The 72,089-nt window shown below is 39.6% G+C and overlaps 2 protein-coding genes and 1 pseudogene across 3 annotated transcripts; all 3 read left to right on the forward strand.

Annotated features, from left to right (window-relative positions):
• Nucleotides 1-3,333: 3,333 nt before the first annotated feature.
• On the forward strand, nt 3,334-46,019 carry LOC306646381 (uncharacterized protein; the record flags this gene model as incomplete). The annotated part of the gene is given in 6 exon segments (XM_079115031.1): nt 3,334-3,438; nt 3,442-4,285; nt 29,680-29,853; nt 30,533-30,590; nt 36,812-37,801; nt 45,653-46,019. Coding segments are annotated over 6 exon segments (2,502 nt in total). The 5' UTR covers nt 3,334-3,369.
• A 43-nt stretch (nt 46,020-46,062) lies between these two features.
• On the forward strand, nt 46,063-53,067 carry LOC306646382 (olfactory receptor 7D4-like; annotated as a pseudogene). Its single transcript has 2 exons — nt 46,063-46,156; nt 52,116-53,067. The product of its transcript is annotated as an olfactory receptor 7D4-like (transcript).
• Nucleotides 53,068-68,118: 15,051 nt separating this feature from the next.
• On the forward strand, nt 68,119-69,057 carry LOC306646134 (olfactory receptor 7D4-like; the record flags this gene model as incomplete). Its single annotated transcript, XM_079114593.1, has 1 exon — nt 68,119-69,057. One exon carries the CDS (start codon nt 68,119-68,121, stop codon nt 69,055-69,057), a length of 939 nt encoding a protein of 312 aa, XP_078970719.1.
• Between the last annotated feature and the right edge of the window lie 3,032 nt (nt 69,058-72,089).

Here is a 72,089-nt window from a genome sequence, read left to right on the forward strand (position 1 = left end):
TTCTCTATCATCCTGCCTCTCCTAACCCTTCTCAGTGTCAGCTCTCCATCTGAGAGGACAGCCACACCTTCTCTCCTCTCAGCCTAGATGTCTCTCCCTCCGTCCCTTCCTTCCTTCCTTCCTTCCTTCCTTCCTTCCTTCCTTCCTTCCTTCCTTCCTTCCTTCCTTCCTTCCTCCCTCCTTTCCTTCCTCTCTCCCTCCCTCCCTCCCTCCCTTCCTTCCTTCCTTCCTTTCCTTCCTTCCTTCCTTCCTTCCTTCCTTCCTTCCTTCCTTCCTTCCTTCCTTCCTTCCTTCCATCCAATTAACCATGACCCTCCTTGCTTTCAGTCAAGCATCCCTATTTCAGAGAAGACTCTCCTTTCCCACCTTCACAGACTAAATTAGTCTGAAATGATTTTTTTTCTGTCCTGTATTAATTCACATTTCCAGGCATTCATACTTATTATCTGTCAACATTTATTTTTCTTTAAATTTTCTTTGTTCTAATTAGTTGTACATGACAGTAGAATGCATGTATGCATTTTGATAGATCATATATAAATAGAGTGTAATCTCTCATTTTTCTGGTTATACATATTGCAGGATCACATCGGTCATGCAGTCATACATGTACATGAGGTAATAATGTCTGTTTCACTTAAGTATTTGTTTTACTTTACTATTTATTGTGAAATAGCACTTGCATATCAGAAAAAAACATTCCACCTTCGGTTTTTTGGGTTTGGCTTATTTCACTTAGCATGATGTTCTCTAACTCCATTTAACCACAAATGCCAGAATTTCATTCTTCTTTAAACCTGAGTAATATTCCATTCTATATAAATGCTACATTTTCTTTATCCATTCATATGTTGAAGGGCATCTAGGTTGTTTCCATTAAATCATGAACTTATCTCTTTTTTAAGATTTTTTTAAAAATATATTTATGTGGTGTCTGTATTTATTTATGTGGTGCTGAGGATCAAACCCTCACATGTGCTAGGCAAGCGCTCTACCACTGGGCTACAACCTCAGCCCATGAACTTATCTTTTAAATTTTCCAGAATGATTTGGTTTATATGATGCTTAAATATTTGTAATCCAATCCATCAACTATAGATTTTGTTCATTAAATCGACTGATTTTAATAAAATACATCTCTGCTGTAGAGCACGGACTCATGAGCACACTCTCATACATCTTTGTATGTGTTTCTCAAACTCATGATTGAGTCATGGGCAATTTTGCACTAAGCTACATCTCTAGCCCCTTTAAAAAAGTTTTGATGTCCAGATAAGGTCTTGCTAAGTTTCTCAGGCTAGCCTTGCATTCGCAACGTTCTTGCCTTTGAATCCTGAATAGCTTGATGCCATGTCGGAGCTCAGACACCGGAAAGCAAGGTTCAGGGCTCTGGCAGTTGAGGGAAGATCCCGGGGACAGTTGGGATAGTAGACAGACCACATTCAGAGGTGACAGCAGCCCTCCCACCCCCGGCCACTTCCATAGACCTTTTTTATATTCAGACTAGACCAAGAAGGCACAGGGTCAGGAGGTTACATGGGTGGATGCATGCTCACCAGCAAATGTTTATGACCTTGAGTATGTAAGCTGAATCAGGGTTTATGACCTTGGGTGCATACTAAAATCATAGCCCCAAAAGCCTCAGTGAGGGAGCCTAAGTACAGTCACCCTGGGTGCCAGCCAACACTGGGTTACAAGCGTGCACCCCTACACAGGCTTGGTACTTGAATTTAATGGTGGTGTGCTTTTCTTTCCTCCTCTCTGGTCCGCACAGTGTTTCCTCCTTTAGGAATACTTCACCTGGCGAGTGTTCCCTGAAGGCAGCCTTCGTGAGCGTCATTAGTTTCAAGTGCTCTGTGCAGTTAAAAGAGACAACACAGATGTCGTATTAATGTGGATTAGAATTTCAACCTTCACGGCTGCCCCAGTTAAGAGGGGCATTGACAAACAGTAGCCATGTATTGTGATGTTTAAGAACAAAAGCTCAGCTGGGCACATACCTGTAATGCCAGCGGCTTGGGAGGCTGAGGCAGGAGAATCAGGAATTCAAAGCCAACCTCAGCAACTTAGCAAGACCCTAAGCAACTTAGCTAGAGCTGGTCTCTAAATAAAAAGGATGGGGATGTGGCTCAGTGCTTGAACACCCCCAAGATTAATCCCCAGTATCCCCCACCCCACAGAAAGCGCATACGTAGGAAATATTTAGTGTTAATGAATATTAATAATGTTACAGAAATCACAGTAGAACAATTACATGCATTATCTCTTTTGATTTCACTGTCCAATCATACCATGTAGCAAATATTTATGATTCTTACCACAGAGATAAAGGATATGCATTGAAGAGAGTCTAAATATTTTTCTCAAGAACACACAGATGCATAAAGCCAAGGGTCAAATGTTTTGTCTCAGATGAAAGGAGGAATCTCATGAAAATTGGAGGGAGAACAGAAAAGTAGAGGAAGAGGGTCAAGGATGAGGAAGAAGGATGAGAAAGGGGAGTAAGAGTGGTATGAAATTGACCCAATTATGCCCTATGTCTGTAAGACTATATCACAGTGAGTCCCACATTATGTGTAACTATGACATGGGGGGAGAGAAAAAGGAAGGGAAAGGGGAAGTACTGGGGAAAGAAAGAACACATTATATCATATGCATTTATGAATATGCCAAAATGAGCCCCACCTTAGGTGTAACTATAATGCACTAATAAAAACATTAAAACAAACAGAAAAAACCCCACATTGATGGTGTGTTGATAAACCAAATTCATATTAAGGGAAGTCAAGATGCCAATTTCTAAATAACCATCATAAAAGAGGAGCTTAACAATGAAAATATCATATCAATATGACAATAATAACTTATTGATATTCTACTGTCCACAAGGTACTTTCAAATCTCAAAAACGTAGTAATAGTAATTACACATTTCATAAGAAAAATATTATGTCATGGGAATTAATCCTCACAAACCTATGAAGTGTCAAGTCACAGAATAAATGTTTCTTGGATTTAAAAATCTATGTTTAATCACTGTTTTGGGGCTATGCAAATGAATAAGTATTAGTATTACCAGGAGCAGATCCTAAAATGTCTTCACACAGTTTAGAAAAAAAGTTGATGTCCAGGAGTGAGTGAGTGGTAAAAAGATGGAGATTTCTTCTAACCTGAAGAGATCAAGACAATTTTACACATTAACTGAAAATGGTGTGTGACTTGTCTAAGTGAGTCAGTCATTGGCAGGACCCAACACAGGATGAATGATGTCCAAGGGTGATATTGTAAGGAGAAAACTTTTCCTGAGATGCCTGTTGGCTTTTCTGTGAACACTGCATTTGCCTCTTTCTCCAGAAGATACATCAGCTCCATGGAAGCAGAAAACTGCACACATGTGTCAGAATTCCTCCTCCTGGGCCTCTCAGATGATCCAGCCCTATAGCCCCTCCTCTTTGGACTGTTCCTGTCCATGTACCTGGTCACAGTGCTTGGGAACCTGCTCATCATCCTGGCCATCAGCTCTGACTCCCACCTCCACACACCCATGTACTTCTTCCTCTCCAACCTGTCCTTGGTTGACATCTGCTTCATCTCCACCATGGTCCCAAAGATGCTGGTGAACATCCAGGCAGAGAAGAAAGACATCTCCTACATAGAGTGCCTGACTCAGGCATATTTTTTGAATACATTTGCTGGAATGGATAATTTCCTACTGACCATGATGGCCTATGACCGTTTTGTAGCCATCTGTCACCCCCTGAACTACACAGTCATCATGTATCCCTGGTTCTGTGTCCTCCTGGTTATTCTGTCTTGGTTCCTCATGTTCTGGGTCTCCCTGATTGATATTCTACTGATACAGCGATTGACTTTCTCCCCTGGCACTGAAATCACACATTTCTTCTGTGGACTGGCTCAGCTTCTCAGCGTGGCCACCTCTGATATCCTTATCAATAATATCTTTCTGTATGTGTCAACTGCCCTGCTAGGTATGTTTCCTATGACTGGGATCCTCTTCTCTTACTCTCAGATTGTCTCCTCACTAATGAGGATATCTTCCATTGAGAGCAAGTATAAAGCATTTTCTACCTGTGCGTCTCACCTCTGTGTGGTCTTCTTGTTCTATGGAACAGGACTTGTAGATTACCTCAGTTTTGCTGTGACTCATTCTTCCCAGAGAACCATGATCACCTCAGTGATGTACACTGTGGTCACCCCCATGCTGAACCCCTTCATCTACAGCCTGAGGAACAAGGACATGAAGGATGCCCTGGGGAGGCTTCTTAGCAAGCAGTCTCTTGTCCCTAATGGATCACTAACCTCAGAACCAAATGGAGAGTCTATTCCATAATGCAAGTAATGAACATGAATATCTAGGCTCTCTTTTTTTTGTTGTTCCTAAAAAACATAAACTTAATATCTTCTATGACTTCACTTATGTGCATTTTTGTGTATATTTCTCCACAACAACTAACTCCCTTACTAATCTCTTTTCAATTTTCTTCCATATACATGGTCAAGAAAGTATCACAATTGGTAAAATTTCTTATAGGCAGTTTCCGAAATTTCCTATTTTACATAAAGAAGGGATAAGGGAAAATGGTGGAATGAAATTAATCAAACTATCCTATGTACATTATAAATATACCACAGTGAATTTTACCTTTATGTATATCTATTAGCCACTAATAAAAATTAAAAAAAAAAAACTATAAGATAAATAGAAGGAGACCAGGAAAGTGGAGGACAATGAATAGGAAGAGGGATGATGGAAAGGAAAGAGGAAATATTGGGAACTATATTAGAGCAAATTATATTCCATGCTTATGTAATCATATCAAAACTGATGACAATATTATGTATAACTATAATGTACTAATAAGTGAAATTGAAAAATATTGGAGAACTTCATATCAAGGGCTGTCATGGTTTTCTCAGAACTTATTGCTTGAATGTTACTGTTCTTTACCTGAACTTGAACATATTCTCATTTTCCCTGGAAGAAATGGAATGAAAATCACCAGAGTGCTTTCCAGGTCTGTCCTGTGCTTGTTGATTTATGTTTGATTTTACTTATCCTGCAAAGAGTTCTTTGACACATTTTCTCTCACTCACATGATTTCTGAAGGGAAGATGCCCTTTCAGGAGCACATGAGAAAGTCTGCACTGAGCACAAGCCCCTACCTTTGCTATCTTAGTTTTTGTAACGACAATGGTTGGATTTTGAATGAGAAGACTGGAGTCTGCCTTTGAAAGCAGTGTGCTCCTGTGATTCATGGTGATATCATGCCTTGGATAACCCTGACACCTGCTTCGTTCTTTGTGATCCTTTCAAAATCGTCCTTTCTTCCTCTTTGTTTTCTTTTTTCCTCCCATTTCCTCCTTCACAACTTTTCTCCTTCCTCCTCTGTTTTTTTTTTTTTTTTTGGTGGGGGGAGTTAATGTTAACTATTCATCTTCTTTCTGTAGCTGAACATTTTTTTATGTATGCATCACTCTTTACTTTTGATCTTTTGTTGGACTTTTGTTTAATTTCTACCATTTTGGTATTGTGAACAGCAGTGCCACCTATGGATATTCATGCACATTTATTATTTGAGTACAGTCGTGCGTTGAGATACCAATGCTTTGGTAGGTGACAGATTGTATATTTGATGGTGATTGCATAAGGTGAGGTCATCTAGTACATCCCAGGATGTGTTTATGTAGATGACTCTGTGATGCTTGCCTAAGTATGCATTATTTGTGGTTATATTGCTATCAGTTGCTTGGGTAATATATACATAGGAGTGAATCACTAGGTAATAAGGCAATGATATATTCAACTTTTTGAGGAATCAACAAACTGCTTTTTGTTGTAGGTGACATGTTTCCCATTTTATCGTGTGAAGGTTCTGGTATGTTTACATGGGTTCCAAAACTTGTCACCTTCAATTTCACATAAATAAAGTTTTCTATTGACTGTGAAGCAGTATCTCATTTTGCTTTTGATTTGTGTTTCCCTATGACTAATTGAGTATCTTTTCAGGTGCTTGTTGGCAGTTAATAAATCTTTTATGGGGAAATATCTTATTGAATCTGTGCTCATTTCATAATTGTGTTGATTATGCTATCATTGGGGTGCCCAGATCGGGTCCTTGGTGTCCCGAACAAAGAATTGAGCAAGATACACACAGGTAACAGGCAAAGTACAGATTTATTGAAGGTGAAGGTAGAAGTAGCACTCCGTTAAGTAGAGTGCAGTGGACTGAGCAGGAGAGAGAAGCCCAAGGCCCCAGTGTCTGGAAATTAGCTGTAAGGCGTTCTCTTCCCTATACAGACTTGATTGAAGACCTTACCCCATTTGCTCCCATTCGTTACTTTAAGCTCATAGCCTACAAATGATAAAGATAGGAGATGGGAAGCAAACCTTGGATCAGCAAGCTGTCCTTTATTCTGCAGAGAGGTTTATTCTGCATGGATCAGCATGGTAGGGCCCATTTTCTGCGTATGAAGCTGGCCCCCAGGTTACAGAAGGAGTCTGGTTTTTATAGTTTCATTGGAGCCTGCAGACATGCAGTTTTGGAAAGTCAGGGACTAGTTGTACAGGTTAGAACTTTAACTTAGGAAGGTAGTTGTAAAAAGGTTGAAACTCATTCTCGGGAGATAGGAGTCCAGATCTTGAGGAATGAGTACTCAAATCTTGCCCATTGCTTTTCTTTCCCTGGAATCCATTGTTTCCCACAGTTTCAATATTTGCTGTGCCTCCAGGTAGGGCTAATTTGCAATGGGGGAAGTTCAAAGTCCAGGGCCCAGCATTTCAGTATTTGCCTGCTTCCTTCAAAATGCCCTGGGGTTGGGAAGGGGAAAATGTTTGCTTTTGGTGGAGAGACTGGGGATGAACCTGGGAAGAGATGAAAGTTTGCCTTTTCCCCTCAGGGCCCATTGTTACTGGGAAAGGATCTACTGGGAGAAGTTTAATGTTTGGCTAATTTCCCCTCCTCCTCCTGTGCCACACTGTCCCTCCATTTTTCTTGGGGTGCTATCTTGTAGGAATATTATTTTACAAAATCTTTCAGTCCCTTTATATATCTGATTAGAATATTGTCCAATTTCCCCCCATTGGTCATTTTAAAGTACGTGCAAGTTACTTTGTTTCCCCCTGAATCATCTTTTCCAGTTCTCATTCTGCTTCTTGTTCTCATTTTTTGGAATTCAGAACCTTTTCCAATAAGTCAGAAGCGCCCATTCCTTGAAGGTAGTGCTTTCTGGAGAGTCTTCCTCTCTTCTCCATGCTCCCCCATGAATGACAGGCCCCTATGAGATTCCCTGTTTCAATTAGTTTATTTGTAACTGCTCACTGACGTTCCATTCTGCATGAGGTAATGTCTCCTTTGTGCTCAATGTCTTTGGATGTTTCTTTTGTAATCTACCTAGGCTTGCTGTCAGACCCGACTTAATAACACCATTGAATAGTTTCATATTGTGGCTGTCGGCATGGTCATTATCTGTTCACTTCAGTGGCCACTGGTTATATATATAACCATATAATCATTTGTGTTGTTTGGTTCTCAGGACAATTCAGTTCCCAGGAGAATACTGAATGATCAAAGTTGAGTATGTTCTCTAACTATGTTCATGAGCTGACCACAAATATCAGTAGTATTTTATCATAGCATTTCCTATTTACTGGGGTTTTCCAACAATCACTTTTTATTGAGTTCAGAAGTTATTTCTGGTTTCCTCATGTCTGAGGACACTCTGGCCTGGCTGTTAAGAACAGCATTAGCTGCTCAATCTTCTCAAGGACATTTTTCTGCTGTGATTGTTGTTATGATTTCTCTTCATTGTCCTAGTTCTTTTTTGTGCTAGAGTCAACATGCTGGTCTTAATCTTTGTTACACAACTAAGGTTAGCATTTGTTGAACACCTACTAGGTGCGAGGTACAGTGTCAATTCCTGTAAAGAAATATGAGAGAAAACTGTCACAAACTCAGGTCCACAAATAAATATAAGTTTGCCAGTATGAGGACAACATCAAGAAAAACCAAAGAAAGCCAGGCTGTGGGCCTCACAAGCTCTGTCCCTGCTGACCCTCATACCCTGCTCTCCTTCACCCAGGCCTCTCCTAACCCCTGCCTGTGTAAGCTCTCCACCTGACAGGACAGCCACACCTTCTCTCTTCTCAGCCTAGATGTCTCTCCCTCCCTCCCTCCCTCCCTCCCTCCCTCCCTCCCTTCCTTCCTTCCTTCCTTCCTTCCTTCCTTCCTTCCTTCCTTCCTTCCTTCCTTCCTTCCTTCTTTCCTTCCTTCCTTCCCTTTTTCTTTCCTACCTCTAATTAACCATGACTCCTCCTTCCTGTCAGCCAAGCATCCCTACTTCAGAGAAGACTTTCCTTTCCAACTTCAGACTAAATTGGTTTAAATTTACTTTTTATGTCTTGAATTAATTCACATTGCCAGACTTTAATAATAACGATTGTAAATCTTTATTTTTTTTAATGTTTTTAGTTTTAGATGGACCCAATATCTTTGTTTATTTATTTATTTTTATGTGTTGCCGAGGATGGAACCCAGTGCCTCACATGTGCTAGGTAAGTGCTCTACAACTGAGCTACAACCCCAGTCCTGTAAATCTTTATTTTTAAATCATAAATATATCTTTTAATTTTCTAGGATGATTGATTTATATGATGCTTAAATATTTGTAATTAAATCCATCAATTATATATTTTGACCATTATCTCTGCTGATATTAATACAAAACATCTCCACTCTAGACCATGGATATAGAAGCCCACACTCACACATCCTTGTATTTGATTTATTTTTCCTGGTACTGGGGTTTGACTCAAGGGGTGCTCTACACCAAGCTATATCCTCAGCTGTTTTTATGTGTTATTTTGAGACAGGGTCACTAAGTTGCTCAGGCTGGCCTTGAACTTGCGATGTTCCTGCCTGGTCGTCTGAGTAGCTGGGTTATAGGCCTGGGCCACCTGCAGCTGCAGCTGTGACCAGTGTTTGGTGGTGGATCAGAGAAGTGTCTCCAAGCACCTTGGTTGGGAGGAACTTTTGACTTTTTCTTTTCTTCACTCCATCTTATCTTTTATTTCTCATTTTTCTTCCTTTCATCTTATTTTAATTTCTAATTCTTTAATTGAAGTTTTTCTCTTTTCTTCTTTCTCATTTCCCCTTTTATTACTATTTCTAGCATGGTTTTCCTCTCCATTCTCCTTTTATTTTTTATTTGTTTTTTGTGTATTTTTTTGTCCTTTTTAGTGCATTATGATCCTACACAACAATGGGTTCATTGTGACTGTGACGTGGTCACTTGAACACGACGTAAAGTCCTTTATTCCTTTCCCAGTGTTTCCCTCCTCCTCCCCCACCCCATTCCCTGTCTCTTCCCTAATGGCCTCCCTTCTATTAATCTATTTTTATATGATACATTATACTTATGCATGAAGCTGGAATTCATTGTGCAATATTCCTGCGTGCATGTAGCACAGTTGGTGGATTTCATTCCTGTTTCTACCCCTCCTTCCTTCCCCTTCATCCCTTTCCTGTACTCTACTGATTTTACTACTAATTTCAAGAGATCCCCCTTTATGAAAATTAATTTTGTCTCTCTAGCTTCTTCTGCATATGAGAGAAAACATTTGACCCTTGACTTTCCAAGTTTGGCTTATTTCACTTAGCATGATATTCTCTAGTTCCATCTATTTACCAGTAAATGACATAATTTCATTCATCATTATGGCTGAGTAAAACACCATTGTGTTTATATTCCACATTTTCTTTATCCCTTCATCTGTCAACAGGCACCTAGATTGGTTCCATAATGACTATAGTAAATTGTGTGGCTATAAACATTAATGTACCTATTTCATAGTACTTCAATTATTATAATCTGTCTTCCTTTCTATTTTCCTTTGCTGGAGATCAAGCCCAGGGCCTTGTGCATATCCAACAGGTGTTTAAGGCCCTTCAACACATATGGAAAGACCAATAGCAGAATCACTTTCAAGTAATAGCCAATTTCAATAGTGTCAGTGGAATCCACTCCACCACTATCACTACTAGGGGCTTCCATTCCTACTGTAGGAGTAACCACAGAGGGTGCACCTCAGAAACTCTTCAGTCTACACCACATCAGCCTGAATTACCACAGGCCCCCCTGATACTGCTGTTTACTGGTGACGAGTTCTGCTTCTCAGATGTTGATGTATAATGCCAGAGAAGCACGCCAAGGCAAGCACAGAGTAGAAAGTAAGGTTTATTAAAGAAAAGTAAAAGCAGACTTCTCCCGCAGATGGCTTTCATGGACTTCATATCCTCAATCTGACTGATCCCCTATTTCTACACTAACTGCCTGTCCCCAATTCTGGCTTCATTTACCCCTCTAGTTTTAGGAACTCTTTACTGCTATAGGGAAAGAGAGATGACGACCGCTCTGGCTTCTTCGAGCTGGAAGGGGCAGCGTGGGGCAAGAAGTTTAGAGTTTCCTTTTAAAAATTGGGTCAATCGAGGGGTCCATGGTAGAAGTCTGGCTGGGGAAGAGCAGGTTGTAAAGGCATCTGGGGATGGGTGCTTCTATGAGAGAAGAACAAAAAGACATGACTACTGAAATGAGATTAGTACAAGATAAATGTTGCAGAATCTGGAACATGCCAATGAATATTGTGAAGATAAAAGAAGTCAATAAGTCCTCACCAGGGGGTGGAAGAACTGAGAAGTTGTTCCCATAACAAGGTCTAACAAAGGCTGGAGAGGACAAGGCCTTTATTTGGGAACTTTAACATTGTCCAGGTTATCAGGAATGTAAACACAACATTTAGTAGAGATCTCTATACTTCTGTTACTAACAAACATAGATTAAGCCTACCTGTGTCTGTAGGCTTTAAACTGACTAAAACTAATGGCTCTGGCAGTTTCTCTTGATAGTTATCAGGCACATTTGCCTAAGAATCTCTCTTTTGTAGCTTCCAGTCTTTATTCTAGTGGGCTAACACAAGTGTACATCTTAAGTTACATTTAAGTATTATTTCTTTTAAATGCCCAAGAATGACTATATTTTGGTTTTAACTGTTTTGCTAGGTATCTAAGATCAAGCTGGTCAAATTGACCTGTCCTTGTCTGTTAAAGAGTCAGCTGAATTCCCACAGGGGTCACTCATAGAGAACTTAAGGGCAGCTTCTTAGACAGTGCCATTCATTAGGCAGGGTCTTCTCCATGAGGTGGCTTCCTTTGGAAGCACCAGGGATGTCTCCCTTTTTCCAGACCCTCCTCTGCAGCAGATGCACTGATTGGCTTTTTTATCCTGTAGTGGTCCCATCAACCTCTCTGATCGGGAGGTCATGTGACCCAGAGTTGCAAAGCTCCTTAGAAAAGTCATCTTGTTCCCTGGGTTCAGTCTGACTTTGAGGGTAATATACTGGCTTTTCTTGGCCTCTGCATTTAATTTCAATCTCTAAGTTTGATCTTAACCATCCAGCAAGCCAGTCTCACCATTCATAAAGTAAGAGTGTTGGGCTTTAATTCCAATGTCAATGAGTTTACAGTTATTTATCCCCTTTTATCTAATTGGGGTCTACATTATCTGTCCTATAGGTGATAGCTTACTATTTCAAGTTAATTTATGGTGTTCACTCTTGAAGCAGTACTTCTGCAAGATATTAATCAGGCAACAGAGTTTACAAGGAAAATACAAAATGGAATAATAATTAGCATTTTAACTTTGTAAATTAATCAGATGTCCCTAACAAACACATTTGAGTAATCCCATACATGTTAACTCTAATTCACTCATTTTATTATAAAAAAACCCAAGTTATCAGACAAGTGTACCAAACAGCATTTGCCGTCTCTTTCCTGCTGAAGAAAAGTACTAGAAAAATTGATGTTAGACATTTTATAAACATCAACATTTTATTAGTTTGACCACCTAGAGTTAATTTTAAAGACATTTTACTTCTATTAGTTTATCCAATTTAAATTGAACCTTTTAAAATCATGTGAATTAAAAGGATTTGGATCCATTTTTTAAATTTTAATTTTATGTGTGCTTATATTTAACACAAAAGCAAAGGCCTTGTAATGTTTATCTCCACTGCAATGTAACAGATGTTCAAAAATAACTCTAGAACTGGATAAAAAGAACTTATCAAATATCATTAACCTAGGTATGTAGGATCAAAATTGTGAGCTCAAAAAATATAGCATTTAAGAAAAACAAGAGCCCTAGGAGAAAAATGATAAAGGCCATTAATTATAGCTTGAGAGAGTGAGAAAGAGAAGGGCAGAGAGAAGAGGTGAGAGGGAGAGATAGAGTGTTCTCTGTTGCAGCCCAGGAGAAATTTAAAATGGACACTTTTTTTGCTTGGGTTTCGGACTGGTCTCCCACTGCACCTTCTGGCTTCCTCCATTTACATTTCAATGTAAGCCATGACTGAGATCTGAAAGGAGCTGAGATAACAGGTTCTAGCAGAAACTTGATGCCTAGGGCATTTTAGTAATCAATTCAGGTTTGGATGCAGAAAATTGTGAAACATGATCTCCCACTACTTTGAGGAATGGGGCTGCTCTATCATACTCCTTACTGGGACATGCCACTGACTGTTGGGCTGGTTACTCCCTCCACACTGGCCCTCTCCTGTAGGGGAACTAGAATATGTGTGTGGGACCTCGTGGCAGGAGGATTGGGTGGCAAAGGAGATGGAGAAGCAGGGACCAGAGGGGCCTCTGTCACAGCGGACGGGTATCAGGGTGGTTTGTTAGCTGAGTTGAAGTTGAAGGAGGAGGGATTAAGAGGGTGAGAAGAAGCCAAAGGAGGCATTTGAGTTTGCAGGAAGAGCCAAGAAGCAAGAAAGAAGAGACTTGAAGATAAGGAATCCTTTTCCATCTGCCCGCTCGCTCACAGTAATGTGCCATTACGTGGCCATTTTGGATTGATTATCTAAAGGGTACTGTGGCCAAATATCATTAAGTTTTGATGGCTTTAAGCCAGGGGTCAGGTAAAGGATTCTACAGTTGTCTAATAGACATCCCAGGGGTGAATCTGCTAGAATGGGGGACCCAGATCCCATAGTGGAGAATGAAACAGTTGAGTTAGTGGCCAGGGCATCCCGAGGCCAGAGTAGTCGGCTGGCGATGAGAAGGCAGCAAATCGATGGTGTCGTCACACAAGCATCAGTCTGTGTGCTGGGCAAAAGCTGAGAGAGTTGAGGACCTGACGTCAGGGTTTTCGAGACGAGTGCGAGCATGAAGAGGGGCCTCAACCCTGAGAGAGAATCTCCACCATAAAATCAGGAACCCACCCGGCAGATGAGACCGACTAAGGGGACCAGCCGTAACTATAAAAGTCGTGGCTGGGGGTACCCCCACACCTCAGCTGCCTCGAGGGTCCTGGACACTCAATGGTTGCTTTTCAGGTCAGCAGAGAAGTGATTAAGTCAGCCTAGGGGAACCCACCTGGGGAACTTACCAATCTGAAGTCCAGTGATGAATGCAGAGCAGAGCATCTGGGCAAATGGAAGGTGAGGCCATGTCAGGGGGGCACTGGGGCATCAGATGGGGTTCCACTTGCTTAAGAGACAGTGGAAGAGCCCATTGGAGTCACAGCACCAATGTAAGAACCCAGTAACCACACCAGGACATGGGAATTGACATAAGAGGGTTTATTAAGCAAACAGAGTGTCTCCCTGCAGGGTAAGAGAGAAAATGAGAGGAAAAGAGAGAGAAAGAGCCCACGTGCAAGAGAAAGTGAAATGGAGGAGAGAGCATGAAAGCGAGGAGGAGAGAAAGAGAGATAAGAAATGGGGGGAGCTATCCTTAAGCAGTTGAATTTCGTGGGCTAATGGGACTACTAATGGAGAAGGATACTTGCAGGCTGACTGATGAACCAATAGCTAGCTAGGATGTTCACAGACTGACAAGATGTTGGGAGGCAGGGAAATGATTGCAGTGTAAATGGAGGGGGAGCAGCTTTATATTATATTAAGAAGTATTTGTTGTGTTGATTCATAGCAAGGTGGTTACCCTAGAGTCAGGGTAACAAGGAAATCAAAGGGTGAACTGTTAGCAGAAGAAGACTGGGCAGGACCCAAACCTCAAGAGTTATCTCAGCTAGTTTATTCAGAAACAGTCTCACTCTGGAACAGGGGATGTACAGATGAATGGCACTTTCCTGATGGAAAATGAGTCACTGGACAAAGAAAGAGACTGGGTTTATATAAGTTATTTTTGAGGGGTGGTCTAGGGGGCATATCAGTTGTCTTGGGCATCCAGGAATTTGAACTTTCTTCGGTTGGGGGGGGTTCTGTGGTCAGTGCCCAGAGAGGATTTACTTTGAAGGAGATTAATGCCTCCTAGAGACTGTTACTTGATTAGTAATACACCTCCTCCCTGTCTGCAGCTGGCACCTGAAAACATTTGTCTTGGGACATGAAGGCTGTCAGTGCAGGGCCTTCTTTCTTACTCCCTTTCCTTAGGTCTCATTATCTTGGGGATTTCTCATTCTCCTTATCTCTTATGAACAGCATCTGAGCATTTTGAATCAAGGATTAACATCCTCATAAGCCTCAAAGTAATCTCTCATTGCACCTGGACCAATTTTCAGGAGGTCCAAAGCTGCCTACAATTGTGTTTCATCTTTTAACATGTAAATTTAAAAGAGGGTTTTGGTGACTTTCAGGGGAACACTTGTGCTTAGACCTGCTTGCACCACTTGGATGCTCTCCTGGTTTGTCTAAAACAAAGAATGCCCCCCAGGACCTGCCAGTTATTGTAAGGGTAGATCATGTATTCTTTTTCCTTTAACAGTCACTAACTTAACTTTTAACCCTATATTCCTGCCTACCTGAGAACACCCTGCCAGGGTGACAGTTGAGAAGGCCACATAAGACAGTTGCAGACACAGGGAGTCTGTCACAAATGTGCTTAGAGGATTAAGTAACCATCAGGGAGTCTGAGTATGAGCTGGGAGGGAGCTGGAGGGGTCAGCAGTTGGTGGTCCCACCCTCTGATGAAGAGCAAGATTAGTCACACATGGTTCTTCAGCAGAGGAGGTCCTGGGGAGGGGAATTTTGACTCAGGATAAGTGGGGACCTGGTGTATGCAGTGGAAAGGAATTTCAGCCCCTGCCAGTTGTAGACAGAGACTTACTTAAGAAAGTCGATGCACATTCAAGGGTGAATGTGGGACATCCCGAGAGCAAGAAACAACCAATCAGCCCATTGGGTTGTTAATGTTTACAGAGGGACACTGGATGGGAGCTGGCCTGGAGGTAGAGTCAGGGCAGAGTTACACGATGTCACAGCACTTCTAGCGCTTGGGCATTTCCCTGGATTCATGTGACTTTTTGTAGGCAAGGACATGGGCCAAGGGTGTGGGACCCCTAACGGGTTACTCTCAGGTTGCTTGTTTTGCTTTCCAGTGGATCAGTGTGTTTTCTACATTCCAACAGGGCTGCATCTCTTTTTAGACTCAGGTTATTTTTCCTTCTGTGTGTCACCAAATACCTATCTTTGAGCTTTGCACAAAGGGTCAGGTCTGAGAGTGCGGAGACCAAGGCTACAATTCACTCAGTTCCCAGGGCAACCTCCAGCCCAGAACTCTGGGTTTGATTGCCTCCACCACTCATGGAGTTATTTGGGGGACATGCATGGCTTGGACATTTTCCACTCCCTAGATGCAGTGACTTCAAGGTCTCTGGATTAAGCCTGTGTCTATCTCGCTGGTCCATAAACCTCTAAAGGAGATGCTTAAGGCAGCTCTTTCACCAAGACCCAGGAACACAAAGGGAAAACCTCCAGAGCAAATACATCTTTGCCAAGGTCAAGGTTCCCTGGACATCCCCTGGTCCTTCCTGGCAGGAAATGCAGGCAGGACTCAGTCCACACCACCCCACACTGTGTGGGAGCTGACTGGGGCCATAACAATCCTCCACCTGCCCCACTATCCCTAGCTGATTCCAACAGTAGATAATCGGAGAGAAGCATCTCCAATCTAAGTACCTCAACTGGAAGGAATTTTAATTTTTTCTTTATTTTCTCCCTTACTTTATTTATTCTTTTAATGGATTTTTCTCTCTAATTTTTTCATTTTTAAACATGTATTCTTTCTTTTTTCCCTTTTCATAATTTCCTCATTTTTTAAAAAATTAACTTTACTTTTATTCTTAACTATTAGTTAATCCTAGGTGACTTTTACCTCTTTTGTAACAGTGGTTCACTTTATGCTTTGAATATAGACCTTGCTGCTCTGCCACTGAGATTTATTTTTCCTATTTTTTGAAAGGACATGTTTCTTCCTTTTCCTCTCTCCCAGCTTTTCCTAATCTCAGGGTAAACAGGATTGTAAATGCAAAAGGACAGGAGCAGACCTCAACAGATTCAGAGAACCTTTATTCCTCTGCAGACTCGGTGCCATTGAGGCCCATTTTGCCTATCTTACAGGGGGTGTTTTGGTTTTGTAGGGTACAATGAGGATGATGTAATCATTGGAAGCCATGTATGTGCAGTATGACCATCAGGGGCTAGTTGTACAGGTTAAAACCAGACCCTGGTGAGTACTCAAATCTTGCCTATTATCATTAGGACTAATTGGCCATAGGGGAAGGTCAAGGTTTAGGGCCCAGCATTCCATATGCACCCCTTTCCTTTGGGGTCCATTGTTATAGGGAAAGAATGCACTGGGAGAGGTTTAATGTTTGGTCAATTTTCCCTCCCTCCTTTTAAGCCACACCGGCCCTCCAGTTTTCTTGGGGAGTTGTCTCATAGGAATATTATTTTCCATAACCCCTTAAGGATGACCTTTCTTCCCCATCCTAGGCAGAGTTATCTGTCATTGAGTACACACCCATCACAGGTAGAAAGTAATTCATACTTTGGGAAAGTTACAAGAGGATCTCAGAAATGACTATCTCACAAATTAACATGTGAATTACCACTTCTGACAGAACATGTGGAATGTAGCCTTTGAATCATCTCTTTAAAAGTCCCCTGCTTCCTTTGATGGGCAGAATCACAGCCTCTGGGACAGGAATCCCATGTGCTTCTCCTTTGCTAGCAAAGAAATAAACTTTCTTTTTCCTTTTTCTCAAAACAGTGTCCTCATTATTGGATTGGCATTAGGGACAAGGACAAATCTTTCAGTAACACTTTGATTTCTATTGCTGCTGACATGTGGTTGTTGTTATTTTTAATTGTTAATGCTGTGTTTCTACATCTGGCTTGTGCTTATATTGTGGTTGTTACAGTCATTTTCTTTCTGAGTGGTGCTGAGGATTGAGTCCAGCACCTGGAGCATGTTGGGTGGGTACTTTGCTAATGAGCTGCACCCTTAGCCCACTCAAGAGATATTGTACCTTAGTCCAGCCATGACCTGGCCCCTACGACCTGTATCTACTTGGTGCAGGTCATGTGCTGGGGACTTTTCTTGACCCTATTTTTAAATTGAAGTATCCACTAAGGTTCAAACCTTCCTTCATCCATCAACTTCCTCAGCACTTACCAGGTTAATCTGCCTCTCAGAATGCTGGGGTATGACCAAGAATGGAAGATCCCACACTCCTCTCCTGCCTGGTGCCCAGTAAAACCTCAGTCTGTCCTGGGGACTAAGATGAATACAGTATCAGATAGGAGTTTCCAGATGCAGACTACCATGAGGAGAAGACACAAGTGTGGAGACCACAGGATTTGGAACAACTAAAGGGCTGGAGGTACAGGTTTATTTCTTACTGTTATGTGACCTGGGAGGCTCCCTGCAGAGACCTGACAGCTAGTCATGTTGGTCCATGTTATCATAATCTCTAAGGACTTCTGATATTAGTATAAGGAGAAGAGAACATGAATATACACAAATATTTTGGGACTCTACTTCTCCTCCATAGATAGATCATGTGTACAATTCATATTATTTCTTTCTCTCTTTTTTTTTTAAAGACTCATCTTTTTATTTCCATTTTTATCGTGGCAAAGTATACAGAGTCCAAAACACTACCACAAAACTTCTCAGTTGCTTCGTTCATTGGCATTACTTATATTCACATACTTGTCTAATCATCACCATCATCCTTCTCCACAAATCTCTCATCCTTGTGTAAGGTATAAAGCCACCTTTCTCTCCTGTCACAAGAATTTCCGGCCTCCCCATCACCTGTCAGTCCGCCTTCTACCCACCTCTTACCTTACAGGAATTTCCGGCTTCCGCTGCTGCCATCTTGCTGCCTCCCACGTTAAGTCCTAACATGTTATTGGTCCATCAGTCAGTCAGTCTACAAAAATTCTCCACTGCAATTGGTTCTTCCCAGCCCGCGAAATTCCAATATCTGGGAGAAGCAGTACGCCATTTCTTCTTCTTTTTTCTTTTTCCACCCCGAGCGGACCTTATCTGTCCCCATAAAATAAAGTCTTTTGCGTGAGTTCTTGTGTCTGCGGAGCGTTTTTCTGGGAGCTACTGACGAGCCACAACTGAGCCAGCGACCCCTAACACTTTGGATCCAAAGGTCTGTAAATTTTAAAAGTGAATTTAGAAGGAAGGACTTTTTCCTAACATAACTTGTGAATCTGAAATGATGCCTAAAATCTCCAGAGATTGTGAGATGGAGACACTCATAGGACATGGTTCCGGGGACTTCACATACATACTCAGTCATTCCTTCCTAACTCTTCTCCCATATGCCTAGCCAATAAAGGTCCAAGTTTTAAATTTTTTTAACAAGTAAGATTTCTACTGTAGAGATATGCTTGCGGCTATTTCGGGAGAAGGCCGCGCACACATGCGGGGGAGGACGCACCCACCTGCTGGCACGTGACGCCTCCTCCCCCACCCTTACACAAGCAGGCCGCCCTGGCTGCGCTTGCCCAGTGGCCCCAGCGACCTGGTGCGTGAGGCACTGGACAACGGAGCACGCGGGAATGTCCGTCTCCTGGGTGCACACCTCTAAGCAAGACCGGCACTTGGACTGGGAAGATGCCACCTGTATCTTGTCCCACAAGGCAAAGAGAGGCCTTAACCATCCTGGAAGGCAAAGCTGGTGTTGGCACCAAGGTGTCTACTTGGGGAGAGAAGCAAGCAAGGAAGCAAGCAAGGAAGCACCACTAAAGAAAAATAAAGAAGTTGTTCATTCCCAGTCCACCTCCAATTCTTTCTGCGGTCTCATTGCTGCCGGTGGCAACATTCTACCTTGACTTAAGATAGATCACGCATGAGAAATAGATCTCTAAGATGGAAAAAAACATGCCACAAATATAACTCCAGTAAAATATAGGATTTTATTGTTGGTGACATTATCAGAAAAGCAAATAGGCTAACATTTATGCAGCAGTGCTGTTATTCACAAGGGTGAACAGATGTAAATCAATTGAATGTCCATGAATAGATATATGGATAAACTCCTAACATACAAAAATGCAGTAGAACATTTTCATCCATGTAGAGGAGTAAAGTAAGTTAATGTTTACTAATAAGTCAGTCAAAAGACAGGAGGAAAGAAAGAAGGAAGGAATAAATGAAGGAGAAAAGAAAGGAAAGAATAAATGAAAATAAGGAAAGTTTATAAAATAACACAAAAAATCAGAGTTAATGTAGACATCATATCAGTAAGAATCTTATGAACAAACCCACGTTAAAAAGTTGATTTCAAATTTCAGGTTGAAAATTAAAACATTGCTCTTACCAGCAGTAGTATAGCAGAGTTAGTATGGGCTCCATGTCAGGTCCAGTAGTTTGTCCATCCCTATCTCTCTCTTCCTTTGGAAAATGTGTGAATGACAGAAAATATCTCAAAGTGTTTTCAGGATTAAATAAGGTCATACAGATAAAGTGACCAGCATAGTCAGGATATGATCAGCACTATGCTTTGATGGTTTGTATTATTTTGCTCCAAAGAAATTAAAACAAAATAAAACCCAATAAATTAAAGAACACTATCATTCAACCAACAATTTTTTAGGTAACCATGTCAACATGTGATATATTTAAGTCAAGTTGGAAATCTCAGAAGTACATGTAAGAAACCTTTAAAAACTTAGACCTTTATGTACCATGCATAAGGGGAAAAAGTTAGGAAAGAATTACTGAGTATGTAGGCAAAGTCAGAGATAGTTTGGGGATAGAAGACTTCAAGGATGTTTCTGGGGAGAAAAAGAACCAAGATACCACAATATGTGCTTTGGGGGAACAACACTCAGTTCTCAGCTAAGTGATCCATCAGGAACAAAATGCTGCTCTGTTGAGGAGTCTTCCCAGGGCCCCCTTCATATCTTTATTCCTCAGGCTGTAGATGAAGGGGTTCAGCATGGGGGTGACCACAGAGTACATTACTGAAGTGACTGTGCTTTTCTGAGAAGAATGGGTCACAGCAGAGCTGAGGTAAACCCCAAGTGCTGTTCCATAGAACAAGGAGACCACACAGAGGTGGGACCCACAGGTGGAAAATGCTTTATACTTACCCACAGAGGAGGACATTCCCAATAAGGAGGAAACAATTCGAAAATAAGAGAAGAGGATCCCAGACAAAGGAAACACACCCAGAAGGGTGCTTGCCACATAAAGAAAGACTTTATTGATGAGGGTGTCAGAGGTGGCCACCTTGAGAAGCTGAGCCACTTCACAGAAGAAATGTGGGATTTCAGTGCCTGTGGAGAAGGTCAGTTGATTCAACAGTAGAATGTGAACCAGGGAGAACCAGAACATGATGATCCAAGACAGCAGAACCAGGAGGACACAGAACTGAGGGTTCATGATGACTGTGTAGTTCAGAGGGTGGCAGATGGCCACAAAGCGGTCATAGGACATTATAGTCAGTAGGAAGTTATCCATTCCAATAAAAGTATTAAAAAAATATGCCTGAGTGAGGCACTCTATGTAGGAAATGTTTTTATTCTGTGCCTGGAAGTTCGCTTTTGGGACTGTGGTAGAAATGAAGCAGATGTCAATGAAGGACAGGTTGGAGAGGAAGAAGTACATGGGGGTGTGGAGGTGGGAGTCAGAGTAGATGGTCAGGATGATGAGTAGGTTCCCTAGGATGGTGACCAGGTACATGGACAGGAACAGTCCAAAAAGAAAGGGCTGCAATTCAGGATCCTCTGAGAAGCCCAGGAGGAAAAATTGTGGTAAGCCTGTATGGTTTTCTGCTTCCATTGAGTTGGTGTATCTTCTGGAGAAAGAGAAAGCAAAGTTCAATGAATAATCAAATGAAAACTCAGGTAGCTCTCACTTTATAATATTCTAGGATGTACGTCCTTTATTTTTTATTTATTTCTGCCAATGATGGTGATTTATTCAGTCAAATGGCAGTCCATTTCTCTCCCTTTCAAAGTGTATAATCATTCAGAATTTCTTCTTTCTTTCTTTCTTTCTTTCTTTTTTTTTTTTTTTTTTGGTACTGGGGATGGAACCCAGGGGTACTCTACCACTGATCTACATCCACAGCCCTTTTTATTTTCATTTGTTATTTTGAAATAGGGTGTCCCTAAGTTGCATATGGCCTTACTAAATTGCTGAGGCTTTGATCATTGCTATTTCCTTATTTGTTTGGTTTTATATGCCCTGGTGCTGGGTAGAAGTCTCAGTAAATGAGAGTTGTAATTATTATTACCTATGTTAAGAATGATTTTAAGATATTTTGAAGATATAAATATATTTTGTGATGTGATTTAGAAATGGGATTGATTCTTGAGTCCAGAGTTCCTGGAATAGACATTTGCCCCTCATTGTACCATCTTTGTGACCTTGAAGACGTTACTTAAGCTCACAATACTACTCTCCACAGCAGCAGCAGTAAGCATTCACTGCCTGGTAGGATTGAAATGTGAAATTCAGTGAGATGATGTAATTTTCTACTGTGGTTCCTGTGATACACACTGCGTGTTTATTAAATGTGGTCTTCTGTTCTGGGTAGGAAAGCCAACTCAGAAGTATGAATGTTTGAACTGGGAGAGGAAGAATGGGTCACTATGAATAAGAAGACATAGGAACAAACAGTTGTAGGATGAGAGAAAAGGATCTATGATTGTCCTGCCAGTTGGTAAACTTGGTGTAGGAGGGGTGTGAAGGGCTGTGTGATGGAGATAGAGTGATGGCCAGGAGGGACAGGGTATGAAGGCCCACAGTGGAGCGTCCTGTGCTCTTCCTTCATGACCACCTCACACTGGTGAACTCCTGTGGATTGGTGGGTCTGTGAGAGTTTTGTCTCATGATTTGTCTCTCCAGTGACTTACAGAGTGGCTACCACATCATAGATGTTGAACAATTACAATATTGGAAGTACAATAAATACGGAGAGCAGAATGTTTTCTATAACACAAAAGAGAAATCGTCCAACTAATAATATGCCTAAATATAGGCACAAAATTGGAGAGAATATAGACACAAAATTGGACAGTAATGTGAAGTTCCAGAAATGTGTTCAAATCTATTTTTCTCAGGTTTTAAGAATTAGTTTTTATTTTTTAAAACTTAATATGTGCATGACAGGAAAAAATAAAAACACAAGCAAAGAACAAAGTCATCCAGTCACAAGCAGCTTATTTGGATATGTACTACTAGGTTGTGCATACACATACACAACATCCCATTTTGTGTGATTTTGATCATAGTGTGTATCCTGCTTTTCCACAAATCATGTGTATTCACCAATTCAAAATCCCAAAGCTACTTGAGTATTTTTGATAACCAAGAATACACTAAACCAACTCAATCTGTTATCCTTTCTTGGGGACAAAAATTTCACACAAGATAGAAATGGCAACAGGCCTCTAGATAGACATATTGGTAGAGTTAAAAATCAATTAATGCATTCCCTTAATGCTCAGTTTAAAATGAGACAAAACAGCAGAATACACCAAGCGTGTTTCATTACCAGACTTCTACTACTGAATATTAGCATGTTCCTGGTGAATTAACCTATTCCTATAGTACAGCCAGAAGATGCACACACACCAATGGCTCACATCAAGATGTAAATCCTTGAGCACTAGCTCCCGTCTCTCCCTGCGTGCATCCCTGTGCCCTCAGCTGTCAGTCTAATGAACAAGTCCTGATACACACTGCCCAGGGATAAAGCAATTCCATGTCCAAGATGCATCTTTTCTATCAATTATAACAAAAAGACATTTACAAAGTGGCTAATTCACTAGCTCCATTTTTTATGATTCACTGTCACCTCAGGACATCTAGACACTTAGATGTTGTGAAATAAAGTATGAACTTTGTGCATAATAAACACAAGTACTTTACCAAAACTGCACATATAGGTCTGTGGTTATAATCTAAACCTGTCTTGAGATATGGAAATGCTAGCAATGAGCCCTTCCCCTCACCCTTCCTCTTTCTCATCTCACCATTCCAGTGACTAAGTTCAGGACTACCCCTAGCTCCAAGAGGTGGATTAATAAATGTCATTCCCAGAAGACAGTTCTTCCTAAATATTAACAAAATTGTATTTATATAGGGATTATTTTTCTGCTTCTAACAAACACTGGGCATTGGGACTTATCCTTTAATACCCAGCAATATTAACTAAAATGCACATATGACAATGGTTAGACAATCTGAACTAGTGTAAGGGTCACAGAGTGCTTCTCTATGCAAACTTTCTCCCCCTACCTACCACCCAGTGAACCTTCAACAATCTCTCCAAGACATCAGGTTCAACAGTTCCATTCCCCTAAATGGCAACTATGCCTAGGTAATACCAAAAAATACCTAAAGGACATTGCTTTAGTCCTCTACTTCAACCATATGTTGTGCACTTTTAGATATCTGGAAACACTAGATGTTTCCATCAAGGTCTTAAGTTTCCAGCTAGTCACAGCAGCCCTGAATGGACTGCAACACTTCTTAACAAAAGCTACACTTTGAAGCAAAACCCCCCTTTTAAGGACTAGAATTTGGAAGTGTCTTCCAAATAGAAACATTCTGGCCTAGAACCCTTCCCCTTCTAGTCTCTTATCAACCCCAGAGTCAAATCTATTTTAAAAGTCAAATCTATTTTAAAATACAGAATGAACGAGCAATGCTAATTCTGGCAATGGAAGTCAGTTTAAGAAAAATATGTTTGTTAATAAAATTAGTCGCTAAACTAGGTCTTTGAAGTGAAATCATAAGAAAAACACAATATGTAAAATCCATCTGAGAAAATTTAACAGTCATTACAATGAGTAGCCAGCCAGGGCTGAGACTGATGCTAAGAGAAGAAGCCACAAATAATTCCTTCATCCAGTAAAGAGTGGCTATTGTCACACCACATCCACCAAGAAAGGCTACGTTATAACACTGTAGCTTTTGAAAATTAAAAGAACAGGTCAAGGCATTCTCTTCCAACTTCTACCACCTGTTATTTCCCTGAACATTTAACAAATGTTGATAATCAGAGAAAAGGGAATTTCTCTGACTGGTGAGCATCAGAAAATATTAAATGAATGGTAGATACATGGTGGATCCTAAGGTGAAACCACGGCTACAGCATCGTAGAACTAGTGAGAGCTTTCAGTAAGTCAAAGGTGCCAGTAACAAAGGTTATAAAAGATGACAGGAAAATCAAATCAAATTTAGAGAATAACAGATAATCCCTCAGGCATTATAAATCTTCTTCAGTGGGTACTTAACACAAAAATGATTGGATGCAGGAAGTCTGTCAGCAGCCCTCGATTTATAGACAAGAATGCAGAAGAGCTGGAGAATCTGCAGAAAATAACTTTCAGGAGAAAGGTTCTAGATTCCAAAGATCAGGAGATAAGGAAACAGAGAAACAGACGGAGGAGACAGGTCTCCATGGAAACTGACATGGCTTCAAAGCACAGGGACTTCATAGACTAAAGAAATTTGACATGCTCCATTTCTCATTTCAGAGATAAAACATGATACCCACGTTCTCTCCATTGTTCATCTTACTATTTCAGCTTCACTGGAACACACCAACTCTTTCCCATCATTGTTGCTGAAGTGTCTTCTTCCCAACTCTCTGTCCACAGGAAGCACCCTGTGCTGTTTCTGAGGCTGAGTTCACAGAAGAGCAGATAGGGACCCCAGGAGCTTTATTAAATTTTCTACTGTCTTGGAGTTCAAATTCTCAGGGCTCATCATTAAATAAATTGTTCTATTTTCTTTCCACTCTCCACACAATTCAGCTCCCTTGGGGTAAAAAGAAAATGGCAGAGTGGAAAAGTTTCAGCCAACTTTTTATTGGTGGAGTCAGTGGCAGGGGGAAATGGACATATTTTCTTCAAGAAAAAAAATCCTTTTTTACTTTGGTTTCCTTTAAAGTCATAAGCTATCCCCTATGGAAAGGTTAATTTTTGTAAGGAACCAATCTTAGGAAACATCTCTTGTCATATGACTCCTTTTGACCATCTTTGGGGATTGTGGACATCATTTCACAATGCCATGGAAGAAAAGAAGTCCCTTCTTTTTAGTTTTCTTTACTATTTTTATTATTCAAATTTATTTGTTGTCTGTTTACTTAAGTTGGCATATAAAATTGTACATACATATCATATTCAATATGATATTTGGAAATATTTTATGTCATGCATTGATTGGATCTAAAAAATAACACTTGCATCATCTCATTAGTTAACATTTTTGTGGTGAGAATACTTAACAACCCAACATTTGTCAATAATACAATGCATCATCAGTAACTACAGTCATGATGCTATGTAATAAATCTCTTGAGAGTATTTCTCAAGTCTAAATGTGTTTGTGTAATGTTGACCAACTTTTCCCCAGCACCACATCCCAAAAGCCCCAGCCCATGGTAACTACTACTCTGCTCTCTCTAAATCAACTTCCTAAGATCCAACAAATGATTGGGATCATGTGCTATTTGTCCTTTTATGCCTGGTGTGCTTCAGTTAATATACTGTCCTCCAAGGTTGTCAATGGCAGGATCTCCTCCTTTTTATGTCATGTGGTATTCATCGTGTATATGCTTTGTTTTCTTTATCCCCTGCTCTGTTGATGGACACATGGCTTGATGGCATATCTTTGTCCAGAGCCAGTAGGTCATGCCCCCTGCCTCGCCTCATGTTGAGCTAAGATGGCGCCTGCCAGATGCTGGCGGGGCGTGCCTCTCCCTGCACACATAACTGTCAGACAATACCAGTTGCATCAGACTAGATTGCGTGGTACTTCACGACTGGCCAACTACACTTCCTTATTCGAGTTCTGGCGCTTGGACTAGTCTTGCCTTCGTGTGCTTTCCCCCGATTGGTTTTTGTACTTTATATTAACTGGGTTTATTCCCCTAATAAACGAGACTTGATCAGGCTTTTGTCTTGTCTCCATTTCTCGTGTCCCTTGTCTCTCCCAATTCCCACTCCCCCCTCCAGGTTCCCGTTGCAGTCCTGTGGGTCGGGACATATCGTGATTATTGTGAGTGGTGCTGCAAAACATGGGGCAACATACTCATTTTATTCATTTGGATATATACCCAATATTGTGATGGCTGGATCATATGGTACTGTTTTTAATTTTTGGAGGGAATTTTATAATGCTTTTATGATGGTCAAATTCATTTATATTCCCACCAACACTGTGAAAAATTTCCCTTTTCTCCATATCCTTGTGAAGAATTATCATTTGCCTCTGATAATGGTGTATCCAATAGAAGGAGCTGATATCTCATAGTGGTTTTTGTTTGCAGTTCCCTAATAACAATTGATGTTGAGTCATTTTATATCTGTTGGCCATTTGTATTTCTCTTTTTGAGAAATATTTAGATTTTTTTGACCAGTTTTGGATCAGGCTATTTGTTTTAATACTGTTGAATTGTTTGCATGCTTTATGTATTTTGTATATTAATTTCATATGAGGTGTATACTTTACAAACAATACCTTCCAAGCTTCAGTTTTCTATTCACCCTGTTGACACAATTTTTTTCTTAGAGTTATGTATCTCATGCTTTATTTGCTAATAACAACAAGGCCATGGTTAGTGGACTAATGCATGTAATTTTGGATGAATGGGGTACCACATTTAAGGTATAAAAGGGGAGAAGAAAAGAAAAAATAACATCAAGAGAAATTAAAATATTAAATACAAGATCCACATTGATTGAAGGTAAAGAGTTATCAGTCATAGCTCTCAGGTGGTTCTCAGTTAGCTCTCAGTCTATCACTGAAGTGATCACTGAAACTCTGAGATTCGGCATTCTTTAATAGGACGCCAGTTTTAAGATTTGTTCTGGATTGAAGCTCTCGGGTCAAATGTAGTACTAGAAATAACCTTAAAAATGAAACAAACTTTTTCTTTTTCATGACAAGGTTTACTTATGACACATTTCTTGTTGATGTGCATAAGCTTTTTAGTTCTGTGGATCCTATTTGTCTGTTTTTGCTTTAGAGATCATATCCAATGAATCATTGCCTAGATCAACATCATAGTTTTCACAAAAATTTCTTTTAATGATTTTAAGGAAATGTTTTTTATGAGTGCATTTTAGTTATGCATAATATTGGGATTCATTCTGACATAAATATAAAAGCATGGAACAACTCCTCCTCAGTCACCTCCCTCTCATATTTTTTCCTACTTTTGTCTAATGTTTTTCTTGTTTTCATTCTGTAATATTTTCTCTCTCTTTCCTAGGGTCATTTATTTCCTTTTTTTAAAAAATTAACTTTGTCTTTTTCCCTCCTCCCTTTTATTACTATTGATTTTACTTGTTAATTTCAACTTTTTAGTTTATGTTTTATTCCTTTTGCCACTGTGTGGGGATATAACCCTCACCTCTAGCACATGGGGTGGTTGATTTCCTGCTGAGCTAAATGTCCAGCCCAACTGAAAGAAGCTGAACCTTACTCCAGTTGGCACCTAATCAAATTAAATTATTAAATTTAATAATTTAAATTTAACATCATATAACTTTTATTTATTCATTTTTGTAGTGTTGGAGATTGAACCCATAACCTTACACATATAGGCAAGTGATCTGCTGAGCTACAACTCCAACTCCAATATTACATTTTAAATTTGTCAAAATCTGGCTTAAATATATTTTGTAGCCTGTGATTAGTTCTTCTCTTCCTAATGATAAAGTGGATTTCCTTTCAAGCACATTTACTGCTTCACCCAAGTTAACATACAAGTTTTTCTCAAATTGTTATCAATAACCTCCCATCTTTTCAGACTTTTTCATAGGAATATAAGTTGATGTTTAATTGTTATTATGTGTTTTTTGATGTCTCTTCTAACATTTGGATCACTCTATTTCACTCATCACATAAGTCATGCATACATTCCACCTGTTTCTTTTTCTACCTCAACTTCTGAGAAACACTAGTGTAATTTTTGAAGAATATTTTTCCACCACAATCTTGGTGTTTTCAGCATTAAAATTTTCCATACGTGAAAGTGGATCCTTTATGTTCAGATAGTTCTCACCACCATCAAGGAACCAAGCCCACCACAGAGGTCAAAAAGTAAGCAATTGACCAATTTACTAAGGGTGATTTTCCATACAACAGTAACTGTAACCCAAGTGACTTGGCAGGCTGAGGCAGGAGGATTGCAAGTTCAACCCCAGCATCAGCAAATGGTGAGGTCTTAAGAAATTTAGCAAGACCTTGTCTCAAATATTAAAATTAGCTCAGTGGAAAGCAATGTGGAGATTCCTCAGAAAACTTGGAATGGAACCACCATTTGACCCAGTTATCCCACTTCTTGGTTTATACCCCAAGGACTTAAAATCAGCATACTACAGTGACAGAGTCACATCAATGTTTATAGCAGCTCAACTCACAATAGCTAGATTGTTGAACCAGCCTAGAAGTCCTTCAACAGATGAATGGATAAAGAAATGATATATATATATCTCCATGATGGAATATTACTCAGCTTTAAAAAAGAATGAAATTATGGCCTTTGGTGGTAAATGGATGGAGTTGGAGAATATCATGCTAAGTGAAATAAGCGAAACTCCAAAAACCTCATGCTAAGTGAAATAAGCCAAACCCCAAGAACCAAAGGCCAAATGTTTTCTGATATGCAGATGCTAATTCACAATAAGGTGGGGGCAGTTAATAGGAAAGAATAGTTACTTTATATTAGTTAGAGGGGAGGGAAGGAAGGGGAGGGGATAGAGGGGTAGGAAGGATAGTAGTGTGAAACAGACATTATTACCTCAAGTACATATATGACTACATGACCTATATGATCCTGCAATATGTATAATCAGAAAAATTAGAGATTATACTCTATTTATGAATGATCTATCAAAATGTATAAATGCAGTCTACTGTCATGTACAACTAATGAGAATAAATTTCAAAAATTAAAAAAAATAAAAAAATAAGGAGTACCCCAGTGATAAAGTACCCTGTTCAATTCCCAGGGTAAAAGAAAAAAAAAAATCTATTAAAGAACAAAGGAAGTTAATATGTACTGAGAACCTACTAAATGTTGAACACAACACAGTACTGATCATCTCTATAAACAGACTGTTAAATCACCCAGCACCCCATGGAAGCAGGAATATGGCCCCTAAGTTTTTGGTTAAGTCTGCAAGCATTTTCCCATGGAAAACTTGTTAGATTTGGTTGTTAGGATCTACTACCACACCCTCAAACCTTGGGTACTGCCTGAGGTTGCAAACAGGATTGTAATCCTGCCATGGCCATGCTCACAATTAAATTAAGTAACTGTCAACATCATATCCCTATTCCAGATGCAGCTCTTCTTATTTTTCTTTTTGCAGTGCTGGGGATGGAACCCAGGTATAGCGCCTCTGTGCACAGGTTCTACCCCACCCCTGGGACACACTCTGTCAGCAACAATCTGCTCGTATATATGCCGAACAAGACCCATTTCCACGCTGCAGTGCAGGCAGAACCAGAAGCTGGAGGACACACGCTTCGCGAACCCCGAGCAGGTACAAGACGGGCCACCATCCCTGCCTGGTCTCATTGTCGCTTTTTCCCTCTAGTAGAGCCTTGCATGGGTTCGGACGGGACAGTGATTCCCCACTGACATGACCGAGGGGAAATCACATCATCTCGGATCTCAATTTCCTTGTTAGTAACGACAAGGTTTTAACTTGTGCGTAGAGCCTGTCCCCGGCGTCCACAACAGACCCAGCCTGCTCAATTCTTAGCCTCTCCCCGCTCACTTTCAGGAAAGCGCGCACAACTCCTCCCTGGGCATGCGCACAATATAACGGCCACGCCCTTTCTTAATCACTGAGGTTTGGGGAAGCAGGCAGTAGACTCGCTTTCGCCCTGCTTTGTATCATTATGTGGCTAAAATAGCATAAGGCAGGTCACCCACAGGTTAATAGGGGTAGGAAGCTCTGCGCTCTCCTTGCCAGACCTGCCGCACTGCGAGCACGGGTCTGGCAGTCAGGGCCTCTAGACCCGCCCGACTCTGCGCTGGAAGCTGAGCCTCGCCACCCGCAGCTCACAGGGGAGGACGCGGACCGCCGGGCCGACTTTTCACGCACCTGGAGTCACGGAAGCTGGAAGCTCCCCTCACTTCCGGTTGCTGAGTGGTTGAGGCCGAATACAAGGCCTGTCATTGGCTGGGCCCGGCTGTCAGTCTTCTTGCGTCCCTAGGCCCGCCCTGCGGAGGTGCTTCGAAGCCAGAAGCCCGGAGAGAACAGAGTGACGCGAGGTAAGGCGGGGCGAGGCGGGGCGGGGCGGGGCGAGGCGGGGCGGGGCGGGGCGAGGCGGGGCGGGGCGGGGCGGGGAGCGCGGGAAGGCCGCCGGCGAGTTGATGCCAATTGCGACGGGGAGGGCGGCCGGCTCCGAGAGGACTGCAACCTCTGGGCCTGTTCCCCGGGCGGAGGCACAACCCCGGCCTCGGCGGGCCGGGGCGGCTCCCGGCTTCCACCTTAGGGCGCTGGGCGCGGGTACCTGGGGAAGGAGAGGGAGGCCCGGTCGCGCCGGTGTGGCTTCCCGGACCGACCGACCCCGCCCTGGGCGCTGCAGACCCCGAAGGGCAGCACCAAGCCTCCGAGCACTCCCGCGGCCCTTGAATTATTTAAAAAAAGTAATTCACATTAAAAGAGGAAGGAGATGATGCCCCCAGCTAATCACCAGCCCCGGGTGGACACGGCTGCGAGGCTCGCAGCCCACGCCTCACACCCCCCACGTGGCAGCAGCAGAGAGGAGTGTCACGGTGGAGGACCCAGAGCTCATGGGCACCTGGGCAGAGGTCACGCCCCCGCCTTGGGGCGCAGGTCGCTGACAGCACTGGAGTAGCAGCTGCAGAGTGGAGAGCGAGCAGGACTTCCCCAGGTAAAGGGAGGGAAACTGATGTCCACAGGTGGGAGATCAAACCAGAGCCCTGCTGCTCACGCTGTGAAAAAATCACCGAAGTGGACCGAAGAACTTAATGCAGGAACTGAAACTTTGACATTTTTAGAGGAAAATAAGCAAAACACTTCAAGAGGTAGACGCAGGCAATGACTTCTGAAGAGGACTCCAGGGACTCAGGAAATGAAAGCAAGAGGTGAAAAAAACACATCAGATTACATCAAAGTATAAACCTTTTGCACAGAAAGGAAACATCATGAAGACAGAGCGTTCAGAAAGGACGAAGATCTGTGCCAGCTGTTCATCTGACGGAGAATTAATATCCAGAATGTGTATAGCACTCAAAAAACTGAATACCCAAGGAATAAGTAACCCAATTAGAAATGGGGAAACTATCTGAAAAACACTTTTCCAAAGACCTGCAAGTGGCCAATAAATATATGAAGAAAATAATGCTCTGTGTCTTTATTCATGTGAGAAATGAAAATCAAAATTGCCTTTGAGATTCTGCCTCACCCAAGTCAGAATGGTATTTATCAGTACAAGACTGAAAACAACCACAAGTGCTGGTGAGGATATGGGGAAACAGGAACCCGTGTAGTCTGTTGATGGGAATATAAATTAGTACAACCACTGTGGAAAACAGTATGGAGGTTCCCCAAAAGACTGAAAATAGAACTACCATAGGGTCCAGCTATCCCAATCCTGCATTCTTAGCCAAAGAAAAGGAGGTCAGCACAGAAAAGACACACATGCTGTTAGTCAGTTTTTCATCACTGTGGCAAAATACCTGACACTAAGCAACTTAAAGATGAGTTTATTTCAGATCATGGTTTTAGCCCATGTTTGTTAGGTTCCATTGCTTTGGGCCTGAGGTGAGGCAGAACATCAAGGCTGAAGGATGTGGCTGAGGAAAGCTGCTCAGATCAAGGTAGTCAAAAACTAGAGCAGGGGAGGGGGCCATGGAGAAGATAAATTCTTCCTAGGCATGTACCCGAAGGCGTATTTCCTACGAAGGCGTAGGTCCCACTTCCTATTAGTCCATTCAGCTCTTAATGGATTCATCCACTGATGAAGAAGATACAGGGTTCATGATGCAATCACTTCCTAAGAACCTCACCTCTGAATATTGCTGTGTTGTGGACCAAACCTTCACTACTGGAGACTTCAGTGAACATTCCAGGTCTGAACCAGAATACCTGCATACCCATGTTTATTGTAGCATTCACAATAGCCAAGATAGGACATTAATCTAGGTGCCTGTCAAAAGGTGAATGGATTGGGAAAAAAAAAAAAAAAAAAAAAAAAAAAAAGGCTTATATACACAGTGAAGTAGTATTTAGCCACAGAAAAGGATGAAATCATATCATTTGCAGGAAAATGGATGGAACTGGTGAATGTCATGTTAAGTGAAGTAAAGCACACCCAGAAAGGCAAGAATTTCATGTTTTCTCTCATACCTGGAAACTGAAAAAAAAAAAAAAAAACAGAAAAACAAAAATAAAAACACAAAACCTTGAAAATAGAAGAAATAGTAGAGAAGGGGACAAGATGGGAAGACAACTTAGTTTAGATCTCAACTGCCTGCAGAACTGCCATGTCAGTTCTGGACTCAGTACATCAGAACTTTTCCTACTTTAATGAAAATAAACATCTAACTTTCTGACATAAAACTTTTACTACAATATGATCCCACTATTGCACTACCAGGCATACATCCAAATAAATAAAATAAGCATATTTAAGAGATGTGTACTGTCCTGTATTTTGCAGCTGAGGTATGGAATCAGACTTTGTGTCCGTCAGCGCAGGGTGGATAACAAAAACATGTATGTCCACAACCAAAAACTACTCGGGAATAGACAGAAATCCTGTCATTGACAATAACATGTTTGAATCTGGAGAACATTATATTAATTGAAATAAACCAGGCAGGAAAAGATAAATACCACATGATCACCCTCATTTTGGGAATTTTAAAAAAGTTGATCTTATAGAAAAACAGCAGACCAGTAGTTATCAATGGTGGGAGCAATTGGGAGGTGGTGAGAAGTGTTGGTCAAAGGGTATTCCATTTACATAGGAGCAATATGTGTCAATATGTGTAAGGGGTCTGTTGTATACCACAGTTACTAAAATTGTGATCATATATTGTTGAAAAATTCTGAGCTGATGTTATGTATTCTCGTTAACAATTATAAATAATATGGCAGTGCACATGTTTAAACAATGCATAATGAAAAATACTTTTGTACATTGTATCCAGGATGTACAAATTTTTATATGACAATTTAAATAAATAAACTGACAACCTAGAAAAATGAAAAGCTTAAAGAAAACTAGAAACAAATGTCTTTTATAACATTGTGAATCCAAAATGATATAAATAACATCCAAAGATTGTTCTAAGGAGGCACATGATAGGAGATGGATACTGGGGTATGTTCCTTGTAGAAAATAACCATTCGTTATATCTTATGACTTCGGAATGAAAATAAACAGTTTTTTTCCTTGTAGAAAATAAATCCATTTCTCCCTGCTACTGCTCCACTCTGCTCTCTTCTTTGTACCCCAAGGGAGCCATATTGTTTGGAGAGTGGAAAGGAAATAAAACAATTTATTTAATGAGGAGCTCTGAGAATTCAAGCCTAGACATAGTAGAGAATTTTAGTAATGCTCCTAGTGCCCTTCACCTATAATTCCCTGGTCCCAGCTTCCATGAAAACCCACATGGGCTTCCTGTGAATGGGTTTGGGGAAGAGAAATCTTCCATGACAACCACTGGAGAGAGGCAGTGTATCTCTGTGGTGCTGGTTGAGTAAGAAGAAAGAAACAGGTATGGGGGGTGCTTCACTTCCAGAACAGCGAGAACAGGCACACTCTACTTTTCTTTAGTCTTTGGAGGTCAGATCCTTCCTGTTGTACATTGAAGGCACTACAGTTTCCATTAAGAATATCTTCCAGTTACTCTGTTTCCTTCTCTCAGTGTTTGCTTTCTAGAGCCTCTCACCTGAAACTTATTTCCTCCAGTCTTCAGCTATTCTCTTCCTATAAATTTAGGCTGCTGTCCAGTTTCCTGCACCCAATTATTTAACTACTCACCAAACATCTATTGTTCACCAGACATCTATTATGCACACGTTACTGTCTATTTTGTTTCAAGTTTATTAGATTCTTTTTGTATGCTTCACTATTTTATTGGTATTTCTGACTTATCAGATACACATAGGTGTCAAATATACTTATGTTATTGTAGTTTTCAGTTTAAGGCCCACAAAATATCTACCATCAATACAGTTTTATCTGATAACCTTCAGTCTTCCTTTTCTTTTACACAAATTCCTTTAAGTTTCTGGAAAGTACTGAATGATTGAAATTGTGGGAGACTACCTTGGCACGTTCACGAATTTGACATAAATACTGCGTGTTTAATGTAGCATCTCCTCTTGAAGCAGCCATTCTTTATTGGACTTGGGAACTGTCCTTGATCAGGCATGGCTGCTACCTAAACTAATGGTTGTTAGGTTTCCTCAAATTCTTTCAATATATTGTGTTTTTGGTTATGATCTCACATCACTGACTTAATTGTTTTGTGATGAATTATGTTGGCAAACATTTTTCTTACATTTTCATCCATTCCCAGAATTGGTATAACTTGATGCATTCATATCTATTTTAAAAGATTACAAGGATAATTTGAATCTCCACCATTTAATTCTGTGCCTATCTTTGGGCTTATGATGTTGGATAATTTCTCTTTTGGGTAGCAGGAGATGTTTTATTTTCAGTATTAATAACTTCCAACATTTATATTTGCTCAGCACCTGAAGGTGAAAGGCACATTTAAGTCCCTGGAAGGACAAATGATAAAACAAAACCATCACAAGTCACAAATGAAATGAATCTGAGAGGGTCGTAAGGGAAGATTACAGAAGCTCCACTGTAGGTCTCACACACCTTGTCCCTCTTGACCTTTATTCCCTGCTCTCCAGCACGCTGGCTTCTCCATCCCTCTGGCTTCTCCAGCCCTCCTGTACCAGCTTGCCCACTGATTAGGCAAGTCCACATTCTGTTCTCTTCCTTTACTTCCCCTGATTAACAATGACCCATCTTTCTTCTCTCGGCGAAGCATTCCTGTTTTAGGACAGATGTTCTTATCTGCCTTCTCAGACTAAACTGATCCTCAGTGGATTTCACAGATGCCTCATACTCTAGGTATTTATAACACTTTTTTTTCTGTCACAGAATATAAACACTCATTTTTAAACCTTAAATTTATCCTTTATATCCTGTAAGATAGAAAGATTATATAACTTTTGGATATTTGTGATTAAATCAACTAATTATGTTTCTTGGTATTTAGCTATAATTACTGTAATACGATAAGTTCCCATTCAAGAGCAGGGATGTAGGAGCACCCATTCCCTGGCACATGTCGGATCAGAGGTAGTGTGCTTTTCTCTCCTGTTGTGTGGGTGGTGCACATGCTTTTGCCTCCTCTTGGAAGAATAACCTAGCAGGTACTGTCTGAAAGAGGCACCCATAGGGATTGCTGTTAGTTAGTAATGCTCTATGGCAGTAGAGGTGTGAGGATAGCTGTTGAGTTTACACCAATAAGAGCTCCATCCAAGACACCTGACCAATTCCAAAGAGAGATTGATAAATGATAGCTATGTGAGACAGATCCATTGAGATATGAAGAACAAGTTCACATTTATGAAATACCCACTGTACGTTGCAGGAATCACAGTAAAATTGCATCATCTTATTTAATTATGCTTTTCAATCCTACCATGCAGGGGATAATTACTACTTCTGGTATAGAAGTACTGCTAGTTAGAGCTTAAATAGCTTTCCTCAAGGTCACAAATAAGGTCTGAAAGATGATATGTGTTTGGAACAAACTTCTATTTTGGAAAATTTGAGTCAGGAATCCCATATTTACACCACAGCTCTATATTGTGGATTGCGATAGATATCATAAGTATCATATTTATGATATATATCTATATATACTACCAAAATATAAAGCATGAGTGTTGAATAACATTAATGATAATAATGGCAACTTTATTTACTGGGACTACTACTGAGATGAAAGGTGCTTTAAAATCTCCATGAATAAGGGGACAAAGGAGGATAATAGGCGGGCATATGTGATCAAAGTGTGTGAAACCTTATTCTGTGTGATTAAACCAATAAACTCTCTAAATTGGTAATAGCAATAACCACATTTTTAGAAAGAAAAAAAGACACTGAGAGGAAACTGTCACATCACTGTGGTGATCACTCACAAATTAAGGGTATTTTAATTAAAAAGTCCATGTCTAATGATGATTATGAAGCTGTAACCTAAAGTATGGACATTACAAGAAAAAGAGTTGAGATGTCTTCAATCCTCTAGAGTATATGTAAAGTTATATATATATATATACATATATATGTATATATGTATATATATATATAGATAGATAGATAGACAGATTTAAAAAGAAAACTAATTAGTGAAAAAAGATTTCTGCTAAATCAAAGAAAGTGTGACTGTTCAATGAATGTTGACTTTACCTTCTTAACCAGAAGATACACCATACACATGGGAGCAGAAAACCACACAGGATTATCACATTTCCTCCTCCAGGGCTTGTCAGATGACCCTGAATTACAACCTGTTCTCTTTGGACTGTTCCTGTTCACATACCTGGTCACCATCCGTGGGAACCTGCTCATCATCCTGGCTGTCAGCTCTGACTCCCACCTCCACACCCCCATGTACTTCTTTCTCTCCAACCTCTCCTTCATTGACATCTGTTTCATCTCCACCACAGTCCCAAAGACGCTGGTGAACATCCAGACACAGAACAAAGACATCTCCTACATAGAGTGCCTCACTCAGTTGTATTTTTTTCTTATTTTTCTTGGGATGGATAATTTCCTACTGACTGTGATGGCTTTTGACCGCTATGTGGCCATCTGCCACCCTCTGAACTACACAGTCATCATGAACCCTTGGCTCTGTGTCTTCCTGGTTCTCATGTTTTGGCTCATCATGTTCTGTGTCTCCTTGATTCATATTCTACTGTTGAATCAACTGACCTTCTCCATAGGCACTGAAATCCCACATTTCTTCTGTGAACTGGCTCATCTTCTCAAGGTGGCTAGCTCTGTTACCCTTGTCAATAACATCTTTCTGTATGTAGTGACTGCTCTGCTGGGTGTGTTTCCTGTCACTGGGATTCTCTACTCTTACTCTCAGATTGTCTCCACCTTATTGAGGATGTCCTCCTCTGTGAGCAAGTATAAAGCCTTTTCCACCTGTGGGTCTCACCTCTGTGTGGTCGACTTATTCTATGGAACAGGATTTGGGGTTCACCTCAGTTCTGCTGTGACCCATTCTTCCCAGAGAACCATGATTGCCTCAGTAATGTACACTGTGGTTACCCCCATGCTGAACCCCTTCATCTACAGCCTGAGGAACAAGGATGTGAAGGGGGCCCTGCGGAGACTCCTTGGCAGAGCAGCCTCTGGCCCTTGGTGGATCCCTGACCTTAGAGCTAAAGAGACATTGTGGTCCCTGACACAAATGTTGTGAATTTTAATATTTTGGCTCTGTTTCTTCTCTAAAACACATGTTCAATTTCTTCTGTTTTCTGTTACTTTAATTTTGCATACTTTTGTTTATAGTTCTCCCTAACAATTACATCAGCAATTTCTTTTGAATTTTCTTTCCTGTACACGGCCCTTAAAGTTCTACATTAAGTAACTTTTCTCACTGTCATTTCTAAGATTTCCAACTTTCCATAAAGAAAGTTCATCAACTACTGACATGATTTCCTCAAATTATTGCTTGAATGTTAATGCCCTTCACATTAATGTTATTACACTCTTGTTTTACCTGGAAAAAAATGGAGTGGAAGGTATCAGAGAAGTGTTTACCATATCAGTACTGATCTTCCCACTTTATGTGTATGAATTCATTTATCCTGAAAAGATTTCATTCAGATATTTCCTTTCATGCACGTAATATCTGAAAGGAAGAGATTGAAAATGTGATGTGCAAAAACTGGATCTTGAAACTGAACACATAAGCTCTACCTAAGCTCTCCCACTTTTTATAAGAGCAGTGGTTGGGTTTTGAACATGGAAGCAGGAATCTGTCTTGGCAGCAGCTTGTTCATGTGTTCATCATCCTGTAATGCCTTGTATGCTGTTGACATGTTGAACTACATTGCGGGATAATGAAACATGTATAGCAGGAATGAAAGATCTTCAATGGCTCCGGGACAATCTTAGGGGGCTCTGGTATTGAACCCAAGCTCTCTAGTGGGCTTTCCTGTTTCTTAAGCAGCATAGACCATAGGAAGAGTATAAAGTATTGATCAGAAAGCTGAATATAAGAGAAGGAAAAGTAATAACAAAGGGACAAATAAAGGTAATGAGGAGCCATATGTATAATGATCTGAATACAGCGGGGTCTCCTGTGGAAGAGGCTGATGATCAATCTACTTCTGTTTTGCTGAGACTGTGGCAAAAACTGAAAATTGAACAATGTTTTTCTTTTCTCTTTTGGTACCAGGTATTGAACACAGGGATGCTTAACCACTATGTTACATCCCCAGTCCTGTTTTATATTTTATTTAGAGACAGGGTCTTGCTGAGTTGCTTAGGGCCTCACTACATTGCTGAGGCTAGCTTTGAACTTGTGATCCTCCTGCCTCAGCCTCCTGAACTTCTGGGATCACAGGTACACACCACCACACCTGGCTGAACAGTGCTTTTCTGAGCACCCTGAGAATAGAGAAACAGAGTATGCTTACTGCTGCCATGTGGTAGTATCCCTCCAAACCAACCCCCAACCAGAGAGAAAATCAAGGTCTCCCAGCTAGCCCAGCTCATACTTTATTTGTGCATGCTGTGTTGGGAAAGTGGAGGCCATGTATAGAAATAACAATTTGTTGGACAGAAAAAATTAGCAAGCTATTTTAGCATTACTAGACACAAGTGCTGAATGTACTTGTATTCACGGGAATCCATCAAGTTTAAAGAGAAAGATTATATATATAGATGAATACAGGGTAAGTATGGTCAAGGTTATGTATGCACTTTGATGGACAAAACCTGACAAAACCAGTATCTAATTTTATCAATGGAAGTGATGTTAGCATTTAAGTCTTTTCTAGACCTAGAGGATGCAGCTTAAATAGCAGTGATGCATTTCCAAAGGAAAGGGTGAACCATCACTACCTTATCACTCAGTCTGTACAAGAGCTGATGCAAAATGGAATAAAGACATAAAAACAAGATCTGGAAGTATAAAACTATTGATAGGAATCCTAGGGGACACTCTCCATAACTTTAACTGGGCAGACTTTTTTGGATATGATCTCTAAAGCATTGACCACTAAAGCAATGATAGATGAATATGATTACATCAAACACGAAAGCTTCTTTCTAGCAAAGAATAAAAGTCAAAGAGTAAATAGAAATCAAATAGATAGAGGATATTGTTTGCAAACTATAAATTTGATTTGGGGTTAATATCCAAAACATAAAAAACTAAATAATTCATGATAAGAAAATGAATAGCTTGATTTGATCCAAGTAGGTGATTCTCAAAAGAAGAAAAATGAATAACAGATATGAAAAGTTGTTCAACATTACTAATAATTATAGAAATGCAAATCATAGCCACCATGGAATATCAACTCATACCTGGTAGAATGACTTGTGTCAAAAGACAAGATAATTGCTCAGGAGGATGTGGAGAAGAGGTAATTCGCTGTTAGTAGAAATACAAATAAGTAGAATTCACATAGAAAACAGTAAGAGGGTCTCTCATACAGTTAAAAAGACTGCTACCATATGGTCCAGGTGTCCCATCCTAGTATATAAGGTGAATACGTTGGAAGATGTCTGCTTTTTCATGTTTTGCAGCATTTTTTATAGGAGCCAGATATGGAATCAGCCCAGAAGTCCATCAGCAGAGGAGTGCATAAAGAAAAATGTGATCTACTGCACAGTGAAATACTATTTGGGCATAAAAGTAGGAAATTCTGTCATTTATAACCAAATGAATGAGCCCAGAGAATATTATATTAATTGATTTAAGCTAGGCATTTTAAGATTCGTACCCCATGATCACTCACTTGTGCAATTTTAAACAGTTTATTTTAAAGAAATAGAGAATAGAAGAGTAGTTACCAGAAGCTGGGCATTTTGTAAGTGGTATTGGAGAAGTACCACTTCAAAGTGTACAGAATTGCATTTAGACATGAGGAATGGGTTCAAGAGACTTACGGTACAGCATTCAACTACCAATAGGGATGACATGTTGTATTCATGTTAAATGTTGAACCAAGGTTAAGTATTCTTTCCATAAAACTGAAAAATAATGTTGTAATCCATATATGAATTTTTTAGATTTAAACACTGTACAGTGAAAAATATTTCTAGACACCACATGGTATATAATGCATGCCTACAATTTTGTCTGTCAATTTAAATAATGATTTAAAAACTGGAATAATGAATATGAAAAATAAGATAGAAAAAAGAAAGGACTGTATTTGTTCTATAATTTTATAAAGTTGAAACAATTCCTAAACTCTCCAAAGATTATTAGAGGGATGTATAATCAGAGGAGGTAGTTCCTGGGACTGGTTCCTTAGGGGAGAATTTATGAATTATAAGTCAAACCAGAGAAGAAAGAAATTACTGTTGGAGGAAATAAATCCATCTTTTTTTCCCCTGCTCTAGGTCCTCAGGTGCACAACTGACTGAAAAAATTTGTCCAGTCTGCTATCTCCTTCCTACCTTAGGGGTTAAAATATTTGCAGAGTGGAAAGGTAATAGAACCATATACTTAATGAGGAACTTTGAGAATTCAAACCTTTTGACAGTAGAAACTTTAAACATGCCTCTCTGGCCCCTTACTGTACTTTTCTGATCTCAGCCTCTGTGGAGACCCAAGTGGGCTTCCTGGGGACAGATCATGGAGAAGAAAAAGTTTTAGTGAAAGTCATCAGATTGAATTGATGTGTCCCAGTGAGGCTGGTGGAGAAGGAGGAGGAAAGAGGAGAGAACATGGGTGCTGGGTTTCGCCTGCAGAATGAGAATAGGAACATCATGTTTCTATATAAAGGTAAAATCCCTGTGCTTTAAAAGGACTTCAGTTCCCACCAGGACCTGTCTTCTCAAGCAGTTCTTATTTCCTTTTCTCACTCTTTGGAATCTAGAGCCTCTCTCCTGCAGGAATTATTTTCTGGAGAGTCTTCTCCACTCTTGGCTATAAATTTTTGCCTCCTGTCAGATTTTCTTCCTCCCATTATTTATTTTTTAAATAGTGACTGCAGATCTATTATGCACAAGTTATTATCCATTTAGTCCCAAAGTTGATTTTTTATTTGATATTTACTATTTTACTAGATTTGCTTTACTGATAACTGTTCTTGGTTCTATACTGTAGCCATCATCTCAACCTTAAGGTCCCTATTATATCTGCCATTAGTATCGTCCCTAAAATGGTGCTCAACATGCAGTCCAGTTTACTTCTCACATAACCAGCCCCTTGAAAGCTCAGGAAAATATTGAAGGTGGGAGCTTGGGGAGTCTGCCTTGGCATAGTCGTGAAACTAACACTAATACTGCTCTGTTTTAATATAATATCTTCTGTTATCTGTGACTTGAGGGAAAATGGTCTTTATTGGTTTGGGGAATTATTCTTGGTTTCTTCATATACCAACAGTCTCAGCCCTGATCACTATTCACACTAATGACAGGTAAATTTTATCAAATTCATGTTATATATGGTTCTTGTGGGTATGATTTCATTTATGGACCTAGTTTTGTGATGGAATACATAAATAAAATATTTATTGTAAACTGACTTCCATTCCCCAAATTGGCATCACTTATTAATCCTGGATTCTCCTCTTAAAGTAGATACAAATGCTACATACCTTGCTATTTCATTCTGTGCCTATATCCAGGCATATGACACATTGGATTTTTCTTGGTGTCATAGTTGGCATTCTGGTCTCCATACTTAATATACCTCCAGCATTTGTGTCTATTCAATACCTGCCATGTGACAGGCACTGTGTAAATCCACAGAAATACAAATGATGAGACAAAACTGTCACAACCTCAGACCCCCACGTGAACATGCATTTGCCAGTGTGAGAGGATTGTGAGGGAAGATTACAGAAATTCTGCTGTGGGCTCAACAACCCATCCCTCCTGCCTCACATCCCCACTCTCTCCAGCACACTGGCCCCCACATCTCTTCTGTACCAAGCTCACTGCCTGACAGGGCACTGTACATTCTGCTCTCCCAGCCTGAAATACTTCTGCTTTGTCATGGATGATGAAAGCATTTGTTTTTAAATCTTAAATTTCCCATTTACTTTTTCTAGGATGAATGGATTTATGTAATTTTTTATTATTTTAATTAAATGAATCAACTATGTAATATGGCCTTTTGCTCTGCTGATTTTAATACACTAGAGCCCTGCTCAAGAGCTCGGAAACTAAAACACACACGATCCCAAGTGCCTTCTATTTGACTTTCATGGTGGTTTGTTTGTTTCCTTCTTATCCATATAGTCTACCTGCTTTTTCTTCTTTTTGAAGATTTTACTTGCAGGCATTCTCTGAAAGAAGGAACTAAAGATATTTTCATTATTTAGAAATTATTAATTGTATGGCTGACAAAAGGGGTAACCAAGTGGCAATTTATAAAGGTCAGAATTGTATCCATGATAACCACCCATGGTAAATGACAGCTATGCAAGATGGATGTTTTGAGATGCTGAGAACAGAAGCTCACATTTATAAAGCATCTGCTCTGTCACAGGACCATGCAGTGGCTACATTTGTTTGTTGTGTCACTCTTCAGTCCTGCCATCTAGTATATTCTTACTACTTCTGTAGAGGGGAGGTACTTAGAATTATGAGAGTTTGATAGTTTTTTCAAGGTATCAAAGATGGTATGTTGGAGCAAAATTTTACTCCAGGAAGTTTAAATCAAGAATCCCATTTAAAAAATCAAAGCTTTATACTGTACATTGGGAGATTTATATAGCCCAAATTTCATAAATGAGGAGTTTTAAAATAATAATAACAATGATAGTTTACTGACTTCTACGGAGCACACATTATTAAACTTCAGAAATAAGATAATACCAATATCTGCATGTTTAGAAAAAAAAGGAGGCACTGAGAAAAAAATGACATCATTATATGAAGTCTCAGAAAAAAAGTTTCTTTGAATTAAAAATCCACATTGAATAACTACTATAGAGCTGCAGCATAGAGAATCGTGGAGCCTACCAAGAAAAATACTGAAAGCTCTTCATTCTTATGGGTGGCCATAGTAGCTCATGTACAAAGATGTAAAAAGGGGAATTAAAACTAGTGAGTTGGTGATAAAAGAGATTTCCGTTAATTTTTTTTATAAACTATAATTATTAGTGTACATTAATTGTACAAATTAATGAGTTTGTGATATTTCCATTTTGTAAGTGTCATGTTTGGATCACACCCACTGCTGCCCTCTTGTTCCCTTTCCTCTATCCCCATCCCCACTTCCCTTTCATCTTCACTAGCAGTCCATCTTCTGCTTTTAGATTATCTTCTTTTTTTTTTTTGTTTCTGCATATAAGAAAAATAGGCTGTGCTTCTCTTTCTGTGTCTGGTTTCTTTCCCTTAATATGGTGGTCTCCAGTTCCATCCATTTTCCTGCAAATGACATGATGTCGTCCTTCTTCCTGGTTGAGTAATGTTCCATTGTATATATGTATACCACACATTCTGTATCCATTCATTCATTGGCAGGCACCCTTACTGGTTGCATAGCCTTCCTGCTGTGCAGAGTGCTGCAACAAACATAGTTATGCAGATGTCTTGATTTGAAATCGTCAGGATGCAGTGAAAAGAATTGGAATCTTTGGCAGGTTGAACTGATGACATGAAAATGAGACTGAACACATTTACACATGCCCAGGTTTGGTGGGTATGGAAGCACAGTCAGTGGTCTTTTCTAGTGTAAACCATAAATACTTTTGGGTCCAACTCTTGAAGTTGCCTTCCTGTTGTGAAAAATAAACATAATAGAATTTAGTGTCTGGAAGACAAATATGTCTTCTTCTCTGAAGAACTTTACAGTAATATGTACTATATGTATGTAGGGAATGATTGGTTGAAAATGGACTTTTTTCCCCCAAGGGGAAAGATTGGCTTTGTAATTATAATTTTCCCTATTTATTTTACATAAAACTAGTAGAGGCTAAATATTGTATGAAGTTCTCATGTTTCTGTCAGTAGAATTAAACATATTATTACTAGTTTTGTCAGGCCAAGTTGTTCTTTTTATTTGTATCTATTTTCAAGGTGAATTTAAAATTCTATCCAAAATCTAAAAGATTGAGAAAAATTGCAATGAGATAAATATTATTTTCAGGAGGAACTGATATCTCCTGCTTAATATTTGTGCTTTTGCTGTTGGTAAGTCACCTGTTTGACTCAGGTTTAATTTCAATAGAATAAAAAACTAAAAAAAAGAAATAACCTATAGTTCTTGAAATGATTAAAGTAATTCTGATGCAGTGGTGCTAGACTAGTCTTTAGAATTCTTTTTTTTCAAACAGAATAAATAATTTATTAAAACACTGTGTGATTAAGTTTTTAATCCAGTGCTACACTGGTAAACAGTTTCCCCCTCAAATATTTAGGCAAAATATTGTTATATTTTGCCTAAAACATAACAATAGCAACATAATCTGACCTGAACTAGAAAATATCTCTGTCCTTTAAACTCAATGATTTAACTGTGAGATAAGTATAGATTTTGGTTTTCTGGATGAATCAAAAATGAGAATAATTTCAAAGGCAATCAGAATTCTATATGCCAAAAAAAAGAAAAGAAAAAAAATTCCATATGCCTGAAAGTTAGATTTTATTTACCCTGTTAGTGAACAAAATCAAAATTATCATTATTTCAAATAAAGATGCCATGAATTGTCCCTGCTTCCCATAAAAAATATCAGCAAGAAATTGAGCATAAGAGTCGGATTTTAAACTGCGCTTTATTTGTTACTATAACATTCTCTCTCTTTTTAACTCATCAACCAGAAGCATGCAAAAAGTCCTGTGATTGGAACTGTTTCCAAAGTCCCTTGTATGTAGACAGGTAAATCATACATTTCATTCCACCTGGAATTCTCTCCTTTGTAGCACTTTTAAGCAGCGTGTGTGACACATCCACAGAGGTAGGAAAGACCATCTTTAATAAATCATCATCTTAATTGTAAAGAATTTTGAAAATCAAAACTGTCGAACTGCTAAACTGTGCCTGTGATGAGTCCCAAAGAACCACAGATCCGGAGACTCTGATCTGGAGAATAGGTTCCCTGGGTTTTCTAGCCTCCGCTGGGCACCGGACAGCACGATCTACCGCGACTCCGATCTGGAGAATCGGTTCCCTGAGTGTTCTGGCCTCTGCTGGGCACTGGACAGCCCGATCTACCCGCGACTCAGATCTGAGGTATGGGTTCCCTGGAGTGTTCTGGCCTCCGCTGGGCACCGGACAGCACCATCTGCCAGGGCTGCGAACGACCGCACGGAGAAAGCTGCCTACCACTCTCGCCTGCTGATTCTTTGGACCACCCAGCCCTGTGGGCAGAGGGGGCAGCGACTGCTCCGCTTCACCCACAGGGACATGCAGCCGTCGAGGAAGGAACGATCGCACTCCCCAGACCTCAGCACAACCCTCTCCTTGCTTTCAGCTTGACGTCTAAGTCCGGCATCCACCACCCGGACCCTGCGGCGGGCGCATGTGCCGCTCTCCACCGTGCAGCTCCACGTGGCCACCGCGTTCCACTCCTGTCGCCCAGACGTGCAGCCTGTGCTCGGGAGTGGGACCACGAGGCACAGGGTTCCTCGCCCTCTTGCCTTTGGCCGCGGTGGAGCCTGAGAATTCTTAGATAGTCTGATGTTTCAAGCTGAGTCACGCTTGGAAAAAATCATGTCATCACAGTTAGATCATGTTCATATTTTACCTCAGAAAGAATATATTTGTCATGACTCTAGCAGCCCGTGTAACAGCTGGGAATCTTTTCATGACTATATTTAGATGAAGTAGTCCACTAATTCAAAACACAAGTTCTTTTTTTACCTTCTGACCATACAGATCTGATTGGAAATTAAAATTTAGGTTTATGAATTTATTCCATTAGGGCTTTCAAGAAGTTATATATATAGCATAAAATGCATGTAAACTATTGCAGTTGATATTTTCCATGCATCAGTAAGTTTTCTGATAGCCAAATGTAACTTACACAAAATAATTGAAAATTATATTTCACAAAATGGCAACAGTCATTGGATGTTCTTTATCAAACTTTTCAGGAAGTAATTTTTAAAAGTTTTTCACTTTTCTAAATTGATTTAGTAAACCTTTTACCTATGATTCTACTGAGAATAAAATCAGAGAAAAATTCCAATTCATGATAGCTGAAAAAAAAAAAAACTTTAGAATTAAACTAACAAAGGAGGTGAAAGATCTCTACCCTGAAAATTATAGAGCACTGAAGGAAGAAATTGAAGAAGACCCCAGAAGATGGAAAGACTTCCCATGTTCATGGACAGGCAGACTTAATATTGTCAGAATGACCACATTACCAAAAATGATCTACAGATTCAATGCAATCCCCCTCAAAATATCAATGTCACTATTTATAGAACTAGAAAAAAATAGTCCTAAAATTCATGTGGAATCACAAAAGATCCTGAATAGCCAAAGCAACCCTCAGGGGGAAAAAGCAAATCTGGAGGCATTAGGATGCCTGACTTCAAATTATACTACAGAGCTGTAGAAACAAAAACTGCAAGGTACTGGCATAAAAGCAGACACGTAGACCAGTCATATAGAATAGAAGACACAGAGACCAACCCACACATCTACAGTCATCTGATCCTGACAAAGTTACAGAAAATACACATTGGAGAAAAGACAGCTTTTATAATAAATGGTGCTAGGACAGCATATGTAGAAAAATGAAATTAGATCCCTATATATCTCTCTGCACAAAAGTTAATTCAGAGCAGTTCAAAAATCTAGGATTTAGAACAGAAACTTTGTAACTGCTAGAAGAAAACATAGGGTGAACGTTCCAACATAGTTGCAGAGGAAATGTCTTCCTCAATAGACTCCCAAAGCCCAGGAAATAAAACCAAGAGTTAATAAGTCATATGGCATCAAATTAAAAAGCTTCTGCACAAAAAAGGAAAAGAGCATGAAGAAGGAGCCTAAATAGGAGAATATTTTTCCAGCTATTCTCCTAGAGTATATAAAGAACTCAAAAACTTAACTACCAAAAGAAAAAAAAAAACAAAAACAAAATGAATAACCCAATCAAGTAATGGACAAATTAACTGAAAAGACACTTCTCAATGAAGAAATATAAATGGTCAAGAAACATGAAAAAATATTCAATGTCTTTGGTCATCAGAGAAATACAAATCAAAACACAGATTAATCTCACACAAGTTAGAATGGCAATCACTGAGAATACAAATAATGATAAATGCTGATAAGGATGTGGGAGAAAGCAAGATATGTCTTGTTGATGGGATTGTAAATTAGTACAATCACTATGGAAATCAATATGGAGTTTCTTCAAAAAACTAGGAATGGAACCACCTTATGACCCAGCTGTACTGCTCCTTGTTATTTATCCAAAAGGATTAGTCAGCAATCTACACAGTACATGCATACCCATGTTTATAGCAGAACAATTCACAATAGCCAAAATTATGGAACCAGCCTGAGTATCCATCTACATATGAATGGATAAATAAAATGTGATCCTTACACACAATAGAGTTTTATTCAGTCATAAAGAAAAATAAAATGTAATTTACAGGAAAATAGATGGAACTATGCATTATATTAAGTAACATAAGCCAAATTCAGAGTGTTCAGGGTCATATGTTTCCTCTGATATGTAAAAACTAGGGAGAAGAGAAGGGAAAAGGGTAGGGGATTTTATGAAAAGAGAAGGGAGAGATAGGGGAGTTGATAGAGATAGGGGAGTTGATAGAGATAGGGGATAATTGTGAAGGAGGAGAGGAGGGATTAGTCCCTTGTAAAAATTCACCTTTCCTTAGTGGATACCTTATGACTTTTAAATCAAACTAATGAAAAAGATTTTTCCAGCAGGAAATGAATCCATCTCCCACCCTGCCTCACCTTTACAGATGCAAAATAGACTGAAATTTTCCACTCTTGTTTTCTCCTTTATACGCCAAGAGAGCCAAATGCTTGGAGAATGGAAAGAAAATAGAACAATTTATTTAATGAGATGCTCTGATAGTTCAAACCTTGAGACATGAGAAAAATTAATAATGCTCTTGTGGTCACCACCTGTAGTTCTCTGTCTCAGCCTCTGTGAAAACCCAGTGGGCTTCCTGGGGAAAGATGGTAGAGAAGAGAGAGCTTTCGTGACAACCACTGGAGGGAATCACCCTGTCCCACTGAGGCTGGTGGAGTAAGAAGGAAAAAGGGAAAAAGGTGGGTACTGGGCTTTACCTCACAAATAAGAATGTTCCACGTTACTTCAGTCTGTGAAGATGGAAGTTCCTGTATTTTGAAGGCACTTTAGTTGTCATTGAGATTTGTGTCTTCTAGCTGTTTTTCTTTTTCTGTTTCTCACTCTTTGGAATCTAGAGCCTCTTCTGAAAGTGTTATTTTCTAGAGAGTCTGCAACTCTTCTCCCTTTCCTATAATTGTGAGGCCCCTGTACAGTTTCCTGCATCCCATTTATTTGCTTAGTACTCACTGAGGATCTGTTGTTTTGTTCCAAGGCTGGTTACAATTTTCTGTCATAAACCCTAATGATTTTTACTCGCAGATTTTGCTTACCATAACAGTTATTGGTTCTATATTGGGATGGTTATCATTTCACCTTAAGGTCCACACAATATCTGCCATTAGCATAATTATTTCTGCCCTTCAGCATTCATGCCGATTTCCTTTCCTCATGTTATCGATTCCTTCAAATCTTAGGAAGATATTGGAGTTAGAAGTTGGAGCAGATCCAGAGGAGATCCATGATGTTCAAAAATTTAACTCAAAGACTATCATATTTTAACTCAAATACTATCATTTATTTATTTTTCTTTAATTTCTTCATTTATTGATAGCCTCAACTCTGGCTGCAACACACAGTAATGACATATTTTTTCTCAAATGCAACTTGTACATTGTGCTTAGGAGTTATGATTTAACTTCATTAACTTAATTTTATGATGAATTATGTAAGCAAACATGTAATCTTAAGCTCTCATTTCTCAAATTGGTATTGTTAATCTTTTAAAATTAACATAAATGCATGTTACTTAACTCTCTATTGAATTCTCTGCCTATATCCAGGTATATGATAAGTTGGAAGATTTCTCTTTTGTGCTCTATTAGACATTTTGGTTTTCATCTTTATTATACTTCCAGCAATTGTATTTGTTCTGTACCTACAGTATGACAGTCATCTAAATCCCTGGAAAGACAAATGATGAGACAAAACTGTCTCAACCTCAGACCCACAGATGACTTTAATGTGCTCATATCCAGGTGGTTCACATGTTTTTTCCTCTCCTGAGAGTTCACCCAGCAGGCATTCTCTGAGAGAAGGAGCCATAGGGAGCCTGACTAATTACAAGTGCTGTACAGCAGACAAACCAAATTGATTTATAATGATCAGAATTCTGTCCATGGTTTAAGAGGACATTGACAATTGGTAACCATGCAAGACAGTTATTGAGAAGTTAGAAACAGAAGTTCATCTCTATGAAATGCCCATTGTCCATCAAGGAACCACAGGAGAACAATTAACATCCTTTCATTTACTTTCACTACTCAGTCCTACTATGTAGTGTATGCTTATGGTGTCTGCTGTAGAGGTGAGGTCCTTGTAATGAAGAGAGTTTAAATAACTTTCTCAAGACCACAGAGACAATGTGTTGGTGGAGTAAAACTCTATTCCAGGAAGTATGACTCAAGAATCCTATTTAAAAATCATATCTCTGCACTCTACATTGGGAGATTTATATATCCAAAATACCATAAAGGAATTTAAAATAACTTTAACTATGGTGATGATGTCATCTACTGAGACTCCTACTGAATACGAAGGCATTTTTAAACTTCACAACAAAGGTGTTTGCAATTACTTCATGTATATAAAGAGGAAAATGAGGCACTGAGAGAAAATGTCATATCACTATGAAGTGTCAAGTCACAGAAAACAAGATTATTTGAATTAAGAAATCCCATTTAATTACTACTGTAAAGCAGTTGCATAAGGGACCATGGACATGGCCAAGCAAGAAAAGTGAAAGGTCTTCAACTCTTATGGATGGGTCACAGCAAAGAAAAAGTAACTCATGTTCACAGATTTATGAAGGGGAATTAAAACTAGTGAACCAGTGATAAAAGAGTGGTTTATGTTAGTTTGTTGTGTTTTATAAATTACAATTATTAATGCACATTGATTGTATGAATTAATGGGTTTGACTGTGACATTTCCACTTGTGTGTACCATGTTTTGGTCATCTCCACCTTCCCTGCTGTCCTCTATTTCCCTTCCCTCTGTCCCCACTCCCCACTTCCCCTTCCACTTCAATAATAGTCCTTCTTCCACTTACAGATCATCTTTTTGTTGTTGTTTTCACATGAGAAAAATATATGATACTTTTCTTTCTGCATGTGAGTTCTTTCATTTAACATTATGTTCTCCAGTTCTACCCATTTTCCTAAAAGTGACATGACTTAATTATTATTTATGGCTGAATAACACTCCACCATGTATATACAGACCATTTTGAAACTTCGATTAATTTATTGACAGGCACTTGGAGAGATTTCTTAACTTTCTTAATTGTAGTATTACAATTATAAACACAGGCATGCAAATCTCTCTTTTTTATGCTGAGTTCATTTTCTTTGGGCATATATTCAGGAATGGTATGTCTGGATCAAATAGTAGTTACTTATTTTGTTTTTCAAGGAGCCTCATACTGTTTTCCATAGTGTTTACACTAATTTACAGTCCTACCAGCAGCATTTGATGGTTGATTTTCTGTCATATCCCTACCACCATTGTTTATAGTTTCATTTTGTTGATAATAGCCATTCTGACAGGAGTGAATTAGATTCTTAATGCAGAGGGTAAAAGATATTAGTTCTTTTTTTATATTTATTGGTCCTTGTCAAAATGTCTCTGTTCAGTTCTTTTGCCTACTTATTGATTAGATTACTTGATTTTTTACTTTTAAATTGTTTAAGTTCTTCATATATTCTGGATATTAATCCTGTGTTCGGTGAACACCTGGCTAACATTTTCTCCCATTATGCAGGATGTCTCTTTACTATTTTATTTTCTCTAATGTGCAGAAGATTTTTAGTTGGATATAATCCCATTTGTAAATATTTGCTTTTATTTCCAAAGATATTGGAGTCCTACTTGGGAAGGGGTTTTCTGTGCCAATATTTCCAAGTGTTTCTTCTGTTTTCCTCTAGTAGTTTCAACTCTTCTGGTCTTGCAGTAAGGTCTATGATCCACATGAAGTTGTTCTTTTACAGGATAACAGGAATCTCAATTCAATTATCTATATTTGGATAGCCACTTCTTGATTTCTGATAATTTAAATAGAGTCTGAGAGATTATATATTTTAAAAGAAAAATTAGCTACTGCTACACTGAGAAAGTCACATTGGAATCAACACAGCATATGTTGTAGGACATCCAGCCAAGGGTGGTGTTGTAAAGTAATAACAAAGTGAGACTCCAGCTGACTGCTGTTTGAACCTTGCTTTTACCACCTTCCCCAGAAGATAACACTGGATACATTCAAGCAGAGAACCACACTGGCTTATCACAATTCCTCCTCCTGGGCCTCTCAGATGATCCAGAGCTGCAGCCCCTTCTCTTTGCACTTTTTCTGTTCATGTACCTGGTCATAGTCCTTGGAACCTACTCATTATCCTGGCCACCAGCACTGACTCCCACCTTCACACACCCATGTACTTCTTCCTCTCCAACATGTCCTTCATTGACATCTGCTTCATCTCCACCACAGTCCCAAAGATGCTGGTGAACATCCAAGGAGAAAGCAAATATATCTGCTACACAGAATGCCTCATTCAAGTGTATTTTTTAAATACTTTTTCTGGAATGAATGGAAAATTTTCTACTGACAGTGATGGCTTTTGATCACTTTGAGGCCATCTGTCACCCTCTGAACTACAGAGTCATCATGAACCCCTGGTTCTGTGGACTGCTAGTTTTTCTGTCTTGGATCATCCTGTTCTGGATTTCTCTGAATCATATTCTCCTAATGAACTGACTGACCTTCTCCATAGGCACTGAAATCTCACATTTCTTCTGTGAAGTGGCTCAGCTTCTCAAGGTGAGCAGCTCTGACATCTTCATCAATAACTTGTTTGTGTATATGGTGACTGCCCTGCTGAGTATGATTCCTAAGACAGGGATCCTCTTCTCTTACTCTCAGATTGTCTCCTCTTAACGAAGATGTCCTCCATTGAGAGCAAGTATAAAGCATTTTCCACCTGTGGGTCACACCTCTGTGTGGTCTCCTTGTTCTATGGAACAGGACTTGGGGTTTATCTCAGTTCTGCTGTGGCCCATTCTCCACAGGGAAGTACAGTGGCCTCAGTGATGTACACTGTGGTCACCCCCATGCTGAACCCCTTCATCTACAGCCTGAGGAACAAGGATGTGAAGGGGGCCCTGGGGAGACTCCTCAGCAGTGCAGCCTCTTGACCGTGATGGATCAATGATCTCAGAGGCAAGAAGACATTGTCCCCGCTAAGACCAGTGTTGTGAATTTCAGTATCTTTCCCCCCCTAAAATAACATATAAAGTGATGACATAGTTTCCTCAAAAAATGTTACTTGGAAGTTAATGTTTTTCACATTAATATGAATGTATTCCTGATTTCTCTAGAGACAGAAAAATGAAAATTATTAGATCAAAGAGCTCCTCGTGTCGGGACTTTTTCTCCTTTACCTGTATGACCATATTCATCCTGGAAAGACTTCTTTGAGATGTTTTATTCCATTTACATAAATCTGAATGTACGAAACTGAGACTGGGATAGAGTATAATTGTAAACTGAAGCTCCTACTTTGAATATCCTACTTTTTGCAACGATGACTGGATATTGCTCATGGAACCCCGAATCTTGCTTTAGAGTGGGGGTGTTCACTTGATTCCTGGTGATATAATGCCCAGGATAACTCTGAGATATTGCTGCATTCTTCTGATCCTTGTTCTTTGCTTTTGTCTACCTTTCCTTTCCTTTTCCTCTTTCATCCCTCATTCCCTCCTTCCTCACTTTCCTCCTTCCCCTTGGCTGTTTGGTTGGTTAATGTCAACTCTCTCTCTGCCTTTCGATTGCTGAGTAATGTTTCATATTATGTACATACCATGAGTTGTCTGTCTGTTCATTAGTGTGGATAATCTCCATCTTACAGCTATCGTGACTGCCACTGCCTGCGTATGTGCACACCTTTATTGTTTAAGTACAGTCACGTGCTGCATTATCAGTGTTCTGGTAAATGTCAGACTGCACATATGGTCCCGTATTACATTGCCTGGTAATGTCCTGGTCATGTTTCCTTATGAGAGAGCCCTTTCAGAGTTTCAACACTGCCTGATCATGCACTCTCAGAACCTGTCTTCTTTAGGTATATCATCAGTTTTTGGTAATACATATTGGAGTGGGACTTCTGGATCACACGGTAATTACATGTTTTTCCTTCTAGCTGGCATATTTTACATTACAGAATATGTGAAGTTTCTGGTTTTTTTATACCTTTGTCCACACTCGTCATTTTTAATTTTATAAAAAGTACAGTATTCTATTGGCAGGGAAGCAGCATTGCATTTTGCTTTTGATTTGTATTTCCCTATGAGTAATTGAGCACTTTCAGGGGCTTGTTGCAGTTAATGTATCTTCTGTGCAGAAATACCGTGGGATGGAACATTCAGCAGTTATATAGTTTGTACCCTTGTTTCTGATTTTTTTTATAATGTATTTTTTTTATAATGTATTTTTTTTATAATGTATTTTTTTATTGTAAACAAATGGGATACATATTGTTTCTCTGTTTGTACATGGCGTAAAGGCATACCATTTGTGTAATCATAAATTTACATACAGTAATGTTGTTTGATTCATTCTGTTATTTTTTCCCTTCCCCCAACCCCTCCCACCCCTCTTTACCCTCTATACAGTCTTTCCATCCTCCATAGTTGCCCCCTTCCCTAACCCTAACTCTAACCCTAACACTAACCCTCCCCTACCCCCATTATATGTCATCATCCACTTATTAGCAATATCATTCGTCCTTTGGCTTTTTGAGATTGGCTTATCTCACTTAGCATGATATTCTCCAATTTCATCCATTTGCCTGCAAATGCCATAATTTTATCATTCTTTATGGCTGAGTAATATTCCATTGTATATATATACCACAGTTTCTTTATCCATTCATTAATTGAAGGACATCTAGGTTGATTCCACAGTCTGGCTATTGTGAATTGATCAGCTATGAACATTGATGTGGCTGTATCTCTATAGTATGCTGATTTTAAGTCCTTTGGGTATAGGCCAAGGAGTGGGATAGCTGGGTCAAATGGTGGTTCCATTCCAAGTTTTCTAAGGAATCTCCACACTGCTTTCCAGAGTGGCTGCACTAATTTGCAGCCCCACCAGCAATGTATGAGTGTACCTTTCTCCCCACATCCTTGCCAACACCTGTTGTTGTTGTATTCTTGAAAATCGCCATTCTAATTGGGGTGAGATGGAATCTTAGGGTGGTTTTGATTTGCATTTCTCTTATTACTAGAGATGATGAACATTTTTCCATATGTTTGTTGATTGCTTGTAGATCTTCTTCTGTGAAGTGTCTATTCATTTCCTTAGCCCATTTGTCGACTGGATTATTTGTATTCTTAGAGTAGAGTTTTTTGAGTTCTTTATAGATTCTGGAGATTAGCGCTCTATCTGAAGTATGATTGGCAAAGATATTCTCCCACTCTGTAGGCTCTTTCTTCGCATTGCTGATAGTTTCCTTTGCTGAGAGAAAGCTTTTTAGTTTGAATCTATCCCAGTTATTAATTCTTGCTTTTATTTCTTGTGCTATGGGAGTCCTGTTAAGGAAGTCTGGTCCTAAGCCGACATGTTGAAGATCTGGACCTACTTTTTCTTCTATAATCTGCAGGGTCTCTGGTCTGATTCCGAGGTCCTTAATCCATTTTGCGTTTAGTTTCGTGCATGGTGAGAGATATGGGTTTAGTTTCATTCTGTTGCATATGGATTACCAATTCTCCCAGCACCATTTGATGAAGAGGCTATCTTTTCTCCATTGCATATTTTTGGAACCTTTGTCTAGTATGAGAAAATTGTATTTATTTGGGTTTGTGTCCGTGTCCTCTATTCTGTACCATTGATCTACCTGTCTATTTTGGTACCAATACCATGCCGTTTTTGTTACTATTGCTTTGTAGTAGAGTTGAAGATCTGGTATTGCAATACCCCCTGTTTCACTCTTCCTGCTAAGGATTGCTTTAGCTATTCTGGGTTTCTTATTCTTCCAGATGAATTTCATAATTGCTTGCTCTATTTCTGTAAGGTACGTCATTGGGATTTTAATTGGAATTGCATTGAATTTGTATAGCACTTTAGGTAGTATGGCCATTTTGACAATATTAATTCTTCCTATCCAAGAACATGGAAGATCTTTCCATCTTCTAAGGTGTTCTTTAATTTCTTTCTTTAGTGTTCTGTAGTTCTCATTGTAGAGGTCTTTCACCTCTTTTGTGAGATTGATTCCCAAGTATTTTATTTTTTTCAAGGCTATTGTGAATGGGATAGTTTTCCTGATTTCTCTTTCTGAAGATTCATCACTTATGTATAAAAATGCATTGGATTTATGAGCATTGATCTTGTAACCTGCTACTTTACTGAATTCACTTATGAGTTCTAAGAGTTTTCTGGTGGAATTTCCAGGTTCCTCTAAATATATAATCATGTCATCAGCGAACAGGGATAGTTTGAGTTCTTCTTTTCCAATTCGTATCCCTTTAATTTCTTTGGTTTGTCTAATTGCTCTGGCTAGAGTCTCAAGAATGATGTTGAATAGAAGTGGTGAAAGAGGGCATCCCTGCCTTGTTCCAGTTTTTAGGGAGAATGCTTTCAGTTTTTCACCATTTAGAATGATATTAGCCGTGGGCTTAGCATAAATGGCCTTTACAATGTTAAGGAATGTTCCCACTATCCCTATTTTTTCTAGTGTTTTGAGCATGAAGGGGTGCTGTATTTTATCAAATGCTTTTTCTGCATCTATTGAAATAATCATGTGATTCTTGACTTTAAGTCTATTGATATGGTGAATGCCATTTATTGATTTCCGGATGTTGAACCAACCTTGCAACCCTGGGATGAAACCCACTTGATCATGGTGCACTATCTTTTTAATATGTTTTTGTATGTGATTTGCTAAAATTTTGTTGAGAATTTTTGCGTCGATGTTCATTAAGGATATTGGTCTGAAATTTTCTTTCCTTGATGAGTCTCTGTCTGGTTTAGGTATCAGTGTGATATTGGCTTCATAGAATGAGTTTGGGAGGGTTCCTCTTCTATTTTATGGAATACTTTGAGAAGTATTGGAATGAGTTCTTCTTTAAAGGTTTTGTAGAACTCGGCTGAGATCCCATCTGGTCCTGGACTTTTCTTTGTTGGTAGGTTTTTGATGACTTCTTCTATTTCAGTACTTGAAATTGGTCTATTTAAATTGTGTATGTCCTCCTCATTCAGTTTAGGCAATTCATATGTCTCTAGAAACCTGTTGATGTCTTCGAAATTTTCTATTTTGTTGGAGTATAGATTTTCAAAATAGCTTCTAATTATGTTTTGTATTTCAATCCTGTCTGTTGTGATATTTCCTTGTTCATTACGAATTTTAGTGATTTGGGTTTTCTCTCGTCTTCTCTTTGTTAGTGTGGCTAAAGGTTTATTAATTTTGTTTATTATTTCGAAGAACCGTTCATCGTATAATAGCATATTGTTTAATCTCCAGATGTTGGAATAGTTTCTGTGTTTTACTCTTTCATTTATTTCAAACTTCAATCCATTATGATCTGATAGAATACAAGGAAGTGTCTCTATCTTCTTGTATTTGCTAACAATAGCTTTGTGGCATAATATATGGTCTATTTTAGAGAAGGATCCATGTGCTGCTGAGAAGAAAGTGTATTCGCTCTTGGTTGGATGGTATATTCTATAAATGTCCGTTAAGTCTAAATTATTGATTGTGTTCTTGAGATCTATGGTTTCTTTGTTCAATTTTTGTCTGGAAGATCTGTCCAGTGGTGAGAGAAGCGTGTTAAAATCACCTAGTATTATTGTGTTATGGTCTATTTGGTTTCTGAAATTGAGAAGGATTTGTTTGACATACGAGGATGAGCCACTGTTTGCGGCATAGATATTTATGATTGTTATATCTTGCTGATTTATGCTTCCCTTAAGCAGTATGAAATGACTTTCTTTATCCCTTCTGACTAACTTTGGCTTGAAGTCCACATTATCTGAAATGAGGATGGATACACCAGCTTTTTTGCTGAATCCATGTGCATGGTATGTTTTCCCCCATCCTTTCACCTGTAGTCTATGGGTATCTTTTTCTATGAGGTGAGTCTCTTGCAGGAAACATATTGTTGGATCCTTCTTTTTAATCCGATCTGCCAGTCTATGTCTTTTGATTGATGAATTCAGGCCATTAACATTCAGGGTTATTATTGAGATATGATTTGGTTTCCCGGTCATATGGTTCATTTTTAAATTTTATTTATTTATTCATTTGACACAACTTGGTTCCTCCTTTATTTGACAATTCCTTTAGGATAATTCCTCCCTTTGCTGATTTGCTTCTTTGTTTTTCATCTCTTCCTCATGGAATATTTTGCTGGGAATGTTCTGTAATGCTGGCTTCCTTTTTGTAAATTCTTTTAGCTTTTGTTTATCATGGAAGGATTTTATTTCTTCGTCAAATTTGAAGGTAAGTTTTGCTGGGTATAAGATTCTTGGTTGGCATCCATTTTCTTTCAGGGCTTGAAAAATGTTGTCCATGCCCTTCTAGCTTTTAGGGTCTGGATTGAAAAATCTGATATCCGATTGGTTTCCCCCTGAATGTAATTTGGTTCTTTTCTCTCACAGCCTTTAAAATTCTGTCTTTATTTTGTATGTTAGGTATTTTCATTATAATGTGCCTTGGTGTGGGTCTGTTGTAATTTTGTGTATTTGGAGTCCTATAAGCCTCTTGAATTTGATTTTCCATTTCATTCTTCAGATTTGGGAAATTTTCTGATATTATGTCATTGAATAGATTGTTCATTCCTTTGGTTTGTTTCTCTAGGCCTTCCTCAATCCCAATAATTCTTAAATTTTCCCTTTTCATGATATCCCATAGTTCTTGTAAATTCTGTTCATGATTTCTTACCATCCTCTCTGTTTGTTCAACTTTGTTTTCAAGGTTAAATATTTTGTCTTCTATGTCTGAGGTTCTGTCTTCCAGGTTTTCTATCCTACTGGATATGCTTTCTATGGAGTTCTTAATTTGGTTTATTGTTTCCTTCATTTCAAGGATTTCTGTTTGTTTTTTTTTTCAATATCTCTAACTCTTTATTGAAATGATCTTTTGCTTCCTGTATTTGCTCTTATAACTGTCGATTGGTGCGATCATTCAATGCCTGCATTTGCTCTTTAATCTCATCATTCAGTGTGTGCATTTGCTCTTTCATCTCATCGTTTGCTACCCTGATCATTTTAATTATGTACATTCTGAACTCCTTTTCTGTCATTTCTTCTGCCATGCTGTCATTGGGTTTTATTGATTTAACATCTAGATTTGTTTGCGACATTTTCTTTCCTTGTTTTCTCATATTATTCAGGTATCAGTGGACCGCTGAGATATTGCAGATTTCCTCTATTGACTTACAATGTCCTTGAAGATTTCTAGTATATCCCCTCTTAGCCTTCAGTAGGCTGAAGTCTTGGAAGAAGTTGATAATGTGGTGCTCCACAAGGAAGCTGCCTCTTTAGGAGTGGTGGCCTTCAGGTGGGGTATATTCCCTGCTAGTGGGCAGAGGTGCCTTCACTTTTTGACTAATGGTCATCCAAAGGGGACCTAGGCTGTGGGCTGAGGCAAGGCCTGTTTGGGCCTGTGTCTCTGGTTTTATCGTCCTTGTGGGGAATCCTCACCCGCCACGGAAGACTCACCCAGTGGGGAGGTCTTGCTGGTCAATTCCCCTCCTAGAGGTTCCTCTCAATTTACATCTACCACCTGGGCTGGGCTGCCTTCCTCTGTAAAGTTCCCAGGGGCCCGGCCCTACCTCCTGGGGCTAGGAGCCTCACCCTTCGCAGATGAATCTCCTTAGCCTGCCCCTCCTCAGAGAATCTGCCCGCAGGCCTGGAACCTTTGCTCCGCCCCTAAGCGTGTCTCTGTGGGGCTCTTCCACCAAGAAGCCTCCTAGATCCTGGGACCCTGTTCTGCACCTAATCGCCTGGCTATGCGGCCTCTCCTCTGCGCAGCCACCTGGGGCCCGTACAATCGCTCTGCGTCCCAGAGACCCGCCGCACGCCTCTTCCTCCAGACAGCCGCCCAGTATTCCAGTGCGGTCACTAGGAGTCCAAGAAACTTACTGCGTGCCTCCTCCCACCAACCACCCGTAGCCCTGGGCAATCAATCACTCCGAGTCGAAGTGACCCTCCCCGTTCCTCCTCCTTTTCCAGGTAACCCCCCGGGTGTTCAGGAGCGGTTGCTCTCAGTGGCTCTGAGTCCACGTGACCCTCTGCACGCCTCCTCTGGGCAGCCGCCTGGACCTCTGGTGCGCCCACTCGAGACCAAGCGACCCACCACGCTTCTCCTCCAGGCAGCCCCCCTGTGTTCAGGAGCGGTCGTTTTAAGTCCAAACAACTCACCACTCGCCTTCTCCTCTGAGCAGCTGCCTGGAGCTCTAATGCAGTCACTGCGAGTCCAAACGACCCGAGGCGCTCCTCCTCCTCTTCCTCCTACTCCTCCAGGCAGGTCCCGGTGTTCAGAAGTGGTTTGAGTCCAAACAGCTCACCGCGCCGCTTCTCCTCTGGCAACCGCCTGTAGCTCTGGTGCAGACACTTCAAATCCAAGAGGCCGCGCTCCTCCTCCTCCTCCTCCTCCTCTGGGCAGGCCCCGGTGTTCAGAAGTGGTCTGAGTCCAAACAGCTCAGCACGCCGCTTCTCTGGCAATCACCTGTAGCTCTGGTGTAGTCACTCCGAATCCAAGTGGCCACACTCCTCCTCCTCCTCCTCAGGGCAGGAGTGTTCAGAAGTGGTCGCTCTGAGTCCAAACAGCTCTCCTCGCCGCTCCTCCCCTGGGCAGCCGCCGGAGCCCCAGTGGTTGCTCCGAGTCCCAGCAATGTGCTGAGCGGCCCCCTCTCCGATGCTCCCAGTTGTCCGAGTTCACTGCTCCAGCGGGGGGCTTGTTTCTGATTTCTAAACTTCAATTATATTGTCAGGAAACTTTATCATTATCGGCTTTGTGTTTTGCAAATATTTTCCTCATTCTGTGTATCTATGCCTTTTACTAAAGTACACGTTATTGTTATTGATTGTAATCTTTGTGATATACAATGAACTCAAAAAATCATGACTCCTTTCTGAGTGAACTGTTGTGCCCTTTGACCAGTGTCTCCCAAGTCCTTCACTCACAACCTCTGGTATCACCATTTTCTATTTCTACGCATTCTAGCTTTTTAGAGCGACATATAAGTGTGCTCATGCAGTGTTTCTTTCTACACCTGCTTCATTTCACTAAACATGATTATACAAGTTCATCCAAATTGTAGCAAATGCCAGGCTTATCTTTCTTTTATGCCTGACTAGCATTCAATTGTTTATGTGGACCCCGTTTTTAAATCTATACATAGAATAGTATAAACTTGTGTTGAAACCATACTTTGACTGCTGAGAATCATGCTGCCATGATAAAGCAGCAGTTGGCAGTTGTGTTTTAAAATTTTTTGAGTAATTTCCATAATGTTTTCCATTATATTGCTATAAAACACATCCAAGTGTGCATTTTTTCCATATCCTTGACGATGTTTGTCACCATCTGTATTTTTGACAGTAGCGCCTCTAACAGATGTGAGTTGACCTCTCATTTTGGGTGTACTTTGCATTATCCTGTATGCTATGATGTTGACTTTTTTTTTTTCATGTACTTGTTGGACATTTTAATTCCTTTGAGGCCTGGTTGCTCAGATCCTTGCTTATTTATTATTTTGTCTTGTATCCTCACTGTTGGGTTGTTTGAATGCCAACTATTTTAGACATTGACCTTCTATCCAATGTATGTTTTCCAAATATAGCCTTCCATTCTGTTGCTTGAGATATACTTGAAGGAATTGTCTCCATGAATATGCTTGGAATAAACACATAGAGAATTTGAACAAATTTTATAGTTTCTGTAGGTTCTAAATGTCTGTAGGCACTCTTCACTCTGTAGATTCCTTATTTTTCTTTGTGGAAGCTGATTTAGTTGAAGCGATCCCATTTTTCTATTTTTGTTTTTGCAGTCTCTACTTGCAGGTGGACAGCTGTGGAATCATCGCCCAAACCAGTATCACAGCGCTTTCTTCCCTTTCCTTCTACAGAAGCCTTAGAGTTCGCAGTCTTAGATTTAAGTCTTCAATCCATTTTGAGTGGTTGGTCTGTGCACGGTGTGATGAGGTCTAATTTCATTCTTCTGCATGTGGATATCCAGGTTTCCTAGCAACACTGACTGAGCCTATCATTTTCCCACCATGTGTTCTTGATATTTGCGTCAAAAAGCAGTTGACCTTGAATTGGTTCATAAATTTGTGAATTTATCCTTGAACACTCTGACCTGAATCATTTTTCTTTGTATTCATTTTCTGCCTCGCCTATGCTCCATTTTCTGTATAATGTCTTTTCATGTATAAAAGATTTTAATTTTGATGAAGAGCAATGTACCTGTTTTTTCTGTTACTTATGTATTTGGTGCCATTTCACAGACCCAATTTAATGAAGATGGTCTTCAGCTTTCTGCTAACAGTTTTATTATTTTAGCCAACATATTTGTACTATTAACAAATTTCTGAGTTCATTTTTGTGTATGCTCTGAGGCAGGAATCCACCTTTCTTGCTTTGTGTGGGATTGTTCTTGATAAATTCCCTAGGTGTATCTGTGAATCATGCCAGAAGTAATATTCACTTGGATTTCAAATGTGTTAGTCTATTTTCTGTTTGTCTAAATGCCAGCAGAGGAGAGGGAATTGGTCTTGTTGAGACAGTCAGAAAGGCTGAGCCACACTCACCATCTTGCAGTTCTCAGCTTAGAGCTTATTCTCAAGGAAGACCTTCCCGATCCCATGCTTCATGTGTAATGACTACACTCCCATGGGATGCTACTTATGTTCTCTGGAATGCAGACTCTGAGGTTAGGGTGTTCTTGTAGGAATTGTCTGAGTATATGCTTTTGGAATAAATATCCATGCAGAGAATTCAAACAAGTGTTATATCTCAATAATTCTCTACATAAGAAAATACCTTCAAAAGAACTAAGTAAAATAGGTGAGGGGTTACAGTATCTGGTTCTGCCATAAAAACAGTAAAACATGATATGGGGAAAGGACATTTTATGTAACACACATCATCTTTACCCTAACCTTGCCAGGACAGCACATATGGAGAGTGATTGTCTACTTTGGAGAGAAGAAAATAAACAGAGCTTTGCCTTGGACCTTGGCCTGTACATTAAATGCAGAATGGGGAAGACCTCTGTATCTCCTGACTATAGGGTGGTTAACCTGGACTGAATCACCGTCATACTCTAACACTAAGCACAAACCTGTTGCTACTGCAAAGCAGACTGGACTTACATTCTGCATCTCTACTAGCTGGCTACATTGACTTTGGGTTCCAGAAAACCTCAGTGATAGAGAAGCCTCAGCCACAGATGGCTTAGGCATTCCCTAGCACCGTGCCACCTTCACTATGAGTCTTTGTGCAAGCCCCCATGTTGTGGCAGCCTCAAGAGCTGGGATCGAATTATTGGCAGTGCCTAAGAAATGCAAAAATCAAAAGAGACTGTCATGAAGCATTATATCACAAGACAAGTTGATACGCTAGTAGAAGTGAATAAATTCCTTCACACCCACAGTGTACCAAGGTGGAACTGTGAAGACATGAGTCAATCAATAACTGATTTTAAATTACACCACAAATTCATAGTGATTGAAACAGTGTTGTACTGATGTAAAAACATATACATAGAACATTGGCATGGACTAGAAGACCCAGAAATAAATTCATGCCTTTATAACTATCTGATTTTTAACAAAGTTCCCATGAACACAAGGGAAGAATGTCTTCAAACAGGTGTGGGAAAACTGGGCATCCCCATGCAGAAGAAAGAACTTAGAGATTCTTCAGTGCAGAATGAGCTATAGACTTGTAATGCCAGCTGGAAGATCCCAGTTCAAAGCTAGCTTTACGACATGAGTGAACCTGGAGACTGTTCTGTTAGTTCAAGTACACCATGCACAAAGAGATAAATACCATGTAATAGCCGTCATTCTTGGAATTTTAAACACTGATGTTGTGGAAATGGAGAACAGAGCAGTGGCTGCCACAGTCTGGGGACGTTGGCAGGTGATTTGGGGAAATGCCGGTCAAAAGTTACACAAGCCCATTTACAGGAGGAATATGCTCCAGAGATCTGTTCACAGCATCATTGCTAGTCTCAGTGATGAACAGTGTTATAATAGAAAATGTTGAGCCAGCATTAAGTATTCTCACAATAAGAACTCACGAGGGACTGCAGGTGTTACATTTTCAGATTTAGCCATGACATGAAATGAATTCTTCTGAATATCACATTGGGCACAATGCATATATACAATTTTATGTCAATTTAAAGAAATATGCAAATGTGTTGAAAAACTGAAATGGTAGAGAAAAAAAGAAAGGGCTTCTACAACATTGTGAATCTGAACTGCTATATAAAAACTTCAGAGATTATGAAATGGAGGCACCTCACGGGAGATCCTTGTAGAAGATGACCTTTCCTAGGGGACACCTTACTACTTTAAGTCAAAACAAAGCAAAAATATTTTTTCCTTGAATGAAATCAACCCATCTCCCCTTGCCACTGCCTCCACAGAAACCAAACTGACTGGAAGTTTTCCACTCTGCCATCTCCCTTGTACCCCAAGGGAACTGAATGGTTTGGAGAATGGAAAGACAGTAGAGCAATTTACTTAATGAGGAGCCCTGAGAATCCAGACCTTGGGAGAGGAGAAAATTTAATAGTGTTCCTGGTGTCTGTGATCTGTACTTCTCTAATATCTGCCTCCATGAAAACCTAAGTCAACTTCCTATGGACAGATTGTAGAGGAAAGAAGCTTCAGTGAGAATCACTGGGAAAGAGTTGGTGTGTCCTGGTAAGGCTGGCAGATGAAGGAAAATGGGAGACCACGTGGGTACTGGGCTTTGCCTCTAGAACAAAAATGCCATAGCATAAGTTGACATTTCTTGGATGTGGTTTGAAAACAACTATTCCTTATTGGGTTAGGGACTGTGCTTGGTTTCTTCATTTACTGCCAGCCTCAGCCCTGGCTACCACCCACAGTAATGACTGTAGGAATTTCTCAAATCCATTTACATGTCGAGCTTATGTTTATAACTTCACATCATTGAACTAGTTTTGTGACAAATTATATTGTTTTAAACTAGCTTCCATGCCCCAAATTGATATTAGTTTTAATCCTGTTTTATTCTTTTATAATAGATATGAATACATTTTTTTAACTTCATATTTGATTCTATGTCTATATTTGGGCATATGAGAAAGTGGAAGATTTCTCTTTTGTTTTCTGCTAGACATTTTGATCTTGATATATATTATAAGTCCATATTCTGCTTTGTGTTTGTTCAGCACCTACCATGTGACAATACCATTGAAGTCCCTGGATAAGTAATGAACCCAAATGTCACAACAGGAGAGCCACAAGTGAATACCAACAGAGAGGCTCATAAAGACCACAGAAGCTCCATGGTGGGCCTTGCCACACACTCTGTCCTTGCTGACCCTCCTGACCCTCCTGACCCTCATCCCCTGCTCTCCCTTACACTGGCTTCTCTAACCTCTCTAGTAGTAGTTCACATCTGATAGGGCCACTGAACTTTCTATTTTTCTCAGCCTACAATATTTCTTCTTTCCTTGTGTCCCCTGTTTAATAATAAGCCCTTCTTCCTCTCTCAGCTCAAATATTTCTATTTCGAGTAAACTCTGGAACCACTTTCACAGGGTAAATTGGTTTCTAGTGATTTTTTTTTTTTTTGCTGTCTTTAATATTCCTAATAATGACCTTTTCTGTTGTGGAATGTAAACATTTATTTTAAAATTTTAAATTTGCCTTTAGATTTTTCTAAAATGAAAGAAGTCCTATAATTTTAGAACATTTTAGATCAAAACCATCAACTAAATATTTTGGCCACTAAGTCTATTGATTTTAATATAATATATCATCTCTCAAGAACAGGAACACATGGGAATGCACCTCAGAACTGCCTTGTGTTGGGCTGTTATGGTGGTGTGGTTTTTCCCCTCTTATCCACATAGTCCCCATAGTCCCCATTCTTTTTTAAATGACAACAATGCAAGTCAGATTTATTGACATGTTAAGTACAGAAGCTCACATTTATGAGAGGCCCATTTTAAGTCACAGGAAGAAACCAGAGCAGAAATTTAATTACGTTGTGTAGTTAATTTTTACTCTTCAATCCTACCATGTAGTGGATGCTTACTATGTCTGCTGTAAGGCGACGTACTTGTATTTAAGAGAACTTAATAACTTTCTCGAGGTCACAGAGATGGTGTGTTCGTAGAGCAAACTCCTGAAAGGCTGACTCCAGAACCCCAGTTTTAAATCACAGCTCTGTAGGGTACACTGAGAGATTTTTATATCCAAAGAATCACAAAGGAGGGGATTTTACATGACTTCTTATAATAACAGCAATAGCTATAGTTTACTGAACTACTCCTAAGCGAAATTGCATTTTTATCTCATAAATGAGGTAGTAGCAATAGCTTCATGTTTAGAGGAGAAAATAATGTTCTGAGAGAGAACTATCACAGCACTATTAAGTGCTGCATCACAGAGTAAAGATCATTTGAAACAAAAGTCCAGGACAAGCATAGATAATATAAGGAAAAGATGTGGAAGGTCTTCAACTCTTATGGATAGGTCACATTGAGGAAGTCACATGGATTTAAAAAGGAAATTGAAACAGGAATTAATTAAATCTAGTGAATTGATGATAAAAGAAAAAATTTTGTTAATTTTTAAAAATTTGAAAATAATTATTAACGCACATTATGTGTGTAAAGTAATGGGTTTGACTGTGACATTTCTATACATAACTGCATCATTCAGTGACCCCATCCACCCTCCCTGGTGACCTCTTTCTCTTCCTCTGTTCCCCTCCCCACTGCCTTGGTCTCTTACACCTTTACTGCTAGTCTCTCTTTCATTTTCAGAACTTTTTCATTTTTTAAGTTTCTATACCTCAAAGAAAATATGTGAAGCTTGTCTTCTGTGTCTGGCTTATTTTGTTTAATGTGATAATTTTAGTTCCATCCATTTTCCTGTGAAATACATGACTCCATTCTTCTTCTCCGTGGCTGAGTAATTCTCCTTTATGGGGTACGGACCCCATCTACCTTATCTACTCATCTGTGCATGGACACCTAGTCTGACCTGATAAAATGCCTATTGTGAGTAGAGTCATAATCAATATTAGGTATGCAGGTACCTCTTCTGCATGCTGAGTTCAATTTCTTTGGCTACACCAGGAATGGTACAGCTGGATTATGTGCTAGGTATTTTTTAGTTGTACGAGGAACTTCCATTCTCTTTTCCATAGTGGCTGCACTAATTTGCATTCCCACCAGCAGTGTGTTCAGGGTCCTTTTCCTCCACATCCTTACCACCATTTGTTATTTTTGTTTTGTTGATAAGGCCCATTATAACTCCAGTGAGGTTAGATCTCAGTGAAGTTTTGATTTGCATTTCTGTGATGACTACAGATGTTGAGCATTTCTCATATATTCATTGGTCATTTGTAACTTTTTTTGAGAAATGTGTAAAGGAAGATGCTATGCCCATTTATCGATTGGATCACTTTACTGTTAATTTTTTGTTGTTGTTCTTTATATATTTTGAATTTTAATCCTCTGCCAGATGAACACCTGGCAGAGTTTTCTCCATTCTCTGAATGTCTCTTCACTGCATTGATTGTTTCCTTTGCTGTACAGGTTGTAGTGGGATGCCATTCTATTTGTCAGTATTTGTTTTTGTTTCCTGGACTACTGGAGTCCTGTTCCAGAAATTATAGCCTATGACAGTGTCCATTTTTCCAATGGTTCTTTCAAAGTTTTAGGACTTGATTTAATGTCTTGGATCCATTCAGAGTTGGATTTTTACATGGTGAATGTGGGAAACTAGTTATAATCATTTACATGTGGATATCCACTTTTGATTTCTGGTAATTTAAAGAAAGTCCATGTGATTATACACTTTAAAAGAGAAATGAGCTGCCACGTGGCTGAGAAAGTCACACCCACTGGCAGGAAAAATAAAGTATGTAGGATATCCATCCTAGGGAGAGCTTGTAAAGTGAAAACTGAGATTCCAGATGGCTGTTCATTGAAACTTATCTTTACCTCCTCTAAGAGATACACCAGCAACATGGAAGCTGAGAACTACACAGTCCTATCACAGTTCCTCCTCCTGGGCCTATCAGACAATCCCAAACTGCAGCCTGTCCTCTTTGGACTGTTCCTGTCCATGTACCTGGTCACAGTGCTTGGGAACATGCTTATCATCCTGGCTGTCAGCTCTGACTCCCACCTCCACACCCCCATGTACTTTTTCCTCTCCAACCTGTCCTTGACAGACATCTGCTTCATCTCCACCACAGTCCCAAAGATGCTGATGAACATCCAGGCACAGAGCAAGGACATCTCCTACAAAGAATGCCTCATTCAAGTGTATTTTTTCCTTACATTTCTTGGAGTGGATAATTTTCTGCTGACAGTGATGGCCTATGACCGCTTTGTGGCTATCTGCCACCCCTTGAACTACACAGTCATCATGAACTCCCGGCTGTGTGTCCTCCTGGTTCTCATGTCTTGGCTCATCATGTTCTGGGTCTCCCCAATTCATATTGTACTGATGAAGCGACTGACCTTCTCCACTGGTACCAAAATTCCACATTTCTTCTGTGAAGTGGCTCAACTTCTCAAGGTGGCCAGCTCTGACACCTTCATCAATATCATCTTTTTGTATGTGTCAACTGCCCTGCTGGGCATGATTCCTATGACTGGGATCCTCTTCTCTTACTCTCAGATTGTCTACTCCTTAATGAAGATGTCCTCCATTGAGAGCAAGTATAAAGCATTTTCCACCTGTGGGTCTCACCTCTGCGTGGTCTCCTTGTTCTATGGAATAGCACTTGGGGTTTACCTCAGTTCTGCTGTGGCCCATTCTCCACAGGGAAGTACAATCGCCTCAGTGATGTACACTGTGGTCACCCCCATGCTGAACCCCTTCATCTACAGCCTGAGGAACAAGGATGTGAAGGGGGCCCTGGGGAGACTCCTCAGCAGATCAGTCTCTCATCTTTAATGGATCACTTTCCTTAGAATTAAAGGGACATTGTTATTCCTAAGACAAATGTTATGAATTTCAATATCCTGGCTCATGTTCCACACTGTAAAACATTTATACTTTCTTCTATTGCCAACAACTTTGTTTTTGTATGTTCTTATGCTATTTCTATCAAGCAAGTCAGTAGTTCCTTTTTTAATTAATTTGTTATTCTAATTTCTTGTAATTCCTTTTTAATTTTTCTTCCCTATACATAATCAATAATGTTCCAGTTTTGCAGGGATTTTGTTGTTGTTGTTGTTTCGGTTTTGTTTTGTTTTTCAATTTTCTCACGGCTATTTCTTGTAATGTCAAGTACTGACATGGTTTCTGAAAAAAAAAATACATCTAGTATGTTGATGTTCTTTACCGAATTGTATCATTTTTGTTTTCCCTAGAAGAAATGAAAATCATCAGTGTGTTTGTTGTTTTGCTTATATGACTTCATTGTTCCTGCAGAGATTTCTTTGATGTATTTTCTCTCATACAATATTTGAAGGGAAGAGACCAAGAATGGGAGGAATGAAAGGTAACTGGAATTGCAAACACATACCTACCTTTGCTGTTTTACATCTGGTTAACAATAATGGTTGTATTTCAGTCATGAGTGGTGGAATCTTCCTTCTTAAGATTCCTCGTGACACAATGCCTAGGATATCCCTGACATGATGCTTCATTTCTTGTAATCCTAGATGTTTTTCTTCCTTCCTTCTATCTTTTCCTCCTTTCTTCTGACTGTTTTATTGGTTAATAAGAGCTCTCTCTCTTTCTGTGACTGTATAATATCTCACTTCAAGTATATACCACAAGTTGTGTATCCTCTCATCCACTGATGAACATCTGGATAATTTCTATCTTTTTGTTGTTTTTCTGCTTCCTAATTGTTATATATAATAGGTCACTTGAAATTATTACTACATAACTGGAATTTTGTGCAGTTTGTCCAACATACACCCAATCTTCCAACCCCCGGCCCTCACAGGCATGAGTTTATTCATTTTAAGATTTCTACTCTTTTAGATCGGCATGGAAGTGAGCTGATATGGCGTTTGTCCTTCTGTGTCTTTCAGATTTCATTTGATAAAATATCATTCAGGTCCATCCGTGTCATACCAGTTGCCAAGATAATCTTACCTTTTATGAGTGACTCATGTTCCTTTGTGTTTGTATACCACATTTCTTTGCCAATTCATCTGAGAGTGAACTCTAAATTTTACACCTTGACTCTCGCGAGTAATGCCATGACAATGGGGCTTTCCACGTGTCTTGGCACACTGATTTCATATCTATTAGATAGATGTGCAGTAATGGAATTGCTAGATATTACGTTGGTTGTATTATAAACTATTTCAGGAACCTGCCTCCTGTTTTCCCTCTATAACGCTAATTTACATTGCCAACAACAGCATATTCAAAGATCCCTTTCTCCATGTGATCCCTAACATTTGGTAAATTCTGTGTTTTTGATAAAAGCCCCCTGAAAGTTGTGAATGCTATTTGATGTGGTTGATTTGCATCACTCTGACAATTACTTATGTTGGGCACTTTTTCTACATACCTATTAGAAAGGTCTATTAGTGTCTTTGCTTGTTTTTAATCAAGTTAATTGTTTTGCTGTTATTGGGTTGGTTGAAATACAAATATTCGGTGTATTGACCTCTTCTCAAACATATGGCTTCCACATATGTTGTTCCATTTGGTAGGTTGTCACTTCTTTCTACAAAACACTTTTCCCCTGTGGAAGCTGTTTAATTGAAAGCAGTCTCATTTTTCTCTTTATGCTTTTGCTGCCTGTGCTTTTGGGTATATATCCAAGTAGTCATTGCCAAAATCAATATCATATAACTTTCCCCCATGTCTCAATTTAATAGTCTTATAGTTTGGGATCTTACATTTGAGTCTTTAGTCAATTTTTAGTGAATTTTTGTGTGCTGTGAGATGAGGTTCTAATTTGATCCCTCTACATGTGACCTCCAGTTTTTCTAGTGTCGTGGACTAAAGAGAAGAGACTGTCCTTTCCCACAGCATGTTCTTGACAGCTTTGTCAAAAGTGGTTGGTCATGAATTCTTTTATGAATTAGTGAATTTATTTCTGTGTCCTCTGTTCTGTTCCAGTTTTCTTTGTGTATGTTCTATTCCTCTTTCATGCTCCATTTTCTTTATGATGCTTTTATTAATTCTTAATTTTAGTGAAGACTAACATCTAATTTTTATTTTTGTTCCTCATCCATTTGGTGCCTTTTCAGTCACCCAAAATAATGACACTATTCTCAGTTTTCTTCTAAGCATTTTATGATTTTAGCCAATATATTAAACTGTTGTTGCATTTCTGAGTTGATTTTTGTGTGTGCTGTAAGATAGGAGTACATCTTTCTTCCTTTGTGTTGAAATTGTTCCTGGAAAGTTCACTGTGGAGTTAATAAAACCCATTTTGTATTGAGATGTGTGGCCTGGAGTTCTGTCTGTTTAAATGGCTTTACAAGGAGAGAGAATTGATGTTATGGAGGACCAGATCAGAAAGAAAGTTTTATTATGATTGACTGAGACTTACCCATGATTTTTCAGTTCTCATTTTAGCATTCAAAGAAAGTCCTTTCCAAATCCTGAGCCCCATGCATGATGAATCAATTCTTGTGGGGCACCATATGTGTTGGGGATGCCAGTGTTCCTTGGAAAACAGACTCTAAGAATTGGATGCATCATAGGAATGTCCTTCTTGCATGTGCTCATAATAAAAATCTATGTGGCATAGTTGGACAAATTTTACAATTCCATTAATTGTCTATATAGGAAAATACCATAAAAAGAGTTAAGTTAAACCACAGTACCTGGTTAACCATAAAACATAGTAAAAGATAAGAGGGGGAGAAAGGACAGTTTTATATAATCCACATCAACCTGCCCTTGGCAGTGCAGGGCACCAAGAGCCATTGTCACCTTGGGAAAGAGGAGGGAAGTAGACTTGGTGATCTGCCTTGGACCTGATACAGTAAGTTCTAGAACTGGGAAGA

This window comes from Sciurus vulgaris (assembly GCF_902686455.1).
Source record: "Sciurus vulgaris genome assembly, chromosome: 16".
NCBI lineage: Eukaryota > Metazoa > Chordata > Mammalia > Rodentia > Sciuridae > Sciurus > Sciurus vulgaris.